Raw genomic sequence first — 54,076 nt, forward strand, 5'->3', positions numbered from 1 at the left:
AGCAAACCCCGATCGACTTGCACACCGATCCCATTGACATCAAAGAGACCTCATCCTGGTTTAGGATGGAGAGGCGACACGGTTGGGGAGGGAGTTGAGCAGCATCCAGCTAAAATCCCTGGGCTGATTTTGGCAAGTGCCAGCCTCTCGGGTATCCAGAGAGGCCTGCAGCTTTTCTATCCCCCCCCAAAAAAACACCGTTCAACATTTATTCGACGTTTTCTAGTGCTGGGTGTATCAAAACCATCCCTTTAGGATTTACTGAACAATCTTTCCTCTTGCCTCTCCTCTCCTTTTCCTCGCAAAACCAACATATGCCTGAGTAAGTAGTAAGGTTACGTTTTTCTACCAAAGCAGGGTTAGGCTCAGCAAATGCAGGGAACCTCTCTCTTTGCTCTCCACAAAACACAGCATTTTATCCGATTGGGAGTTTCGTTTTGTTTTAAAAAAAGAAAAACAACCCCAATGAATACAGCAGAACACTGACGTTGTTTCGCTAAACAGATTCGCGCTTTCCCAAAGGAATCAGTCGACAATCACATTCCCTAAGATCGTGATGAAAAATATTTAGGAATCAGGCCTCTAACCAACCAGAAACTAGCATCAAGACAGCTACAGAGGTTCCTAAAACAGTGGCAGAAAGTCCTCAACGGTCTCTCTTTTTTTAATAGAAAAAAAATATATATATATATATATATATTTATGTTTATATTTATATATTTCAAAGTTGCTAAGGATCCAGGATCCAGATCCGCTAACTACACTTATCTTTTTTTTTTAAATGTTTGTTTTTAAATATTAAAATGCCCCTAGCTTCCCCAACATTTTTCCTCTTTTTAATTTTATTTTAAAAGCTGCACATTCCCTATAAATAACAGTAGTTTGGCACTTCAAAAATGGGGGGGGGAGTGCGTCTTTTTAAACAGGATTGTGTCAGTAATAACTCTGAAGGGTATTTTTTCTTCGGAGAAGACCAAAATTGTCTTTCAGCGATCCCAAACTTTTGATCGCTTTAAAAAAAAAAAAAAAGGTCTCGTTTAGCAACCGTCCGGAGTTTCAATGGCACTGAAAAAGAGAAACGCGGCTCAGTCCTCACACTGACGGCCGCGGCAATGTGGTCACGGGGTCAAAATTCAGGTGCTTGGCAAACCGGCGTGGATTTACGAGAGTTGGGTGGATCGTGTGATCAATGCACGTCATCTTCCTGACTGACTTCTGACAAGTCAAGTCGAGGGGAGGGGGAAGCCGGATCCGCTTAGCAACCGACATCGTGTTCGTAAATCAAGGACTACCTGTAATTGTGTGGGTTTGAAGGAGGAAAGCGAAAAAGAAGGAGAGGCAAGGAAATAGACCCGCAGGTTTCTCCAGCCAAAATAGTTTTGTGCAATATGTATATATATTTTAAAATCCAGTTAAACCAGACATGATCATTTTAAAGCCTTGGCCACTGGCCTCTCTCTGTCCTGCCTGCGTGAGTTGCTTTTATTTGGAAGGAAATGTCAGCTTACATTTGTGCGTGGGTGCGTGCCTAAACACCTCCACGACCCTCTTCATTCGGCCCTCCACAATGGTCTCAGTTTCTCGTGGTGGTGGTGGTGGTGGGGGCTTGGATATTAATTGCCCATCCTTGAATTAAATGGACACGTGGACTCTCTCCCCAGCCTGGTACGGCAGCAAGTTTTGGGCACTGAAGAACGAATGAAACTATGGCTCTGCCAAGCTTGGCCACTTCAAGGCTTATGGCCTTCAACTCCCAGAATTCTAGTTTTGTTTCTAGACGCGATGTCTTTTCTCCTCGGAGACCTTCTCCTAAAAGGCTGGGGAAGCAGCAGGAATTTGGCTAAAGAACTGGGGTTTTCTGCCTCCCAAACTGCAAGAAATGGTAATTTCTTTCTTTCTTTTTCTTTCTTTCTTTCTTTCTTTTTTTGCAATTTGCAGGATTTGCAAATATGCAGGATTTGCAAAGTGCAAAAGCCGGCGTCCTTAATTAAAACCCGAAATCCGCTTTTGGGGGGGGAGGGGGACCAGAACTAGGGAAGCTGGATTCTGCACTTTCAGATGGATCTCTGCGACCGAGGAAAGACAGAGAAAGGGGTCTTTGCCGCCATCCTTGGTTCTCCTCCTCTTGACAATCGTCAGCTTGGCAGGAATATGCAAAAGGAGAGAGATGGGCCCAATTCGAGGCAGAATGCCCTTCTCCTTATTTCTTGCCAAATCTTTGTTTCCTTGGCACGCAATTGTGATACTGAAAGGTGCCCAGCCCGGCACACAACCTCCGGAGGTAGAAAAGAAAGTGGGATGAAATAAAAAGCAGAGGCCAGATAGAGGCAGTCCTCAATTTACGACCATTCCGTTGAGCGAATGCCGGAAACTACAATGGCACTGGGGGGAAAAAAGGACTGACAGCCCAGTCCTCGCACTTGTGACCACTGCAGAACTCCCCAAGTCACGTGATCAAAATTCGGGCGCTTGTCAACTGGCGTGTATTTTCGACAGTTGCAACGTCTCAGGGGGTCAAGTGATTGCCAGCTGAAACTTTCCCAGCTGACCTCCGGACAAGCCAAGTCAATGAGGGGGAGGGGGAGATGGATTCGCTTAGCATCCATCCGATTCGCTTTAACGACTGCGATAATCAGCTTCGTCAAAAAAGTTCATAAAATTGGGCCTCACTGGCTTAATGACCCCCCCCCATGGTCCGAATGGGAGTCATAAGTCAAGGACTATCTGTACTGTCGAAAGATACACAGGATTTGGTGGGGGAGGGGTGGCCAAAATTGGCCAGAGGCTCCTTCTCCGTTCAATACTGACCATATTTAAAAAGACGCAGAGAGTTTGGCACAAAAATCTGTTCCGTATCGTTCTTCTCCCCTCGTCCCCCCTACCCCCCCCAGCCCCCCCCCCACCCCAAGCCCACCCCAAGGAAAGCATGATATGCAATGCACCTGCAAAACTGCAACAGTATTTTTTGTTCATTGTAAAAATAAGGAGAATAAGAATAAGGAGAATCTCAGCCAGTGGAAAGGTGGGGGTTCCTCCCCCCCCCTCCGCCTGCAAAAAAACATCCCTAACTGCGAACCTCGGTTGATAAAATTGCTGATTGCAGTCATTCTTACTCCATAAAATCAGTGCAAGATGCTCAATAGATATTGCTTCCTTAAAAAAAAAACCAAAAACACATGAATAGTATATAAGTTTCACATTTTTGTTTTGTTTGTTCTCTAGTGGTTTTTAGGGTCTCAAGACCCTCCCTTCGGCCTAAGAAGGAAAACAGACACATGCTACTACCTAAGAGATTAAACCCACCCGTGGCCCACCCACCCATTATATGTCCCAACCTCTACTGCCCCGAAACTGGAGCGTTGGCCTAAGTGAGCCGGTCAGCTGCTCAAGCTCTTCGTCTGAAGAGCATGAAGGAAAGATGGGCGGCTGTGTGCTAAGTTCTTTCCTTGCAGATCTCAATCTCCACCCGATGGTTTGGAGACCGTCTGAAAGGAACGGTTTCCCCCACCCACCCCCCCACTTTGAGAGTCACTGAAATATTGCAGAAATCCATAACTCAGTGCTGAAGAGTTGAGGGAGGGGGAGGAGTTTTAATGCAGCATAGGAAAATCTGTGCCAGAGGGACAGACAAGGACCTGGCCAAGCCCTCAAGAGAAGAAACTTGGCTGGAGACCTTTCTCTTTTAGTTGCTTTTTCCAGCTTCTTCGGGTCTCGAGTCTTGAGAAGGACACTAAATGCACCGGCCAGCAACTTCTATCCCAGAGAACGTTGGGGCTCTCGTATGTGGGATTTCTCCCCCCCACCCCCCAAATTCAAGAAACATTAGGCTGCCAACTCCATTTCATTTCCAACAAGCCTAGCTCAACCAACACAATGCCTGGGTAGGCGTCCACTGGCAACATCCTCCTATCTTCTACACCAGGTTGGATCCCCTCTGTGAAGAGGTAGACTTTTGACTTCACAACTCAGGCCTTTTATGCTGAATGACGGAACCAGGAACTGTCACAAGCTATCAGACAAGCCAACAATGTGAGGTCCTCATTCAAGCTAGCTTTTTCAGCGCCTTTTGGGTAAACATCCTTGGAAGAAACACGCAAGCTACCACAAGCACTGCAATGACACGTGGTTGATTTGTTCAGCCTGGCTGGCCGACTCTGGACTCTGATCGTCCTTGGGGGGGAACCCAGCACGACCCAGAAACTCTTGGTTAAAATGCTGGCAATCTTCAAACACCGACAAGCTGGCGAGCTCTCTACAGACAGAGAGAGAACATAGCGAGCCCAATATGTAAACATCGCAGGGAGATACCCTGTTTTTTCCCCCTCAATTTATTTATTTATTCATTCATTCATTCATCCACCCATTGCACCCTTTTGAGGGTGACAGAAGGAGAGGAGGAGATAACCCAATGGTTATCCCATGGAAACTAATCAGAGAGAGAGAGAGAGAGACGCAGAGTCCTACCGAGAGGAAAGTCACCACTTGGGGGGTGGGACCTGTTCTTGATGTGGCCTTCACGGCTACTCCAAGTTTACACTAAGAATAGGAAGCCCTAACCAAACTATGATCTGAAAAAACAAAACACTACACAAAAACCAGAACACCGTCACTGGGGAGATTCATGAATGAAGGGAGCCGAGGAACGAAGGCCACCTCACCCTATTGGATTGGTAATACTGCCGGTTGATACTAAGAGCAAGTTCTCAACCTTGGCAGCTTGAAGAGATGTGGACTTCAGCTCCCAAAAGTCTGTTGGGAGATTGAAACCTCCTGAGATATAACCAAGGGTGGGATTCTACCGGTTCGGACCGGTTTAGGCGAACTAGTTGTTACACAGGTTGAATCCCACCATTGGACATAACAGTTTTGTTGACTGGGGAATTCTGGGAGTTGTTGTCCACACGTCTTCAAGCTGGCAAGGTTAAGGAACACCATAACCAGAGGGTGAATAAACAAAGAAAGTCAGAAGGAAAATGCAATTGTCTGGGCTTGAGGAGAACCTCGACAGCCCATAATACTGACAACATCCCCGTCTTCACAGTGTGCACCTGTCTGGTCCTCTAAGGCAACAGGAGCTTTCATTGCCAGGTTGTTCCTCCCAAATTTCCCACCACTTTGTTGTAGCTAAAACCTGGGGTTGGGGCCTTTCCAGGTTCAGATGGCCCCTTCTGAAACATGTATGAAGATCTTCCTGCGGCCCAAACACAACGGAAGGTGAGAGTAGACATACCTCACCTGGGAAGGAAGACACAACAAATCACAGGTGGGCCACAGGAAGGAGAAGGTTGACTCCACGAGTCTGACTTCCATCACACAAGAAGGACCTGACCATCTCCTTCCAGGTTGTATATATATATCTCAAGAGGTTCAGCCTTCTTTGCAATGGGGGGACGCTCATCCCAAACCCGAGGAAGAGTCACCCCAGCAACTCTAGGCCAGGTCCCCAGCAAGGCAAGAAGACAGAAGTTCTCTGCGTCGGTGCCCAGACCCATTTCTCTACCCCTGGCACGAGCTCCTCCTCTTTCCGTAGAACACAAAGAGACCTTCTCTGCAACACGGTCGTCTAAGGACTTTGTTTTGATCACCACGGTTGGGGAAACGGGGAAAAGGGACTCAGGTTTTCCCTATTAAAAATAAGAATTCAGGTAGTCTTCGAATTACAACCATTTGTTTGGTGACCGCTCAAAGTTACAATGGCACTGAGAAAAAACGACCTCAGTTTTCACATTTATGACCGTTGCAGCCTCCCCACAGTCCCCCCGATCTAAATCCGGGTGCTTGGCAACTGGCGTGTAGTTATGACAGTTGCAGCATCCTGGGTTCACTTTTCGCGACCTTCCGGCAAGCCAAGTCAAGGCGGGGAGCCACGATTCACCAAACAACTGGAGCGACTTGCTTAACAGCTGTGCCGAAAAGGTCGTAAAATGGGGCAAAACTCACTGAACCGCTGTCTCCCTTAGCAACGGAAATGTCGGGTTCAAGTGGCAGTTGTAAGTCAAGGACTACCTGTGACCACGGGCTTTGCATACTCTAGTTGTTTGCTTCAAAGCCAGCCGAAAAAGGTTGTCACCCCAACTTCTTCCTCCACCTCCTCTTCATTCAGGACGAACGATGCAACTCAGGAGCTGCCTCGTTTCCCTCCAAGAGAAAAGCGGAATATATCACGGCGGGAATTGTGTCGCGCTTCCGGTCGGGACCTAACTCCTTTCCCCGTTTCCTTCCCAAGACCCAACCTGACCATCTACCCTTGATCAAATCTCCAGCGGTGACGTGGAGAAGGGCGCGGGGAGAGCCCACTGAGAGGTTCCTTGGAGCTGACCTACGAGGAAAGAAAGCTAGAAAGTGGGGGGGAATCCTTGCTCCATCGGACTCATTCGGAGACTCAGAAAGAAAGAGGACTGTTTTCTTTTAAAAAAATCTTTTTTTTTTCTATTCAAATCCATCAACTGAAAAAAAAAAGAAAAGAAAAGGTCGCCATATATATATAGATAGATAGATAGATAGATCAAGAGAGAGAAATATATACACAATCAGGCCACACCGTTGGTGAAATAAATGTCCGGCAGAATATGACGGGCTGCTTCCCAATCACAGGGGGCTTTGTGTATCTGTGTGTGTGTGTGTGTGTGTGTGTGTGTGCGTGCGTGTGTATGGCAGAGAGACGGGCACTGGGCAGGGGCCGGGGTCATGGCGGTTACCATTTTTCACAATTAAAGGGCTGATTGAACCTATTCCTCCCCCCCCCCCTCCCCAAGCCTTCTCTTTGGCCTCCTCTTATCCCACTTTCTGTGGGTTGGTGGCCCGGACTCCTTGCTCGTACGTTACTCGCTGGCTGATGAGATATTGCGCGGCTTGGGTGGCAGCTGGCGTGCCCGTGATGGTGACTTTACGGTTCCTGGTACCTGGAATAAACTCCCCCTTTTTGGAAATCTGGATGCGGGCCCCTGTCAGCTCCTGGTATTCGACCAACGTCTTCCCGCCTTTGCCCAAAATGGCACCGACGAGGTTTTCCGGCACTGCGATTTCCACCATATCTTTAGCACTTTCTACTAGCTTCTCGGTGGCTAGGAAGGAGCTGGCCACCAACGGGGAGGCAGTCCCTAAGTAGCCGTTAGCCGCCCCAGTGGCTGCCGCTAAAGAGCCCAAGGTGAAGGCGCCAACTGCACCGGCTGGGGCCGTGGTACTCGTAGAAGCTTCATTGGCATACGAAGCTAAGAGGTTAGCGGCGGCGGCAGCTGCTGGGTTGGCTCCGGCGGCCACCGCGGCCAGGACTCCGGAAGCGGCAGCCGAATTGAGGCCGAGCCCCAAAGAATTGGTGTTGTATCCGTAACTCGCTAAGGTGTTGAGCGCTGTGCTGATGGCCAAGAGGTCGCTGCCGGAAAAACCCGGCAGGGCAGCCGGGAAGGCGCCAACACCAGCCAGGCTGGTGTGGCCCAACAAGCCTGAAGCGGTGGCCGCGGCGGCGGCTGCGGGTAGAACGTCTGTAGAGTTGGCGTAGGGCGATCCAGTTGGGTTAGAGTTGGCCACTGGGCCGGTGATGTTGGCGTAGCTGATGTTGAGGCAGCTGCTGCTCTGCGGATCCTCCTGGATCTTCTGGACAATGATGTCGACGGCCTTGTGGATCTGCTCGGGTTCCCCGCTGATGGTCACCACGCGTTCTTGGAGGTTGATGCCTTCGGGTTTCTGGCTCAGCTGCACCCAAGCGCCAGACTGTTCCATGATGGCTTTGACAGTGGCGCCACCTTTGCCGATAATCAGCCCGGCTGTGCTGTTTGGGACGATCACCTTGGCCTGAATTTGGGGAGGAAAAGGAGAGGAAGAGCATTGAGTTCGGATTGCAACTTCTAACCTTCTTCTACATCAGGGCGGGATGGCGCATCGTGCTAAACTAGGCTGAACTGGGCTTATATCGTTTCTTTTTTAAAAACAAATGTTATTAATTTTCTATTGATTATATATAGGGGACGCGGTGGCTCAGTGGCTAAGACGCTGAGCTTGTCAATCACAAAGGTCAGCAGTTTGGTGGTTCGAATCCCTAGCGCCACCTAACGGAGCGAGCTCCCATTCCTTGTCCCAGCTTCTGCCAACCTACCAGTTCGAAAGCATGTGAAAAATGCAAGTAGAAAAATAGGGACCCCTTTGGTGGGAAGGTTACAGCTTTCCATGTGCCTTTGGCGTTTAGTCATGCTGGCCACATGACCATGGAGACGTCTTCAGACAGCGCTGGCTCTTCAGCTTTGTAATGGAAATGAGCATCGCCCCTAGAGCCGGAAATGACTAGCACGGATGTGAAAGGAGGGGAACCTTTACCTTTATTGATTACATTTCTTAATGTTTAATAAGCATCATGTTGTCTGGGTATCTAATTTGCTTCAGCAATACAGTTTCCATTCTTACTCTCCACTCCCTTTTTTCCAACCACGGGTAAAATAAGTTCCATGTTTGCTAATATTCTGTGTTTTCTTTCTGTTTAAGTTTCAATGTATGTCTATCCTTTTCTGCACAATCTAATGTCTTCGTGATTATCACTTCATCTCGCGGTGTGTCTTCGTTTTTCCAATATTGTACGAAGATAATCCTTGCTGCTATGAGGACATGTGATATTTTTCTTATCAAATATTTTATACTTTTCTTATCAAATATTTCTGATACCATCCCTAATAAAAACAGTGGGATTATGGTGTTTCTGAGCTAATGTGTCCGTGGCAACCAGACCATCCTGTTACTCATCACTACAATTTCATGCCAGAAAAAAATAGGTTTTATTGACACAGGTTTAGGGTTTCTACAGGCAATCCTCAACTTACGACCAGAGTGGAGCCCAAAATTGATATCGCTAAGTGAGACATTTGTTAAGTGAGATTTGCCTCATTTTACAAACATGCTTGCCACCGTTGTTAAGCAAAACACTGCCATTTTTAAGTTAGTGGCATGGCTATTAAGTGAATCTGGTTTCCTCTTTGACTTGGCTTGTCAGTCGGTCGCAAAAGGGGTTCATATCACACCCTCCCAGGATGCTGCAACCGTCATAACTAGGAGTCCCTTGCCAAGAATCCAAATTTTGATCACCTGACTGCATGGATGCTTCAACGGTTGTAAGTGTGAAAAACGGTCATAAGTCCTTTTTTTCAGTGCCATTGTGATGTTGAATGGTCACTAAACCAACTGTTGTAAGCCAAGGAGAACCTGTACTGCTTTCTAAACTCCTTTGCAATTCAATTCACCCAGGTCTTTTTTTAAAATCAGATTAACAGAGTTGGAAGGGACCTTGTAGGTCATCTAGTCCCACCCCTTGCCCAAAAAGGAGACCCTACACCATATCTGACAGATGGCAGCCCAGTCTCTTCTTGAAAGCTTCCAATGATGAAGCTCCCACGACAGCTCTGAAGGCAACTTCTGTTCCATGGGTTGATTGTTCTCCCTGTCAGAAAGTTTCTCCTTATTTCCAGGTTAAATCTCTCCTTGTTCAGTTTCCATCCATTGTTCCTTGTCCGGCCTTCGGGTGCCTTGGAAAACAGCTTGACCCCCTTCCTCCTCTCTGGGGCAGCCCCTCAAATATTGAAAGATGCTCTCCTGTCTCCACTGGTCCTTCTCTTCCCTAGACTAGCCAAGCCCAGTTCCTGCAACCATTCGTCATATGTTTTATCCTCCAGTCCCCTAATCGTCCTGGTTGCTCTTCTCTGCCCTCTTTCTAGAGTCTCAACATCTTTTTTTGTAGTGTGGTGAGCAAAACTGGATGCAGTATTCCAAGTGTGGTCTTACTAAGGCTTTGACTTGTCAGGGGCTAGTTAAAAAGTCATATAAAATAAACCTCAGACAATGGAGGCCCATTAATTTTCTTCCCCACACCCCCCTTTTAAATTCTTTTAAAAAATCACCCTATATTCTTCTATATTTGCCAGGCAGCCCGATTGCAAAACTGCCTTCAGCACCACGGACAGCATCCTTCTCCTTCCATTGAAACCCTCAAGATTTAGGACAACTCCGGGTTGGGCCGCCTGGTGACCCTTTCAACAGAGGAGACAGGCGAAGTTTTGACATGTTTGGGCTCCAGGCGTTCCGTCTTAGACGTGATAGAAAGTGAAATCTCTGTCTGAGCGTACACACACACACACACACACGCCCAAATGCACACATGAGAGGAAAGCAAAACTTGTTCTACTTATAGCCGGAACCTCATGTGCCCTTTCGCAACAAGGAGGGGGAAATATGAATTATGCATGAGGACTAGAAGATTGTGTTTGCTGTTTGGTTTTGGCCCAGGATGGTGAATTTGGAAGACAAGCAGGCGTGCGGTGAATTTTGGCGGTCCCTCTGCCGAACGGCTGAATGTCCATAGCTTTAAGTCAGAAGGCACTGGATGTATATTGGGATTAAGTTAGACTCCTTAGAATTCAGTTATGATTAACTGTGTGGGGCCTTGAACGAAATTGTGTGTCTGTGTGTTTGTGGGTGCTTGTCTGTGTTTCTTTCATAATGCTGTTGGCTCTGGAGATCAGAGTGGATACAGGTAGGCCTTGATTTACAACCACAATTGAGCCCAAAATTTATGTTGCTAAGGTAGAAATTCATTAAGTGAGTTTTGTTCCATTTTATGACTTTTCTTGCCATGGTTGTTAAGTGAATCTGGCTTCCGCATCAACTTGAAAGCCAGTTGGGTGACTTTGGGTCAATCCCAACAGTTTCTCATCCCAACCCACCTCACAGGGTTGTTGGGGGAAAAATAAGAACGAAGGAGTATTAGGTATGTTTATAGCCTTAAGTTATTTCCAAAAACAACAAAGGCAGGATTAAAAAATATGTTTTAAAAAGGCATTTTCATAAGAATGTGGGGAAAAAGGTCATAATTTTAGGAGACAAGGATGCATTTAAGAAACACTTTCTGTCTTTCCACATCTATCCAGACAGGCAGATAAAGTGACTTCTGTACCACATTCCTGCCTCCTGTGTAAATGTGGCATCATCTTTGTGCCTGGCTTGTAGCCACAACCCACAACTGGCTGTCATAGCAACGGCACAATCCAGGGACAATGCAGACCTGTGATCCTCTTCTGTGCACATGAAGCTTGAATGGCAAGAGAGAGAAAGAGGGAGAGGGACAGAGAGAGAGAGAAAGTGAGAAAATGAGAAAAAGAGAAAAAGAAAGAGGGAGAGAGAGAGAGAGAGAGAAAGGAAGAGGCAGAAGGAGAAAAGGAGAGACAGAAAGAGAGAAAGAAAATGAAAGAGAGAGAGAGAGAGAGAGAGAGAGAGAGAAAGGAAAAAAAGAGAGAGACCAATTCATAGTTTTTCAAGGCATTTTCTTCTCCTAATAGGAAAAATACCAATTTTTCTCTGTGCAGCTGCCTTTTCAATAAAAGCATGAATTGGTTTGGGGTTGTTTAGTTGTTTAAACAGAAGGTAGATTGTGGTTTTACATTTTTGTTGATTTATTTTATTTTTATTTATCAAATTTATTTGCCGCCTATATGGTGGTTCAGGCAACTTTTTGATTTGGAGGGCGGAGATCATCAGCCCCTAATATTCTGACGGGTTTTTATTCTTTTTCTCTCTTGAATTCCCCTAATTTTAAATATTTGTACACTGATGTGTTTTTCTATTCTTATTTTATTGCACTACAAGTTGGCCAGAATCACTCCCGAGATAGCGAGATGGGCGGCCTATAAATTTAATCAATCAATCAAAATATGAGTTGCTGAAATGTATCAGGCTCAGGTTTTTAATGCAGGAGAAATGGAGAACTATTTTAAATATCTCTAATCTGTTGGGATTTATATTTGAAAATGCCTGAATGTCAGTCCATGTGCGGGAACTGAATTTAGATCCCTTTTCAAATGCAGCAAATAATAGAAAGAAAAGTCTAGTTTGACAGCCCTCTGCAATGTTTAATCATCAATTAAAGACCAAAATAAGTACTACGTCTCCAGGTAACTCTTGGCTGTACCAGTAAAAAATAGCACACGGTTTGAAGGTTAGGTGCTTGGGAAAAGCTGAATGAAAATGAGAGGTAATGAAACGCCTCCATAACATTTGGGGTGGATATTTTCAGAAGCATCTGTTTAACCTTTAGACTTCCAATGTTTTGCAACCCGTGAATTGGTAAGGTAACAGGAGCCAAAAAAGAAAAAATCTTTCTCAAATAATAACGCTGGGGCAGAATTTGATAGCATCTAAATGGGTTGGATTACATCACTCCTCAAATTTCACTAGGCTGGGAACGATGGGAATTGTGGGCTCATCCAGTGTTTTTTAAACCTGGATGAGCTCACAGTGGACTTCAACTCCCAGAATTCCCCAGCCAGTATGTTAATGAACTTGAAGATGGGTGGACTTCAACTCCCAGAATTCCCTGGCTATCATACTAATGAATGTTAAGATGGGTGAACTTCAACTCCCAGAATTCCCCAGCCAGTATGTTAATGAATTTGAAGATGGGTGGACTTCAACTCCCATAATTCCCTGGCTATCATACTAATGAATGTTAAGATGGGTGAACTTCAACTCCCAGAATTCCCAACCAGTATGTTAATGAATTTGAAGATGGGTGGACTTCAACTCCCATAATTCCCTGGCTATCATACTAATGAATGTTAAGATGGGTGAACTTCAACTCCCAGAATTCCCAGCCAGTATGTTAATGAACTTGAAGATGGGTGGACTTCAACTCCCAGAATTCCTGGCTATCATACTAATGAATGTTAAGGTGGGTGAACTTCAACTCCCAGAATTCCCCAGCCAGGTCTAATCCATTTGAAGAGCCTCAGATTTGGGGCAAATTAAGCCAAATGCCTTTTCGCTCTAATCTCGCAGAGGCCTCCTGTTCCCCCCCCCCCAAAAAAAACTATACAACTGAAAACCCCACCCGTTCGAAATACCCCCCTGTTCTTCACCTGCTTGGCTCGATCGGGGTTCATGGTGGTCTGTGGCTGTAGGATATTGACGGATTCGGGTTTCACAACCGACTGGGGGATTTCTCGAACCTTCTCAGCAATGAAGTTGTGGACGGCGTTAAGGGCTTCGGCGGTGCCTTGCACCAGGCATACCCGCTCCGTCGTCCCTGCGTGGAGGGGGAAAAAAATAAATCACATTTTAAAACGGGACTCTGGGAGAGGTTGAGGTCAGCTGGGTCCCTTTTCCTGGGCCTCGTTTTGGAGGGACAAGCGACCACAAACCGCTTTGGATAGTGAGAGGGCAGCATATAAATTGAATGCAGGCGGTCCTGGACTTACAACCGTTCACTGAGTGACTGTTGGAAGGAACAGCGGCACTGGAAAAGTGATTTGTGGCCGTTTCTCACACTTATGACCATTGCAGCATCCCCCTGGCCACCTGGTCAGAATTCGGACGCTTGGCAACTGACTCATGTTTATGACGGGGTCATGTGATTTTCCCCCTTTTGCGTACTTCTGATGAGCAAAAAGCAGATTTGAACCTGATGACTAACTTTACAAGTAGGCGGGGCAGAGATTCGCTTAACAACCATGACAAGAAAGGTCGTAAAGTGGGGCAAAGCTCACGAGAGCTGTCTCGCTTAGCAAGAGAAATTGGGGGAAGGGGTTTCAACTGCGGTCGTAAGTTGAGGACCAGCTGTCTATAAAACTCAGAGCAAAGACAGGAAAAAAGGCATTGGGGAGGAGGATCTGCTCGCTCGATCCATCCCCCCAGGATTCTGGATTCAAGGATCTTGCAACAAGAAAGATTCTTCTTCTCTCAGCTGCTCCCTGACCCCACTTCTTGCAAATAAGGAGCCCAAGGTTTCTGGACCCCAATCCTGTTTTTTAGGGACCCCCCCCCCCAAATGGACAGTCCAGCTTGCCTGCCTTCTGTTTCGTGTAGGAAAGACGGAGCAGCCTAACGTTTCTTTTATTGGGATTCCTTTTTCTTTGGGTGGGTTGACACCCAAGTTCAAAGCCCAAAGCAAAACAATCCCAGGGTCCTTCCATCCCAGAATCCTTGCCCTTGGGATGACAGGACCCCGCCCACTTGCCCCCTGGCCCCGCCCACTGCAGCTCTGGTTCTCCCCATGTGGCCAGGTTGTTATTTAGAGGCGATGATGATGATGATGAGGAGGAGGAGGAGGAGGAGGAGGATGCCAACGTTCCCAGGACTTTGAGCAGGCAGAGCAGGCACCTCGACACGCAACTTCAGGGAAAGGAAGAAGGAAAGGCGCAGAGCGAGGGGAAGGATGCCTCTGAAATGGAAAGGCAGGAGGGAAGGAGAGAAGAAAGGAAGGAGAAGGAGGGAAGGAGAGAAGAAAGGAAGGAAGGAGAGGGGGGAAGGAAGGAAGGAAAGAAGAGAAGAAGAAGGAGAAAATATTAATGGGTAGAAGATATATATAAATAAACTGCTAATTGGCCTATTGGGGAGAAGGAGGAAAAATAGGAGAGAGAGAAGGAAGGAAGAAGAGGAAGAAAAAAAGAGAAAGAAAGGGAGGAAAAAGGAAAGGAGGAGGAGGAGGTAAGGATCTCTAGTCGACTGAACCCTCCAGCAAATTGCTTGCCCCCACTCAACTCCCCCCCCCATCCCCAAAATGGGTCCCCGCATCCCCAGCTTCTCTTCCCCTTGCGATTGTCATGGCAACCCACGGCTGCTCTTCCCGCCCCCTGCCACCTCCCAATCGGCTGGCCTCCAGGGCCCATTGCCACGGCAACCGGCACCCCCTCAAAAAGGAGGCAGCTTGGTGGGGGAGGGGAAGGAGGCTATCGCCAAGGCAACCAGAGGATGATGAAAAGAGGGGACCACTTTGTCCACGTGGCCTTGGCAGGGGCGGGGGGGAGGAAGGGGGAGCAGCCCTCTCATCTTTTGCCAGGGTGTCTCATCCAAAGCCAGCTGGGCTGTGTGTGAAAAACAGGCATTGGGGAGGAGACAAAGCCCCCCCCCCAACAATATTGGAACCCCCAGCATCTTATATTGGGAGTGGGGGGAGGCATTCCTGGTTGATGGGAAGCTGCCACGGTGGATGTGTTCCTGAGCATGTGCAGCATGTGCTTCTCTGCACCTCTGGAATTAAGGAAGAGATACCTTCCCCCCTCGAGATGGGGCTCCCCCTGGTTAATTGTTCTCACTATCAGGATGTCTCTCCTTCATTCCAGGTTGCTTCTCTGAATAGAATAGGATAGAATAGAATAAATAGAATAGAATAGAATAGAATAGAATAGAATAGAATAGAATAGAATAGAATAGAATAGAATAGAATATGGAAAAGGAATAGAATAGAATAGAATATGGAAAAGGAATAGAATAAAATAGAATAGAATAGAATGCAGAAAATGAACAGAATAGAATAGAATAGAATATGGAAAAGGAATAGAATAGAATAGAATATGGAAAAGGAATAGAATAGAATAGAATAGAATAGAATAGAATAGAATAGAATAGAATAGAATAGAACAGAATAGAATATAGAATGGAATCGAATGGGATAGGATAGGATAGGATAGGATAGGATAGGATATAGGATATCGAATATAGGATATAGGATATAGGATAGAATAAAGCTGGAAGGGACCTTGGAGGTCTTCTAGTCCAGCCCTCTGCCCAAGTAGGAGAACGTAAACCACCTCAGATAAGTGATTGTCTAGTAGTCTCTTCTTAAAAACCTCCAGTGATGGAGCACCCATGATCTCTAGTGGCAGGCTGTTCCCCTGGTTAATTGTCCTCCCTGTTTGGAAGTTTCTCCTTCATTCCAGGTTGCTTCTCTCCTGGGTGAGTTTCCCTCCACTGTTTCTTGTCCTGCCCTCCGGTGCTTTGGAGAACAAGTGGACCCCCTCTTCTTTGGGGCGGCCCCTCCAATACAAGAATACTGCTACCCTGACCCCCCCACCCCCCACCCCCCCCAGCCCTTCTTTTCTCTAGATCGGCCACGCTCAATTCCTGCAACTGTCCTTCATCGGTTTCACATCTTCCCCATCGGCTCCAGGCCTCCCCATCCCTGGAGGGCTGCCTCCCAGCCTCATGTCCTGCCTCATGTCACCTTATCACCAGGCGCATTTCCTGCCATTCAATCCGTTTCCCTCCCCCCCCTCACTTGCCGGCCGGTCCAGCCCTGCCCAACCAGCCCTTCCTGTTTCCTTTCCGTTCACCCAAAAAACGCCGTTGCTTCAAAACATCCCACGCAAAACTTCTGCAGAAGGTCCCAAGCAAGCGGTACTTTCCAAGGATGCAAATTGGGGGCGCAGGATGATTGTAGCACCCCTGGTTGGGATCCAGAGGAGACCCCCTTTTTTTCTTGCAGGCTGCCACTCCCTACCCCCCTTCCAAATGAGGGGGCCCAGATTTTAAAAACCCAGAGGCCGTTCTCTGTCCTCAGCAACAGAAACTGGAAATCTGGGCTGAGTTTTTCACCTCTGCGTTTCCGATGCCAGCATTTCTGTCCAGGGAGTCCTCGGGTTACGACCACAATGGAGCCCAAAAGTTGGGTTGCTAAGGGAAACGTTTGCTAAGCGAGTTTGGCCCCCTTGAACAAACATGTTCTTGCCACCGTTGTTAAGCAAATCGTTGCATTTGTTAATGGCCATTAAGTGAATCTGTCTTTCCCATTGACTCTGCTGGTCAGAAGGTCATAAAAGGATCATGGGACACAGTGACTGTCATAAATACGAGCCGGTTGCCCAGCACTGAATTTTGATCACGTGACCCTGGGGAATGCCGCAGCGGTCGTAAGTATGAAAAAAGGCTCCTAAGTCTTTTTTTTTTTTTCACGCCATTGTAACAGAACGGTCACGAAACAAACGGTTGAGGCCTCTCTGAATTTCTGCTTGAGCTCTGCTGAGGCGGTGAAGCCTCGTCTTGCAGGGGCATGATGGGAATTGTAGTCCCAAAGCCCCCAGAAGGTTCTGAGGAGGGGGAAAAAAAAACCCAGTCCAGCTCTCGCCTTCCACCTTCCTCCTGACTTTGGACCTCTTCCTTCGCCTCGAGCTTTGTGCCATTTCCCTGCCCAGGCCGGCCACCCTTGCCAACCCTCCGGCTGGCACCAAAGGCTGCCCTTCCATATTCGGAGAAGGGCCAGCCCGGCAGCGGGAGCTGCAACCGCTGGATTTGTCAGCCGGATTGCCCAGGGGGTAGGAAGACAGCAGCCCTCCCTGGGATTAATCTCTCCCTCTCTCTCTCACACACACACACACACACAACGCCGGGTGGAGATTTTTGCAAAGGCAGGGAGCTTTTTTTTTTGCAAATGCACCGTCAAGGACACCCAGCTCTGCCTCTTCTTCGCGCTACGTTTCTACAGCTGCCAAAATCCTGTCAAATAGAGAGGGGTTCCCTTCCCCTTAGGAGGAAGAAGGGAGGGGAGGGAAGGGAAAGGCAAGGGGGGCTCCCTCCCGGAAGCTGCTGGCAAATAGGGCACCTGCTCCCCATCGCCATGGCAACACCATCCAGGCCGATTTCTCTTCCCCCCCTCTCTCTCTCATCCGCCCAAGCATCCTTTATTTATTTATTTATTTTATTTATTTATCTGTTTATTTATTTATTTATTATTTTTGCGTCAGGGAGGATTTCCCGGCCGCTCTAAACCAGCGGTCGAGGGTTGAAAAGGCAAAGCGGCTTAGCAGAGCTGCCCCACCCGAAGACTGTGTGTCCTTCAATCCCAGCTGGCATTAAAGAGACCCAAAAAAGCGGGCAGGAGAAAGGAGACGTGGGCTCATCGAGGTCCTCACTGGCAGCCTGGCCTTGCGTGCTCTTCCATGCCCCCCACCCAGTCGGTTCTCCCAGGCCCCCAAACACCAAACCCTTAGTTACGGTGATTTTCTTAGAATGGCCCCCAAATCAACGCCATAACAACCGCCTCTGTATTTGAGCTGCTGATCTTTCTCCCGCTTGATCCCCAGAATTAGGGCTTCAGCAGTGGCTTCGCCCGGAACCCCCTCCTAAGGCTGCTCTCCTAGTGTTTCTAACTTGAACACCGGACTTCAACCCAACCAGCCGCGACAAGCGTTGGAACCCAGCCTAAATCACCAGCATGCTGGCTGGGGAATTCTGGGAGTTGAAGTCCCCACTTTTTAAAGTTTGCTAGCCTGCTGGCTGGGGAATTTGCTCAATTAAAGAAATAAATATTAAATAATTGAATTAAATTAAAGAACTAAAGAGCTTACAGTTGGCTTCAGGAGGAAGAGAGGTGTACATTTACCATTGTACATAAATGGCAAGGAGGTGGAGAGGGGTGGTAGTTTTAAATTCCTGGGCACTTCTATCTCGGAGGATCTCTCGTGGACTATGAATGCTAACATGCTTGTAAAGAAGGCACAGAAGAAGAGGCTGTACTTCTTGAGAATGCCCAGGAAGATAAACCTATCTCAGTCTCTACTTCTGTCCCACTACCACAGCACCATTGAGAGTGTCCTGACATAGGGCATTCTTGCATGGGATGGAAGCAGCTCTGGAGCAGACAAAAAAGCTCTACAGAGAATCATTAAAACTGCCCAGAATATCATCGGGCTCCAGCTACCAGCCCTGGACGACATCTTCGCATCTCGCTGTTTGAGGAAGTCGCACAACATTCTCAGAGACTCTTCCCATCCTGCTCACAATCTTTGTGAAGTTGTTGCCTTCTGGCAGAAGATACAGAACAATTAAAACTCGGACCACACGTTTTCTGAACAGTTTTTACCCCAGAGCTATCATTGCACTTAACAATGAACTTAAGGACCACCATCAGTGAGCTGTTGGAAGGTATTTCTTGGTCTGTTGTGTGGAGGCTTGTGTGTGTATTTTAGGGGCGGGGAGTTTTCATGGGTGCAGGTGTGTTTGTGGATTGTCATGTGTGCATGCATATTGGGTCTGGTCTCTGTGTGTTATGTGAATTTCGTTGTATGCATACTGTATATATATATATATATATATATATATATATATATATATATATATATGTATGTATGTATGTATGTATGTATGTATATGTATATGTATATGTATATGTATATATATATGTATATGTATATGTATATGTATATGTATATATATACATACAATGACAATAAAGAATTAAATTCAGTTGTGGTCATAAGCCAAGGACTAACTTGCATTCCATTTTGGAGTCAATATTCAACCCAGAAACGTACCAAGCGCCCCAGAATATTTAGGGGGAAAAAATAAAATCGTATCCCGGGAGCAAAATAACACCTGCAATTTTAACGCATCTCCGCTGTGCTGGGCTAGAGAAAGGCGGATTGGTCCACTCACCTGGATAGAAATCCTTGGATTTGGAGAGCTTAATGGTGGCTCCCGTTTCCTTCTGCAACTGGACGATGGTTTGGCCCCCTTTGCCGATGATGGATCCGGCGGCATAGCTGGGAATCAGGACCTTAAGGAAGTACTCGCCATCTTCTGCAGGAAAGGAAACAAGAGACAAAATCTTGTGAGGCATCGCAAAAGAAGTCTCAATCAAGCGAAAACCTTCTCCGACTGTGAAACGACAGCTAGTCCTCGACTTACGATAGTTCCTTTAGCGACCAAAGTTACAACGGCACTGAAAAAAGTGACTTATGACCCGTTTCCAAGCCTTGCAGGATTCCCATGATCCCCAAACTTGGATGCTTGGCAATTGGTTCATACAGGTAATCCTTGACGTATGACCACGATCGAGCCCCAAATGTCTGACGTTAAGGGAGACATTTGTTACGTGAGTCTTGCCCCCATTTTACGGCACCGTCATAAGTGTGAGTCAGTTGCCAAGTGTCTGAATTTGGATCACGTGACAGTAGGTCATAACTGTGACAAATAGTCATGTCCCTTTTCTCAGAGCCATTGTAACTCTGAACGGTCACTAAATGAACTGTTGTAAGTCGAGGACTGCCTATATTTATGACGGGTGCCGTGTCCTGGGTTCACACGATCCCCTTTGGCCACTTTCTGACAAGCCAAGTCGATGGAGAAGCCGGATTCGTTTAACGGCGATATTACTAACTTAGTGATTCATTTAAGAGCTGTGGCCAGCGAGGTCGTATAATGGAGCAAAACTCACCTAACGACTGTCTTGGATAGCAAGGGATATTTCGAATTCAGTGGTGGTCCTAAGTCAAACACTATCCGATTGTGCCCATCAAGGAATTGTGTCTCTTTGTGTAAAGGGTGATAACAGAGCAGGAAGCTGCAGGTAGCATCCAGTCTTTTAATTTCTTTTTATGTGTTTATTAGACTAGAGGTAATACTCTGAGAAGCTTGCAAACTTTAAAAGCCAGTAAGCATGAAAATAATAAATAGCAACAAGAAGAGGCGAGGTCTTGTCTTAACCCAATCCAGAGGTGGCCTTCAGCCGGTTCTGACCAGTTCTGGAGAACCAGTAGAGGAAATTTTGAGTAGTTCGGAGAACCGGCAAATCCCACCTCTGACTGGAGATTTTACAGTATCCTTCCTCTGCCACGTCCACCAAGCCACGCCCACAGAACCGGTAGTAAAAATAAGTTGAATCCCACCAATCCCCTTTCTCCCCGTAGCTGCAGCCCCAGCATCGAACTAAAGACCCCTACAAATAAATTAATCTGCAAAAAGCTAAGTCACATTCTCCAGGGAACAGCCCATTCCACAGTCAGCTTAATTCTCCAACTCAGCACTGAATCTGGAACAACAATTAACAACTTAATAGCCATCAACACCCTAATTAACAACTAAAAGCTGCACACAACCAGGCATCATATAAATACAACGGGTAGAACAGTCAGAATAACAGAATAACAGAGTTGGAAGGGACCTTGGAGGTCTTCTAGTCCAACTCCTGCTCAAGCAGAGGACCCGTACAATTCCAGACAAATGGTTGTCTAATAATCTCTTCTTAAAGATCTCGAGTGTTGGAGCAGCCACAACTTCTGGTGGCAAGCAGTTCCACTGGTTAATTGTTATCACTGTTGGAAAATTTCTCCTTAGTTCTAAGTTGCTCCTCTCCTTCATTAGTTTCCATCCTTTGCTTCTCGTCCTGCTTTCAGGGGCTTTGGAGAATAAGTGGACCCCCTTCCTCTTCTTTGGGGCAGCCCCTCAAATATTGGAACGCTGCTATCATGTCCCCCCTTAATCCTTCTTTTCATTGAACTAGACAGACCCAGTTCCTGTAACTGTTCTTTATGTGTTTTAGCCTCCTAATCCTCTTTATTGCTCTTCTCTGCACCCTTTCCGGAGTCTCAGCATCCTTTTTTATAATACAATGATCCAGTGCACACATTCTGGAGAAAGAGAAGTTCCCAGAGTCCAGTATGAGCCTAAAACCTCCGGGTTGGTCCCCAGGACCGACTCAGATTGGATCCAGGGATTTACCTTCGTTCACAGTATTTCTTTTTTCTTTTTTAATTTACATCCTGTTATTTCTAGCACTTGTGAATATTATGGGGTGACCCAGGTATCCTTAAGGGCCAGAAAGCAGGAAGAAATATTTCTCCATATTTTGAGAAGGTCAGCTTCTGGCTAGGAGATTTCCCAGCTTTTAAAGCTGCAGTAGAAACAGAGCACCAAAAACCACCAGTGACATTTTTTTTAGGACTGGTGGGGCCATAGCTGGAGAAACTTCAGCAGCCTGGAGGGGGGCCTGAGGAAGAAAATTATGACTCTATTGAGGCCCGCAGGAACAAAATTGAATTTTCTGCCTGGGTTTTAAGACACAACATGCTTCATAAATGCCTTTTCAGCCTCATTCCTGTCACCTGTTCCCATCAATCCCACTCAGCTTCTCCCAAAACCCACCGGTTTTGCAAAGCCGAAGCAATAAAACACCCAGCTTGCTCTGCAACCAAGCAAATGTCACTGATTTATTTGAAAGAAGGGACATCGTAAGCCTGGTATCCAAGTTCCTTACTTAAAAGATGCCATGTCTCTCCTTTGATATGATATGATCAGTTCGGTTTAGTTCTATTCCTATTCCTGTTCCTATTCCATTCCAATCCATTCCATTCTATTCTACTCTATTCTATTCTTATTTTATTCCTATCCTATCCTTATTTTATTCTCCCTATAGTTTACAGACTGGAATATTCTATAAACCCTATTCTATATTTTATTCTACTCTATAAACCCTATAAATGGCATAGGGTTTCCTGCTGGAGCAAGGGTTGGACTAGAAGACCTCCAAAGCCCCTTCCAATTCGGTTGTTATTCAGTATTCCATTCCGTTCCACAACCCTGAGGACTAGAAGCTTGGGCTCTGGTTCTAAAAGTTGAATGAACCTCCTTCCATTCCTCACACCCTTTGCCCCCACACCCTCACTTTCAAACTCCTCCCTGGGACAGTCCTCTAGAAAGTCAGTGGCGACGGTGGTTTTCTTACACGTGTGTGAATGGGGCCGTTTCATTCATCCTTGCATTGCAATCCAAAGCTCTGCAGCTATTTCCAGTGCCGGGGGAAAAAAACCAACCAATCCTGAAATGGCAGGTTTGAAGCAAAGTGGCCTTTCCGTAATTTAATAATCAGTAGCCTAATCGAGTTTGCTCTGTCTGCTCAAAATGAGAGTTTCTTTAAGGGAGGAGGAGGAGGAGGAGGAGGAGGAGGAGGAGGAGGAGGAAGAATGCCCTTACGATTTCATACAAGAGACTCAAGCCAGCTGAGTTGGGATGAGCATGCTAAGCCACCAGCCTCCAGGGCTGTGCTTAAAATATTAATTTTACACTGAGGTTTGCCCTGACTCCTTAGCTCAAGCCTTTCCAGATATTTGGATAAAGTTGGTGGAGAAAATTGATGGGGTTGGATCCGGCCTGGGGGGCCGTCCTGGACTACCCAATGTGAAGAGGAAACATGCCAACAATTTGGGGAGTAGTGTCAAACTAGCCATGCCCACCCAGTTGGTCGCACCCCCCATAGCCTTGACGGGGACCTCAATGAAATTGAGTTTGACACCCCTGGCCTAAATGGACGCAACTCGGTTTAGAGAGGGAAGAACTCAGCTCTTGGGAGCCAGAAACTGTTGAGTTGCAGGCTAGTCCTTGATTTACGGTCAAGGAATACAGGCTAGTCCTTGACTTACGGCCATTTGACGAGTAACCGTTCGATGTTACAACGGCATTGAAAAAAGTGACTTATAATCGTAGTTTTTTTTCACACTTAAGACTGTGGCAGCATCCCCGTGGTATTTCTTCTTTTTTTTTTAAGTTTAGATTTTTATTTTTAAATATACATCAATATCAATACATGAACAGTGTGGCCTCTGGGTATAATTCATTTTGATACAAGTAGCAATAATAATATTAATAATATTTGTTGCATTAATCAAACTTAGGTAATCTTAGTATTAATATACAAGTTTGTTTTGAAGTAGTTATACAATATTTCAATGTGCCATTTTAATGCCAATGAAATTATTTCAGCGTACATAGTAATTCCATCTTTCAACCTCTAATCTTTCCATCTAGTTATGGCTTATATGCTATTATATAAAAATTATATATGCTCATATTTGTTCTATATTTCCCTGTATTTCTGATGGTCATCCAATGCCTTGGCACCCATCTCACGGTTCAAGGCACCTATGGAGTCTATAAGCAAATTTGACTTCTCTCCATCCGTCCTGCTTACAATCCCCTCTCAACACACACACACACAATTGCAATGACAACAAAAAAATTAAATCCGTTTTGGCGTTTGTCCGGGGAAGCATATGGCGAGCGGTGCAGAAAGTCTGCTCTTATCCGGCACTCCAAATCCATCCCTTCACTTTCGCTCAGGAGTATCTATTTTTACCTGACCCGAATGGAGGGGTTGCTCTTGCACAGAGCTTACTCCAGGAGGAGGCTGACCTACTTCTCCTGCCTGTCTCACCTGTGCTCGGGGGAAGGAGAGGCGATGGCTAAGCCGGGGAGAAGGAGAACATGTGATCTGCTCCCCCCCCCCCTTGCAAAACTCTGGTGCTAAATGAAAGCCTCCCATTGAGAGTGGGATTCAAACATTTTAGCAACGGGTTCTCTGCCTGGTTGCTGGGTGGGCGTGGCCTAGTCGGCCTCCTGCACCACGGCGGGGTGGGGGTGGGGTGCCCTCCCTGGGCTCCAGAGGCTTTCCTCGGACCTCCGGGAGGGTGAAAATGGCCTCCCCGGCTCCGGAGGCTCTCGGAAAGCCGGAAACAGGCCCATTTCTGGCCTTCCCAAACTTCCGGAAGGCCCGTTTTTCACCCTCCCTGAGTCTCTGTGCACGCCCTGCAGTGACCTGCATCCAAAATGGGCCATGTGGGGACTCCTGGGGAGGGGAGGGGAGGGGGAAGGGTGGGAGGAGCCAGCCAGGAGGGGGATTTGGAGGTTCTCTGAACTGCACAGAATAGCTAGGGGCTCTCCAGAACCCCTGCGAATCCCTAGCAGCCCAAACCCCCTGCCTTCCATTGAGATCGCAGCAGATCCCTCGTTTGCACATGCACACCAACACACCTTCTTCTCTTCCCCAGCTTTCTTTCTTTCTTTCTTTCTTTCTTTCTTTCTTTCTTTCTTTCTTTCTTTCTTTCTTTCTTTCTTTCTTTCTTTCTTTCTTTCTTTCTTTCTTTCTTTCTTTCTTTCTTTCTTTCTTTCTTTCTTTCTTTCTTTCTTTCTTTCTTTCTTCCTTCCTTCCTTCCTTCCTTCCTTCCTTCCTTTCTTTTCTTTCTTTCTTTCTTTCTTTCTTTTTTAAATCAGAAATCCCCCAGCACAACCGAGCACCTCGCTAGGTTTTCCTGGGTGACCTACAGAAGGCAAGGCGAGGTTCCCCACTGAGATCTTCGGGGCTGTTCAGGATAGAAGAAAAACAACGATGGGGAGGGTTCGATGGAGAAGCCTCTAAACCAGGAGTGTCAACCTCCATTTCATGGAGGGCCACATCCGAGTTGGGTTTGACCTCGGGGGCGGGGTGTGTGCGTGTGACGTGGCCAGCTTGACGTCACTCGTGTCGGTGGCCCGAGGGCTTTGCCAGCGAAAGCGGGCTCCCGAACTCCGTTTCCGGCTGCGACAGCCTCCTTGCAACCCTTTGCCAGCGAAAACGGAGCTCGGGAGGGCCGAGCTCTGTTTTTGCTGGGAGAGACACAGTGGGCTGGTCCTTTGCTGTTTCCAGGGCATCCCCCCCTCCCTGTGGCCCAGATCTAAGCACCCCATGGGTTGGATCCAGCCCGCGGGCCTTGAGTTTGACACCCCTGCTCTAACCCATCCCAAGAAAGTGGGGGTTTTTAAACACTTTTTCAGGACAAAACTAAATTTCAAATTCAGAATAGAGCTGGAAGGAACCTCGGAGGTCTTCTAGTCCAACCCCCTGTTCAAGCAGGAGATCTTATACCAACGATGGCTAACCTTTTCCACATTGCATGCCAAAAGTGCGTGTGCATGCGCACGCTTACATGCCTGCACCCAAGATGCAATGCGCGCGCGACTGCCCCCACCCCCCTGCGCAGGCGCGCGTGACCCCCCACACCATACATGCAACCCCCCTGCATGCCGCATGCCTCTGTGCATGCGCACATGTCTCCCACGTGTGCGTCTCCCGCCTTGCATGCGTGGCAGATACCCGACAATCAGCTGGATGGTGGGGGGCTCACGCATGCGCAGTGGAGCGCTTCCGGACGACCTGTCACGTGTCGGCAGAAGTGGCTCTGCGTGCCACTTCTGGCACGCGTGCAATAGGTTCGCCATCACGGCCTTAGACCACTTCAGACAGGTGGCTATCTAGTCTTTTCTTTAAAAAACACCTCCAGTGATGAAGCACCCACAACTTCTGGAGACAACCTGGTCCCCTGGTTTATTGTTCTCACTGTTAGGAAGGTTCTCCAGGTTGCTTCTCTCCTTTGACTAGTTTCCATCAGTTGCTTCTTGTCTTGGCTTCTTGTGCTCTGGAGAATAATTTGACCTCCTCTTCTTTGGGGCAGCCCCTCAAATACTGGAATGCTGCCTTCATGTCCCCCTTAGTCAGGGGTGGGATTCAAATTTTTAAACAACCTGTTCTGTGGGCATGGCTTAGTTGGTGGGCGTGGCTTGGTGGTCATGTGACTGGGTGGGCGTGGCTTGGTGGTCATCTTATTGGCTGGGTGTGGCCAACTCAATATCACTCACATCGAGGCACGCCTCTCCTCGCCTGGCCTTTCATGACTGTGGGGATGCTGCAACAGTCGTAAGTGTGAAAAATAGTCATAAGTCACTTTTTTCAGTGCCATTGTAACTTTGAATGGTCACTCCACACAAGCAAAGGACCAGCAAAGGAGGGGAAAAAAACTCCAGAGAAGTCCCTGAGACAGGAAGTCCAGTCCTGCCAAGAATGTAATAAGGGTTAATGGAGAGGCAGTTTCTATAAGCAACACCAGAATGTTTCCTTCCTGCCTTCCTTACAGGATTAGACCAGTAATTTCTCCCAACTGCTTAGAAGGTTAACACCCGGTTCTAGTGAATAGGTGCGAACTGGTAGAATCCCACCCCTGGTCTTAGTCCTTCTTTTCTCTAGACTGGCCAAACTCAATTCCTATAACCGTTCTTCATATGTTTTTGTCTCCAGGCCTTTAATTGTCTTAGTTGCTTTTCTCTGCACTTTTTCCAAAGTCTCATCATCTTTTTTGTAATGGGGTGACCAAAACTGGATGCAGAATTCCAGGCGTGGCCTTACTAAGGCTTTATCAAGGGGTACTAATTCTTCGTAAAAATAAACTTAGCCTAATCCAAGTCTTTGCAGTTTTGCGAATCAGACCGGATCGTAAACTGGATCCCAGGAATACAGTAAAACACATTTACAAACCCAGCTACACAGAGACACACCCAAGATTAAAATTACCCAGACTTTCAAACCGTACAAGTGTACGGCTGGGAGGCCTTTAACCGATAGAGTTAAGCGATTTGCACAAACAAAGATTAGAAATTGGGCGCACCCTAGAGAGAACCAGCTGACAAGAGATGGATTGCAGACAAGGCAAAGCACATTTTTTGCCTTTGCAGCCCTCCAGAATTTATTGAAATGCTTGCAGCTCAGGGCTCCTGCATTAAATAATTTGCAGAAAGTAAATGCACTCGCCCACAAAAGAAACGGATCCATCAGATCCACTGCTTGCAGTGTGTCAGCCAGCCTGAAATTCTTGCTACACTCCAAAACTTCAGGGCAGAGAAAATTCTCTCAAAATCCGGAGTGCAAGGCGAGTATCTTGAGCAGGGGGTCTCCAACCTTGGCCCCTTTAAGACTTGCGGACTTCAATTCCCAGGATTCCCCAGCCTGCTCTACATACTCTCTTTTCACTCCGGATTTTGAGAATTTTGGCCGACCTTCTTCCCACAATCTTATGAAAATACCTTGTAATTTTTTTCCCCCCAAAAAATCTACCTTTATTGTTTTTGGAAATAACTCAAGGTGACAAACAGACCCAATACTCCTTTGTTCTCATGTTTTGCACACAACAACAACCCTGTGAGGTGGGTTGGGCTGAGAGGGTGCGATTGGCCCAAAGTCACCCAGGTGGCTTTCATGCCTGAGATGGGACTAGAACTCCCAGCCTCCTAGTGATTGGCCCAAAGTCACTCAACCAGCTCTCATGGGACTAGAATTCCCCATCTCCTGGTGATTGACCCAGAGTTACCCAGCTGGTTTTAATGCTTAAGGCAGCATGGCTGGCTGGGGAATTCTGGGAGTTGAAGTCCACAAAACTCCTCGATCTAGGCATAACTCACTAATACAGAAAAGTCATCACAGTGTCTAAACCAGCCTTTTTTGTTTGTCTTGGGGCCTGGGAGCTGAGAATAACAGATGTTCTGTTTACTTCCTGGGAAATAACTTGGTTTCTTTAAAAGATGCTTTCTGTTGCCCTTGGTTACCTTAAGAAGCTGGTCTTTTTCTCCTTCAGATGTTTGCTTTTGAAGCTGGGCCCAGGAATTGTGGCCACACACATGGGTCTTCCTACAAAAGGACAAGGGTGGTGGGGTTCCCCCCCCCCTCGATACTTGCAAAGCAGGAGCCATCGAAAAGGGATAATCCTGACTGCTAAAAGTAAATATTAGATTTCAGATGATGACACTTCTAGAGACAGACTAAAGGCAATGGGTCCCTATCAGTATATATTAAAAGGGTGTCAGTTAACCAGGTTTAGTGTATGTAAGTCTAGTGTTTAGTCCAGTGTTTCACAACCTTAGCAACGTTAAGATGCTTGGACTTAAAATCCCAGAATTCCCCAGCCAGCATGGTCGGATGTCAATCCTAGCATTCCTTAGTAAGCATGCACAGACGTTAACTCCCAGAATTCTCCAGCTAGCCTGCATTGACTGCAAGTCCCAGAATTCCTCAACCAGCATGTACAATTTCAATTCCCATAATTGCTCAGGAAGCATGCACACATTTCAAGTCCCAGAATTCTCCAGCCAGCACGCATGGATTTCCAATCCCAGAATTCCCCAGCCAAACAGAGCAAAACTCAGTTGACAAATTTCTCAGTTAGCAAACATAATTTTTTTATTCTTATTATTCTTATTTTGTTAGTGGGCCACTTGGAAATAAAAGTGGCTTCTTGTGATGAAGACTCGAGAAACTTAACCACGTCCATTCTTGGATATTTTTGCCTCCCTCCGGTCTTGACACCCCCATGAGATTCCCATGAGGGTTTCCCTAAGTAGAGGGATCTGCAGTCCAAATCCACTTAAAAGAATTCCCTCTCAGGTGGATTAAAGCAGCTAAGTCATTAGAACTGTCTCAGAGCCCAAGCTGATCAGCCAAGAGAAAGCGGCTTGTCCTCTTTTCCCCACATCTGACTCCTTCGTGACTTTTCAGGCCTCCTTCTCTGAAAACTTCCAAAAAGTTTGGTCTAGTGGTCAAGACACCAGGCTAGAAAGCAAGAGACCATGAGTTCAAATCCATGAAAACCAATGGAGTGATTGTGGGCCAATCGCCAGGAGACAGGGAGTTCTAGTTCCACCTCAGCCACAAAAGCCAGCTGGATGACTTTGGCCAATCACCAGGAGACAGGGAGTTCTCGTCCTGCATTAGGCATGAAAACCAACTGAGTAACTTTGGGCCAATCACTAGGAGACAGTGAGTTATAGTTCCACCCCAACAATGAAAGACAGCTAGGCCAATCACCGGGAGACAGAGAGTTCTAGTTCCACCTCAGCCACAAAAGCCAGCTGGATGACTTTGGCCAATCACCGGGAGACAGTGAGTTCTAGTCCTGCCTTAGACATGAAAACCAACTGAGTGACTTTGAGCCAATCACTAGGAGACAGGGAGTTCTAGTTCCACCAGTCCCTCCCTCTCAGCCCAACCTACCTCACAAGGGTTGCTGTTGTGGGGGAAATAGGAAGAAGTGGTATCTGTGACATTCGCTGCCTTGAGTTATTTGCAAAAATAATAAAGATGGGATATAAATAAATAATAAAAATAAAATAAAGCCCTCCTCCACCCTTTGCACCCTGCCAGGTTTCTCCCTGGCTTGTAAACACTGGGTAAATCAGAAAACTGTCCTCTTGAAATGGAAGTAATTCCATTTCAAGGTTTCTCCTTAATATAAGGAGTATCTGGCATCCTTGTGTCTGCCAAAAGACACTCTCCATTTTGAGCTCTAAAAATAATCCCTCTTTCTTCATCATCCAGCTTTTAGTTCTGCCTTCTGGGTTTCAGTCGCTTTCTCTTTTAGTTTTCAGTTTCTTTTTAGTTAGTTCTGTTGATCACCCAGCTTTTAATGTCTGGCTTTCCCACCTTGGCAACGTTAAGACTCATGGACTTCAATTCCCAGAATTCCCCAGCCAGGATGACTGGGAATTGAAGTCCATCCATCTTAACAAATTTGGGGATTGAAGTCTATCCATCTTAACGTTGCCAGGGTCGGACACTTCTGAGTTGGAGTCAGAATGGAAGCTTTCAAGAAGAGACTGGACTGCCACCTGTAGTGTAGGGTCTCCTGCTTGGGCAGGGGGTTGGACTAGATGACCTACAAGGTCCCTTCCAAGTTCTGTTAATCTGAATCTAAGATGAAACTAAAACCTGGGTGATTTAGTTTTGTCTAAATCGGGGGCGTCCAATCTTGGCAACTTTAAGATTAGTGGACTTCAACTCCCAGAATTCCCCAGCTAGCCATAGCCGGCTAGGGAGCTCTGGGAATTGAAGTCCATCCACTTTTAATTTTGAAAAACGCTGCTTTAGGAGATGAGCAAGCTGAATTGCAGCTTCAGGCAATCCTGTGTTCAGTTTCCAATATCCCCGACAAATCGGCTTAAGGGGTCTTATTAAACCCACGGCCACCATCGCCGTTCTGATACTGCCACGCATCTCTAGCTTGCCATGATCAACATCCTCCACAGGCATCCAGCAAACCCGCGGCTAAGTCCCCCTCCCGACCATCAACGACGGAGCGAACGATAGAGGAGAGACTAAAGAGACTAAAGATAGAAGAGAGACTAAAGGCCTACTCTGCGAAAGCCAATAAACCGGGGCAAGACGAGATCAATCGACGGCGTTTAATTTGCACAAATGAAATGGCCTGTAATAACAACCTCCGACCGCTCGGAAGGCGGCAGGACCAACAGCCTCCCCCGGTTGGCCAACTGCTCCTGCGGACCCTTCCATCTGCCAGGCCCAAGGAGATTCTTCCACCCTTTTGATTCTGACGGCAGCCGGAGGAAAACCGCCGGGCGGAAGGCAAAGAGCCCAAATTCTCCTGGAGAAGCCTGCTCCGAATTGGCTGGAGAGATCAAGCAGCAGAGATCAACCCCGTAGTTAAGGTCTATGGAGATTCTCAGTCATTCAGGTCCTGGTTGTCCCAAGGGTGCTTTTTTCAAGAGGCAATTGGACTTTCTGGTGTTTTTTTTTGAAGAGGTTTCACTTCTTATCTGAGAAGTTTCTTCAGTTCTGAGTTGATCTGAACTGAATGCAAGAACCAAAGAAGCTTCTGGGATGAGAAGCAAAACATCTTCAAAGAAAAACCAAGAAAGTCCAGCCACTTTTTGGAAAGACATCCAAGGAGGTTCTCAGTCATTCAGGTCAGGGTTGTCCCAAAGGTGCTTTTTTCAAGAGGCAACTGGACTTTCTTTGTTTTTCCTTTTCAAGACGTTTCGCTTCTCATCCGAGAAGCTTCTTCAGCTCTGACGGAAACCACACTTCAAACCCAAGAATACGCTAAGGCGGAAGGTGGTCCACCCCAAGGATAAAACACCCAGGCACAAACTGAGCCACGTAGTATATGCGGTACAATGCAGGGGGCCGTGTGCAGATCTGTGCATTGGGGAAACAAAACAGCCACTTCGTAAACACATGGCACAACACAGGAGAACAACCCCATCAGGACTAGATTCTGCAGTCCATCGGCATTTGGAAGACAAGGGCCACTCTTTGGAAGACAGCAAAGTCCACATTTTGGACAGAGAAGGACAGCTGGTTTGAAAGAGGCCATCTATGTCAAAATTGAACAGCCCTCCCTCAACAGAGGATCCGACATCATCTATCTTCAGTCTACAACACAGTCCTTTCAGCTGTTCCAAAAAGACTGCACTCCCATTTGCACCACTCAGGTGACCCCGAGGACACAGGTAAACCTCCAAGTGCTTCAACGACCCTCTAAAAGGATGCAAATGACCAGCTATCTGCAAGGAATATCAATCCTTCCATTCCCCACCATCCTGTCAGAGCTGAAGAAGCTTCTTGGATGAGAAGCGAAACATTTTCAAAGAAAAAAAACCCAGAAAGTCCAGTTGCCTCTTGCAAAAGCACTTTTGGGCCAATAGTTAAGGGACCTAGTCTAAGATAAAGCCATTTCCTTGCTATCTTCAAGGTGGTGATGAGGTGAGGAGATGGTGTGTCCATTGCAGATTGCATAATCTGTGTCGTTTGTGCAATATTGTTGGGTGTTCACAGGGAATAGTCCAATAGTCCATCTTGACTGGTTTGAGACGCCCTACAGAGACACTGCTGGGTGTTGTGATGGGCACCTGTCCATCATGTCTTGGGCAATGCTAGCGATGAAGAACCTCAGCTTCTCTCTGTCTTTGCCCCCGAGATCTGAAGTGGTCCTCGACTTACAAACACAACTGAGTCCAACATTTAGATTGCTACGTGCAAAGTTGGATAAGGGAGTTTTGTCCCCATTTTACGACTTTTCTTGCCACAGCTGTTAAGTGAATCACTGCAGTGCTTAAATTAATCACACGGTTGTTCAGTGAATCGGGCTTCCCCGTTGACTTTGGCTTGTCAGAAAGTTGCAAAGGGGGATCACGTGACCCTTCTCCCCCAGGGATGCTGCGACCGTCATAAAGTTGAACCAGAATGCCAAGCATCCGAATTTTGATCACGTGACCAAGGGGAATGCTGCAGCAGTCGTAAGTGTGAAAAACAGTCTGTCAGCGTTCCAGCAAACCTCCATTCCCATCAGTAACTCCGAGACAAGCATACTCTCAAAAGTACCTTTATTGGAATAGCACCTGGCACATCTGTGGAATCCCGAAACTAGAAGTTTCCCGGACTTCCCACAATGTCCCAAACTACAATCCATCCCCTTTTCCCCCATCATCACATCACATGGACCAATCACGATCCGTCCCAGTGTAAGATCCTTTTTCCATCCTGCGCCACACTTAATAACCTTGAACGACTAAAAGAATTTTATTTGGTCTACTTAGAACTACTCCATTGAAATCACCCCCTTCCCACTTTCTCAGGCTATGTGGCAGCGTGGAATATGGCTTCCAAAGCTGACACAGTCGCAAGTCCCTTTTTTCCAGCGTTGTTGTAATTTCGGTCACTAAATGAATAGGCGTTAAGTCGAGGACTGCCTGTAGGGGGAAAGCAGCAGGCAAACCCACCACTGGGAAGTCAAAATTCTTTCCAAATTACAGCCAGGAAAACCACAAAGTTGTGTCCCTGAAATTCACTGATCCCAACAAACTATTGTTAGAAACCCTGCTGACACCAACCTCAGAATGGACCTGCCCAGCGAGTGCCAAATATTTTTGTGAGTTCAAGGCGCTGTGTAAAATCTATATTTGAGATCGATAGGCTGGTTAGCCGTTATTTTCCCCTTCGGCTCCTTCTTGGAGGGTTGTGGCCAAAGCAAATTGGTAGCAATCACAAATCGGAGAGCTTGAGATTTCGGGAAACGGCCTCTTTGTTGGTATTTGATCTATTCCCAAACCCTCTAAGCCAGTGATTCTTTAAACTTGGTCACTTTTAAGACGTGTGGACTTCAACTCCCAGAATTGCCCAGCCAGCACAGAATTTATTTTATTTATTTATTTGATTTGATTTGTCAATCGCTGCTTACAAGATAATAGAATGAACATGAGTAAGAATACAGGAAATAGGTGCGATTCAATGGGGACAATAGGACAGGGACAGGAGGCACGGTGACGCACTTATGCACTCCCCTTGCAGACCTCTTTGGAATGGGGTGAGGTCAATAGTGGATAGTTTGAGGTTAAAGGAGTGGGGGGGGGTAGAGAAGGTAACAACAGAGTTACATTGTAGCAGATAATTTTGTGTACTACGTTTAAGTCCAACCGTAGGCGGCATAGTTCAAGGTTGTCCAAGCCCAAAATTTCAAGCCTGGTGATGTAGGGTATTCTGTTGCGAGTAGAGGAGTGGAGGACTCTTCCCGCGAAATACTTCTGGACTCTATGCCCTAGTTAGCAATTCAATATTACTGGAGGAGAAGCTTTGTAAGATTAGATTTACAACTCTTAATTCTTAATACTGGGAGTTGAAGTCCACATGTCTTAAAGTGCCCGAGTTTGTGTACACTATAAGACCCTGATAATATTTCAACTTGATTTAAATGTCCCGTTTCATTAAAAAAACACATTTTTTAGCCCATTTTGGATAATTTACTCAGGTTTGGTAAGCCCTGATCTGTAGACGTCAATTCCCAGAAGTCTTCAACCAGCAAGGCCGCTGCTAAGAATTCTGGGATTTAAAGTGGCGTTGTCCTGTCCCCTTTGGGTTTTTTGAGCATTATAATTCTTCTATTAATCCATCATGTTTACAGGTTGGGTGGGCCTTGGGCATCACCAAGTCCAATTAGGTCCACCACCAAGTCCAACCATCTTCAACATCAACATCCGCCATCACCAACATCAAGTCAACTTCCTCTCCAGTAAAATTCATCATGACAGCATCGCTATAAAGGAGAATATATGTAGCTCGGGTTGAGATGAAGGGTCCTTAGTGCTCCCTGACCTTGCTGGTTTTCTTGCACATGTTTCATGACCAAACTAGGTAACATCATCAGTATCCCTGCCAGTTGGCCATCCAACCGCTTAAACACTTCAGGGCCAACTTTTTTCTGACTTGCAATCAACATCTACTCTATTCTGCTCTGCCTGTGGGCGATAGCTTGTTAATTCTGGTGGCCTCCTTCTACCCAATATCTTCCCTTAAGCTTTCAAGAAGAGATTGGACTGGCATTTGTCAGAAATGGTGTAGTCGGGTCTCCTGCTTGGGCGAGGGGTTGGACTAGATGACCTACAAGGTCCCTTCCAACTCTGTTAATCTGTTAAAAGGGATTTTGGGGGGGGGGGTTCCTGGAGACTGTGCCCACTGCCAGCATTACCCTCACCTTCCTGTAGGTCGGGCAAAGAAGAGAAATGTCCCCATCTACAGGTAGTCCTTTACTTATGACAATTGAGTCCAAAGTTTCTGTGGCTAAACGAGACACCTGTTCAGTGAGTTTTTGTTCCTGAGGGTAGAACAAGAAGCAACACATGGAATATAATAAAGGAGAGAAGCAACTTAGAAGTAAGGAGGAATTTCCTGACAGTGAGGACAATTAACCAGTGGAACTGCTCGCCACCAGAAGTGGTGGATGCTCCATCACTGGAGGCCTTTAAGAAGAGATTGGAGCCACTTGTCTGAAATGGTGTAGGGTTTCCTGCCTAGGCAGGGGGTTGGACTAGAAGACCTCCGAAGTCCCTTCCAACTCTGTCATTCTATTCTAGTGTTCCGTTTTACGACCTTTCTTGCCACAGCTGTTAAGTGAATTGCTGCAGTTGTTAAGTTAGCCATTCAGTTGTTCAGTGAATCTGGCTTCCCCATTGACTTTGCTTGTCAGACAGTGGCCAAAAGGGCTCACGTGACCCCCAGGGACACGGTGACTGTCATAAAGATGAGCCAGTTGACCGGCATCCAAATTTGGATCATGGGACCACAGGGCTGCTGCAAAAGTCATAAGCATGAAAAATGGTTCTAAGTCAGGGTTTTTCCCCCCGGTGCTGTTATAGCTTTGAACCGTTACTAAATGGATGGTTGCAAACCCAGGACTACCTGTATACAACGCAGAGGTCTGGAAATCAGGTAGCAGGCCATGCCTGTATCCTTCAAGATCAAGAAAGTGAGCCCACACGCAAGCATTCGTCCCCATCATCGGCGTGTCTCTAAAGGTCACTTGGTCATTTAGGCCTTTAGAGCAGGGCTCTTCAAACTTGACAGCTTGAAGGCGTGTGGACTTCAACTCCCAGAATTCCTCCTCCAGTCATGTTAGTTCAGGAATTCTGGGAGTTGGAAGCCCACCAGCCTTCAACTGTAGAGCTTTAGAGCGAGGGTCTCCAGCCTTGGCCCCTTTAAGATTCATGGACTTCCGAGTCCGAGTATTATAGGATTTGGGGGAAATGGTATGACTGGATTGAGCTAAGATAGATGGAGGATGAAAAATTAATGATAAGCAATATATAGGTTAAATGCTTACATTCACATAAATTGTATATATTTGTAAATCATGCACAAAATAAGAGTATAAGATGAATGCCACACACTGTTCATGTTGAGATATTTACATTTTTTGTTTGTTTTTAAAGTCATAAAAGATTGATAAAGTTTATTAAAAAAAAAAAATGTGGACTTCAACTCCTAGAATTCCCCAGCCAGCTGGGGAATTCTGGGAGTTGAAGTCCACAAAAGGTTGGATACCTTTGCTCTAAAATCCTAAAGGACCAACTGTTCCTCTCTTGGGGCCCTGATCCAGCCCTAAAGGAAACCCTCATCACCCCAGAATCCAAGATCCCCTCAAAAGAGAATCCCCTTTTTCCCCCTACTTGCAGTACCTCTCTGCTTCTTTTGGCTTTTCCTAGTCAACCATCTTGATGTCCCCCAAAACCCATCATTCCTCAGGGACCCCCCGAGTGTACACATGCTCCACCTTCCCATCCATCCAGGAGGCAGGCAGGCAGGCAGCTCTTCAAACTTGGCCTCTTTAAGATTTGCGGACTTCAACAAACCTGGTTATTTTTAACCAACATTGGTGGTGGTGGGGTTTTGTGCGCATGCGCACGTGAGCAGCCTGGCATCCGATGCAGATCCAGTCCGTTTGATTCTTTGATGGTGCAGAAGACCCAGAAAAGAAGCAATCCAGGTTAATTTTGTTGCATGCAGGATTGATGTTTCTTTGTGCAAACCACCAATGGCTGGTTTTACTGAGGGTTTTTTTTGGGGGGGGGGTGTTGAAGGCATCTCATCTCAAAAGCAACAACAACCACAGCGACAACAAGACCGTGCCGTGGTGGGAGGAGTTGTTTACTCTCCCAAAACTTGGAAAGATGGTTGATTCACCCGTTCCTTGCTCTCTGCTCCCACGGCTTTGTGAAAAGGGCTCTCTCTTGTGTGGGCAGGACCTGTCGTTTCCGTATTAATTCAGTCCCCCCCACCTCTAAAACAGGGGTGGGAAATGTTGCCCCTTTTATGACTTGTGGACTTCAAATCCCAGAACTCCTGAGTTTAAAGTCCCCAAGCTATAAAAGGGCCAAGGTTCCCGGCCCCCCCACTGTAAAACACGATGGACCCGCTGGTTTAGATGTTAGATGTGGAGACTCTACAAAGAGTGCAGAGAAGAGCAACAAAGGTGATTAGGGGCCTGGAGGCTAAAACGTATGAAGAACGGTTGCTGGAATTGGGTCTCTGTAGTTTAATAAAAAAGGAGGACTAGGGGAGACAGGATAGCAGCATTCCAGTATTTGAGGGGGGGGGGCAAAGAAGAGGGAGTCAAGCTATTCTCCAAAGCACCAAAGAAGGCAGGACGAGAAGCAACGTGGAACTAAGGAGGAATTTCCTGATAGTTCAAACAAGTAATCAGTGGGACGACCTGCCACCAGAAGTTGTGGGTGCCCCATCACTGGAGGCTTTTAAGAAGAGAGTGGACGACCATTTGTCTGAAATGGTATTGCGGTTCCCTGTTTGAGCAGGGGGTTGGACTAGAAGACCTCCAAGGTCCCTTCCTACTCTGTTATTCTGTTTTGGATGATGGTGGTGGGTAAGGGAACATCTCCCCTGTGGGTCTCCTCGCACGTAAGCTTTGGCCTGGGAGATGTCGCCTCTGCAGCCATTTTGAGAGAAGCAGCAGCCACGTCCCCTCGCCCCAGCCAGTCGGCTTCCTTGAGGAGCACCGAAGAGCTGAGCACTCCCTCAGCACGAAGGAGAAACCCCGAGGCCAGGGCAGGCTGGGACGCCAGGAAGCCTCTCCGAACTCCGCCATCCCACCTCGTCTCGGAAGGCTGATGAGGACCTTCCTAGCTAAAAATACCCACCCAAATCCACCTTCCAGGGCCCCTCAACCGAATCATCTGCCTGGCCCTAAACGCCGGCCTCCCTTCCCTACCCCCACGGCCTCTGCAAACACAAACCCCTAGACCCAGAGATCGGGTCCACCATGCTCCTTGGGCAACGGCTAACACTCTCCCTCGGGCCGCCCAGCTGGCAATGATGCCACGCTTGTCTCTGCCCTCCTCCGGCAAGGCCCAGTTGTCCATTGTAGTAAGGAGCTGCCTGGTCTTGATGATGCTTTCCCACATATTCCACACACCGGCGGCACTGGGATTACCAAGCCAAGCCACAATTAATCCGATCATTTGCATCCCTTCCTATTTCGCCCTTCTGGCATGCTCCAGCAACCTTCCCTTTTTTTAAATTAAAGCAAAAACAAAAACGAAACCCCTAACCGGACGCTGAGTTTAAAAAAAATATATATCATAATAATCCCACCCTGTTTTGACCTTCACTCCCTCTGGGTTCAGGGCGGCACACATGCACAGAAGCTCTTTGGAGACCCCAGGCTCACTGACCTCCTAGCTGGGCCGTGAGGCCTGCCTGGCCTTCCGCCTTGCGCATTTCCACCGCCATCCGTTGTCCGTTGCAACACACACACACACACACACAAACACACTCACTCACACACCCCGTTAGGTACTACGAAGACACATCTCGGTGGTGCGTTTCCTCCCTCCCGCCTTCCTGTTGTGCCATCCAATTCACTCCCTTCTTCCTCCCTAAAATCCATATTGGAATGAGCCCAACGCCACCCAGACTGGCCCTCAATCATAAAAGCCAAAACCGAGGCAGGGCCAGCCGGGCACATCACCACCACAGTTTGAGGAAGATCCTCGGTCATTCAGGTCATGGTTGTATCAAAAGCGGTTTTTAATTTTGAAAGGAAACTCGACTCCTTTTAATTTTAATTTTATTTTTTTTGGGTGGAAGAAGAAAATGTTTCGGCTTCCTATCCCGGAAGCTGACGAAGCTACAATGGGGGAGGCTTCTGGGATAGGGACCGAAACGTTTTCTTCTTCCACAAAATAATAATAATAATCAGTCCAGGTGCCCTTTTAAAATAAATACCGCTTTTGATAAGCACGGTCTGCTGAATTAAGCTTCATCGCGTTCTTTATCCCCTCTGATGCAGCCTGCTTGGGACGGCCACCCAACCGGGGAATTCCTCCATTTCTGGCCTGTTTTTTTTCTCCTCCCCTTTCCTTCCTCAAGTCGATCAATCAGTGAATGAATCAACCGGAATAGAGCTGGAAGGGACCTTGGAGGTCCTCTAGTCCAACCCCCTGCTGAAGCAGGAGAGCCTATCCCAGTTCAGACAAACGGCTGTCCAGTCTCTTCTTAAAACCCTCCAGTGACGGAGACCCTACAACTTCTGGTGGCCAGCTGTTCCACTGGTTAACTGTCCTCCCTGTCAGGAAGTTCCTCCTTAATGCCAGGTTGCTTCTCTCCTGGAATAGTTTCCCTCCGTTGTTTCTTGTCCTGCCTTCTGGGGCTGTGGAGGACAGGTTGACCCCTTCCTCTTCTTTGGGGCAGCCCCTCCAATATGGGAACGCTGCTGTCAAGTCATCCCCTAGTCCTTCTTTTCTCTAGACCGGCCAGACCCAAATCCTGCAACCCTTCTTCTCATGTTTTAGCCTCCAGGCCTGGACAGGAAACCCCCGCTTGGCTATTCAGGCCCTTATTTATTTCCCATCTCTCTGGTCAGAGCGTAATCATCAAAGCAGGACATTTTCCTCCAGGACCCCAAAGCTGTTTCTCAGCTGTATTAATTGCTTTCGGCCTTAACGCTGCAGCTCCCAAATGTTAATTGCCTGGCGAGGGTGGTGTCAGCGTTGACTCCCTTGCCTTGCCTGGGCAGCCACGCGTTTCAGTGGGCGCCTCCACAGCCCGGATCATCATTCGAAGCAATAAAACAGACCCAGATGCAATCACGATGTAATCATCATCATCATCATGATAAGAAGGAATCTATTCTTAGCACGAGGGAAGGAACAAATGCACAAAAGCGCTCTCGAAAACCTCATGGAATTGAAGTTGCCCTTCACAGAAGGGTCAGGGAAGGAAGAAGGGAGGGAGGAAGGGAGGGTGGAAGTAGTGGTAGAGATGGAGAAGGAGGAATAATAATGAGTAGAAGATACATATAAACTGATTGCTAAGTGTCTTATTGGGGACAAGGAAGAGAGGAAAGAAGAGGGAAAGAGGGAGGAGGAAGGGAGGAAGGAAGGGAGGAAGGAAGGGAGGGAGGGAGGAAGAGGGAAAAGAGGGGAAGGAAGAATAATAATGAGTAAAAACACACATAAACTGACTGCTAATTGTCCTATTGGGGAGAAGGAGGAGGAGGGGAAGAAAAGGAAGAGGAGGAAGGAAAAAAGGAAGGGAGGAAGAGAGGGAGGGAGGGATTGCTATGTTCCAGATTCCTATTTTCTTCAGACAGCACGAGAATTAAAATCCACAGCTCAAAGCCAATCCTTTTCAAAGCGGTTCCCCCCCCCCATTCAAAACAGCAGCAAATAAAAACCAGCACATCCCCCAAAGATCCTTAGCTGGCACAGTCCCTCCTTCCTTGCCCAGAAATCCCTGGGTCACCAGGTCCCTTTCGCATCCTTGTTTTTGTTCACATTTCCACATCCTTCCCCTCTCCATTTCCTCTGCTGCTGCTGCTGCTGCTGCAGAGGGGAGGAGGGCGAGAGGAAGAAGGGACTACTGACAGGTTTTCCACAGTCCCTCTGGGTGCAAAAAAAATAATTAATTATTTTTTTCCCCTCTCTCCTTTCCCTTCCTAAGTAGACAAGCCGACTCCATTTTGACATAGCCAGCTGTGAAGGGCTGAGGTGGACCCAGGGCTGGGAAAACGAAGGGGAAAAAGAGAGGGGTGTGTGTGTGTGGGGGGGTCCTCTTTTGTGTGCATCCACACATCCACACCCCTTTCGAGTCAGGAAAGGCGGAAGGTGGAGGCCCAGATGCTGTCCCCGGAGACAGGCTGGGGAAGGAAGGGAAGGGCCCAATTCACCCAGAGCCTCCCAGGGCCCAAGACAAGGGGAAAAAAATCCCCTTTTGATCCAAGCCAGATTCAGCCTCTGGCTCTGGAGGGGGCAAATTGTGGGTGGGGGTTGGGTCATGAAGGAGGGGGGGGAAAGGCCACACACTGGAAGCTGGGAGAAGAAATCCCCCTCCCAAAAGGTGGGGGGAGAGAAGAGGAAGGACATGAAGGGGTGGGGGAAGAGGAAAGGAGAAAAAATTGGGGTGGGGGAAGGAAAAATAGATCTCTTTGATGCCCGGATAGAGAAAGAGAGCCGGGTCTGCTAGCCCGTTTTTCCCTTTTAAGAGGGTTTTTTTTGGGAGGGGGGGCTTTTTGCAGGAAAGAGTTGGGATGTCAGGGACTCTATTTAGGGAGGTGGCCTCCCCAAGGATGGGGCAGGGTCTTTTCAGGAGCCAGGGGTCCCTATCGGAATTCCCACAGACCCCCCCCCCCCAAAAAACACACACACACACACACACCCATCTCAGCCCAGGCGTTCATCCCGCAGGTTGGGAAGCCGGCTTGGAACGGGAAGGGTCTTTCTTCTCCGTTGATTGCCTCAATCATTAGATGAAGCCCCCCGCCCCCCCCCCACCCCTCCGCCGCCGCCGCCGCCGCCGCAGGACCAGACCTCGTCCGAGCCCACCCACCCATCCGCCCCACCTGCTCGGCGCTCCCCCCCCCGGACTCACCTCCCGTGTTGCTCCGCTTGGTGCTGATGGCTTCGGTGGGGGTCTCCAAGGGCCTTTTCCTGGAGTCGGGGGGATCCGAATCCATGGGGGGTTGCGGGGCGGCTTGGGGGGGCTGCTGAGGCTGGGGCCCCCCTGGCGGCTGCGACGACGACGACGACGGCGGCGGCGGCTGGGACAGCGAGGGCGGCGGCGGCGGCGGCTGCGGCGGCTGCTGGGGGGCCGAAGGAAAGAGCCCGTTCTGATGGACCGATCCACCTGCCAGCATTTTCAAGCCGAAGGCGCGGAGGACTCCCCGCCGTACCCGGGAGACTCCAGCAGGGGAGGGGGTGTTTGGGGGGCGGCGAAGAAGATGCTCAGCTTTTAGGGAGGGGTGGGAGAAGGAGGAGGGAGGTGTGTCCAGCGGAGGAAGAGCGGAGGCATCCAGGTGCAACGGAGGCAGGGGAACGGACCGGCCGGGACGGGAATTGGGTGGGTGGGCTCCCCAGTCCTCCTTTGCTCAGTTCCTCTGTCTCTCTTTCTTTAGCCAGCCTCTCTTCCTCCTCCTCCTGCTTCCCCCAGGAAAAGCGGGGTCTGGGGGCGGTGGAGATGGAGATGGACCCCCCCCACACACACCCGCAAAGGAAGGGAGGCGCAGCGAAGGAGGAGAAAAAAAGCCTAGCCCCCCCACCCACCCCCACCCTCCCAGCCGCCCCGGGGGTCCCTCCCCGTCTCTTTCGGTGCTTAGCGAAGGGAAACGGGGGTGAGGAGGCGATGGAGGGGGCGACGGGGGAGCCCCAGAGGTGGGAGGAAGCGGGAGGGCTGTGCGGGGCCGAGGGGAGCGAAACCCACCGAAGCGCGTTGGGGAAGAGCGAGCGGGCGCGAGAGGAGGGCGGCAGCGGCTCCGCTTTCCCCGCATATCGCTCTTGCAAGCCGGCAAGGGAGGGTGCGGGGAAGAGAGGACCGGGGGCGGGGGGAGCGTCGGAGGGAGCTGCCCAGCCCCTGACGTGGAAGCAGAGACCCACCCACCCCCTCCGTTTCCCCCCACCCACCCACCCACCCCCAAGCAGATTGGTTGCCAGGAGCTGACAAGTGAAAGGGGAGGGAGGGGGCGGTGGAGTGGCACGGAACGAGAAAGAGAGGCGCTATTCTTCCCGGGAGGGGGACGCAGCTGGGCGGGAGGGGAGGGGGAAGGAAGGGGAGGACAGAAGAGGCAGCTGCCGGGGGTGGGGTGGGGCGGAGGGCAGAGCCGACGGGGAAAGGGAAAAGGCGGTGGGTGTGGGGGTTGGGGGGGAAGGTGGCTCGCCTGCCCTCTAGGGTACCGTTCATCATCCATCCTTTTCTTCTTCTTCTTCTTCCTCCTTTCCTCTTGCGCTGTGCCCCCCTCCCCCCCCCTGCATCCTCCCGGCCTACCTCTCAGGGGTGTTAGGAGGCTGAAGGGGCTGGGAGCTGGGATATGCTCCCAGCATCAATGGGAAAAAGTGTTGCAGAGCCTGACAAGACCACCCAAGGTTGGGGGGTGTCACGTTTAGGGGGCCGTCCCTCGCCCTGTTTCCGGGGGAGGGACACCCCTAATTTTGCCTCCCGGAGGCTCCGCGTGAGAGGCACAGATAGTTCCCAGGAACAATGTCCTTTAAAACAGGGTCTCAACCTTGGCCGCTTTAAGCCTGGAGGGCTTCAACTCCCAGAATTCCCAGCCAGGGAAGCTGGCTGGGAGTTGAAGTCCTCCAGGCTTAAAGCGCAAGGTTGGAGACCCTGCTTTAAAATACACCGCAGGGGAAACTGAGGAAGTCTGCCTTTGTCCAAGGGACACAACATTAATTTTGTCCTTCCTGGGTTATTATATTCCTTGCACGCGGTGCCGCACCTGGACTCACAAAAGAGACACAAACCTCACAAAAGACTTTAAGATACACTCTAATTGTGGTTTCAGCCCATCCGGTTTCCTCTAAGACAAATATAGGTGGTTCTCAACTTACAACCGTCCGTTTAGAGACCGATCAAAGATACAACAGCATGGGGGGGAAAAAAATGTGACTTGGCACCCATTTTTCACACTTACGACAGACCGTTGCGGCATCCCCGTGGTCACAGGGTCAAAATTCAGATGCCTGGCAACTGGCTCATATTTATGACCGTTGCAGTGTCCCGGGGGTCACAACGTGATCCCCTTTTGCGACCTTCCGAGAAGCCAAGTCAACGGGGAAGCCAGATTCGCTGAACGACCGTGTTAGTAACTGAACAACTGCAGGGATTCACGACACAACCGTGGCAAGAAAGGCCCTAAAATGGGACAAAACTCACTTAACAACTGTTTCTCTCTTAGCAACGGAAATGTTGGGCTCGATTTTGGTTGTAAGTTGAGGACTATCTGTATATTCTCTCTCTTATCAGCAGTGAAAAGCAGAGATTTGTAATGTTGGACATTTATAGCCCGGGCTGCCCACCCATTTCTCTCTCTCTCTCTCTCTTCCTCCCCCTCTCTCTCCTTTTTCTTGCTCCACAGATCCAACCTCACACATAAGCACAAAAATAAATGAACTGCTTTTTTTTAAGGAGCTCAGCAACTTGTCTAGCAGAGCTTGAAATGAGGATGCTGAAGTACTTAGTAAATCCTGGCTGGTGATCCATTTGGCCCCAATCCTGCTCTCCAGCTATAATATAATAATATCTCCAGGTTTGATCAGAGATGAGATGGATGCTGAACCTAGCTGTGGTTTCTGCATTCATCTCTAATCAAACCTGGGGATGATGATATTATTATTATTATTATTATTATTATTATTATTATTATTATTATTATTATTATTATTATTATATCTTTAGTGAGATTCACAGCCTTTGGGGCTGGTTGGTAGCTCAACAGCTCGAGTCCTAACCAAGGACCCAGGAACTGTTCTGGTAGCGTTGGTGGATATAAGATGTTCCAAGTAGGGTGGGTTTTTTTAGAATCAGGGTATTCAAGTCTGAGAAATTCAGGATTTCCAAATAGCGAGGCAGCCCTTTAGGTTTTGCTCCAATTACAATTGGGATAACACCCGATTTATTTTTCCAAAGTTGCTCAACTTAAATTTGTAAGTCCCAATACTTTGTGATTTTTTTCTTGCTGCGCATCTTCAATTCGTGCATCACCAAGCATTGCAATGTCAATGAACCAAACCTCCTCCTCCTCCTCCTCCTCCTCCTCCTCCTCCTCGTCCATTATTATTATTATTTAAAATCATTTTCATATTTGTGCATGGTCCTTCTGCACACAGTCTTTAGGGGTGTGCTTTCGTAAGCCATTCTTTGCTGACCTAGCGGTTATCGCCAATCGGTGTAATAAGTTGGGTTTGTGTGAAGGGAGGCAGCACCCTAAGTTTCAATTCAGACACTCTGGATTCTAGGGAGGCCTTTGGCCAGGGCACTGCAAGACGCTTTGGAGTGATGCCCCTTCCTTGACAGGGGCTGGAATACACAGACATCTAGGTAGGTAGGCAATAGCTTATTCTGTTCCCCCAGGTAGGATAGAAAGGAAGAGGGGATGAGAGAGAAAAAAGAGGCAGAGAGGGAGGGCAGGAAGAAAGGAAGGAAAAAAGAGAGAAGGGAGAGGGAGAGAGGGAAGGAAGGAAGGAAAGTGGAAATAGAAAAGGAAGGAAAAATAAAAAGAGAAAGAAAGAAAGAAAGAAAGAAAGAAAGAAAGAAAGAAAGAAAGAAAGAAAGAAAGAAAGAAAGAAAGAAAGATCCACATGCCAAGAACTGCGTTGAAAACCCCCCATCCCCCCCCCCCACGGACACCATTTGCAGCCCCCAGCACAGAGAAGCCGGGCAGCCTCTCTTTCAGGCCCTCTTTGCGTCTCAAGTGAATGGGGCCTGGGGTGGGGGGGGGAGAGCCTTGAGCAGATGGGCTTTTCATCCTGGCAGCCTTTGGCCGGCTCAATAGCGAAGGGGGGGGGCAGCAAGTCAGCGGAGAACAGCTCCTGAATGTTAAGCGGCCGGCCATTGTCTCGGCCAGCCCATCTGTCTGTCCTTTCCTGCTTGCCTATTGTCCGCGGCTGACACATCTGGACTCTGGGCAGCCTGGACGCGCCCCCCCACCCCGCTCCACAAACTCCCCAGAGACCCCCACCCCTGGTCCTGCTGTCTGATCCCAGGCAAAGGAAGCTGAGCCCCCCCAAGGAACCCCCTCCCATCTTCTACCCTCCAAGGGGGCTGCCACCACGTCCTTCCTCCACCCACCCACCCCCATTCCCTGATGGGGGCTGAGGGATCCACCCTTCCTTTCCGTCCACCTGGCCCCCTCCTAGACTTGCTGGAGAATTCGTCTTTTGCTCAAAGGGAAAAGAAGAGGCAATGCACACTCGCGCACCACGTTGGTTGTGCAATTTCAAAAAGCCTGCGCCCTCCACGGAGCAGAGGTGGGAGGAAAGCACAGCCAGGGTGGAGGGGAACTTCACATCAATCTTTTTGAATTTTAAATATTTGTATGCAAACCTGGGCCTGAAATGTGATCTGTCTCCGCACAACTCCTAAAACCTGATAAAGAGACTCCAATCCAACACAATTATACATCTATTTGTTGAGCAAAACCATCCAGGTTGTTCCTAACAGCTTACAACGCCTCTTCGAGTGACCATTGGCAGTTACGACGGCACTGAGAAAAGTGACCGGTGGGCATTTTTCACACTTATGACCATTGCACCCTCCTCATGGCCACGTGATTTCTATTCAGATGCTTGGCAACTGGTTCGTAGTTATGACGCTTGCAGTGTCCTGGGGTCACGTGATCCCTTTTGGTGATCTTCTGATGAGCAAAGTCAATGGGACAGGCAGATTCGCTTAACGACGGTGTGACCATCTTTGCAATGGCAGCGTTACATTTAACAACAGCGGCAAGGAAGGTCGTAAAATAGGGCACAATTCTGTCTGACTTAGCAAGGGAGATTTTGGGGTCAATTGTTGTCGAGAATTACCTTTGTGCATCTATCTGTCTCTCTATCCTTCCTTCCATCCACCCATCTTTAATAAATAATAAGCAAAATAAAGTTTAACACAAAGTTAAAATGCATTTATTAAAAAGATTAACGTCTATGAGTGAGGCGGACCATGTTAAACGCAGACACCATGGCAAAGTTTCTCCACCTTAGCAACTTGAACTCCCAGAATTCCCCAGCCAGAATCTCTGGGAGTTGAAGTCCATGCAGTGTCCAGTTGCCACGGTTGAGAAAAAGGGCAATTACAGTAAGTTTTAATAACATCTAAAATGACAGAAAACAGGGATCACCGCCTAGATTTGAGTTGGTTTGCATGCTAGTCTGCTCCGGCACTGCCACCTGCTGGCCGTTTGCCCAACAACAGGCCAACGAATTTTTATTTTATTTGATTATTTATCGTAGCATCTTGGCAGGATCCCCGAAGATGGGGAAATGGGGACCAAAGAAGACCTTGGTCCCTGCTGAAGATCAGCCAGAGGAGATTAAAGGGAACCTGGAGACCCGTCCTGCAAAAGCAAAAGACAAAATCCTCCCCCCCCCACAACCCTCAAAGGGTTAACCCCCTAGAACTGGGGGGTGCCAAGCTCTGCTTTTCATGCCTTTTTTTTACCCCATGGGGGGGAAGAGATGTGGCCAAGAGCCACCACCCCCCCCGCTGGGGCTTGTGACCCAGAGAGTTGCTGGTGCTCCAAATTGGCAGTAGCAGCAGCAGCAGCAGCAGCTTTGGGGCTGGCCAGAGGAGGCAAAGGGAGGGTGGGGGTGGAGGCAGCAGGCCACAGTTGCTATGGAAACCGCCCGGCTGCCCCCATGGCCTGCTGGGAGTGCGGCTAAGCAGTGAGCATGCCCGAGAGAGGAGGAGGAGGAGGAGGAGGAGAAGGGAGGGAAGTGAGAGAGGAGCTGGCATCAGATGGAGCCAGGCAGCCTTGCATGGACACTCATGGAGAGCTGGGAGGCCTGAAGGCGAGAGTGGCCCTAGAGGGCATCCTGTGAAGCACAGGGGGGCCCAGCAGCCAGGCTGGCCCCCCTCCCATTGCTTTCTTCTTGGGAGGGGGGTCCCCTGTGCCAGCATACAGGCTGCCAGGCTCCTGCCCCCAGCGATGCCTGAAGGAGCTTTCCACTCGCTCCCTGGAGCGGCAGGACCAGTCTCAGCTGCCAGCCCCCCACAGCCCCCAGCTGAGACCCCCTGGCAGTGCCCAACATCTTCACCCGACTGCCAGGAGCCGGGCAGGAAGGTCCCCGCTTAAAAAGGGATCCGGTGGCTGGAGATGTCTGGGGACAGTGAGGAGATCACCCGTCTTCGCAAGCCTCGTTTCTCGTACGAGGAGAACCAGATCCTGATCCAGGAAGTGAGAGCCAACTATGGCAAGCTCTACGGTACCCAGAGCCGACGGGTGACGGTGGCCGAACGCCGGCGGGTCTGGGAGGGCATTGCCGGCAAGATCAACAGCATCACCAGCTGGAAGCGCACCGGCCAGGAGGTGCAGAAACGCTGGAATGACTTCAAGAGGCGCACCAAGGAGAAGCTGGCACGGGTGCCCCACTCCACCCAGGGGGCGGGCAACGCTGGCGACGAGGTCTTCTCGGCCGAAGAGGAGACGCTCTTCGCCATCCTGGGGCCTGGGGTGATGCCAGGTCCAGGAGGGGCAGAATCGGGGCTCTTGCGGGGCACGTCAGGCTTTGGGGGGCCCAGTCACCCACTGGCAGCTGAGCATGGCATGGGTGAGTAGCCACGGTCCTGGGGCCAAAGGGTCAGTTGGGCATCAGGGAGCAGGAACACTCTGGACCAACTTGCCCAGAGGGGGGTTGGCAATCAGACCAGATTGGGTCCTGGAGGGGGTGGGAGGAGACAGTTGCCAGCAGCTGGAGCTGGTTTCTTATAAATGCAAGAAGGGCCCAAACTTAAACCCGAGGGAAGGTGGCAGGATTGCCAGGGCGCCTCTGAACATGAGCCAAGGGCTTCCCTTCCATCGACAAGCCAATAGAATAGTTGTATCTAGGATTATACAGCAGTTAATCATATGCATAAGATTCATTATCAATATGTAATTAAGACTGTAGAGATTGCACCCAGACGGTATACTGTTATTGTGAATAACGAAATCCTATACATATCCAAGAAAATTGTACAATAACAAGTATTAATATGTGATGTATAACAAAGGAAAAGCACAATATTTGGGGTGGGTGGGGAAAAATAGTTTTATCTAAGAGAATTCCAGAAGTTGGAAGGGACTTTGGAGGTCTTCTAGTCCACCCCCCTGCTCAAGCAGGAGACTATTCTTTCAGGCAAATGGTTGTCCAATCTCTTCTTGAAAACCTCCACTGATGGAGCCCCCACAACTTCTGGAGGGAAGCTTTTTCACAGATGAATTGTTCTAACTATAAGGAAGTTTCTCCTTAATTCCAGGTTGCTTCTCTCCTTGGTTAGTTTTCATCCATTGTTTCCTGTCCTGCCTTTGGAGAAAAGGTTCACACACGCCCCTCTTCTTTGTGGCAGCCCCTCAAATATTCGAACACTGTTTAATTAATCTAATTCAATTATTCACTCCTACTAAGGTTTCACAGCGCTGGATCCTCCTGCTTATTTTTATTATTGGTGGTTTGGGAACGGCCGATTTGAATTTTGCATTTGTTTTGAGCTGGTTTGTGACCATTATAAACCGCTTTTTAACTTTCTCTCCAAATAAAAGGAAGCCCTTTTTTCATATATGGCTGTGGGGCAAGACCAGACTTCCAGTTGTAGGGGCTTCAGGCAAAGTTTGACACTCCCCTCACCCCCAATTTTGAAAAGAGGCAACAGATGGGTCCATCTCTCTGCTGTGGCTAGTCCCATGGAAATGAAATATTCACTTCTGGTAAAGGAAATTTACTGCAGCGAAAGAGACCAAAAAAAATCCTGTGTGGCCCAAAGCCCTCAATGTAGTTCAATCAATGTAGATTTTACAAACTCTGCCACAATCTTTTTAAACTCTTTTTTTAAAAAAGTGCTGGATTAATAAACCCCAGCGTTTTTTTTAATTCAGACAACCAAACCATTATAGATAATGCTCGACTTACAACGGTTCATTTAGTGTCCCTTCGAAATTACAACAGCACTGGAAAAAGTGGCTTAAGACCGTTTTCACACTTACGACCCCATGAGGTTTCTCTGCCACCTTCCCTGTATACCAGCAATATCCATCTAGGCTAGAGAAACTCAGCCGTCACGTGTGCTATTTCTCGGCAGGCGTGTTGGCACGGGAGGTCAGGGATGGCGCCCCCTTTGTATTGGGGGTGGTGTCAAGAGGAGCAGCTTGGTTGGAGATGCCAGCAGCCTGGTAACTGTCAGGCCCCAAGAACAACACGTGGAGTTACTTCTGAGCAATTTTTGTTATTGTTCCCCATCTACAGACAGAATCTTGCCAGACTGAAGTAACTGGCCAAGAGGCTGATGATTTAACCTAGTTGGGTCATGAGACATCGGCAAGAAAGCCACCAATTTCAGAGAGTACCAAGGACCACACAGTTGTCCTCCTCCTCCTCCTCTTCACAAACCCATTCCCTTCTAGCACTGTAAGTGTTACTTAGCTGGGTAATAAAATGTCCGCAAGAAAACCACCAAGCTCAGGGAGCATCAAGGACCCAAGTCCTCCTCCTCCTCCTCCTCCTCCTCCTCCTCCTCTCCAGAAATCCCTTTGCCTTCTATGATATTACCTAGTTGGGCAATGAAACGTCTGCAAGAAAACCACCAAACTCAGAGAGCACCAAGGAGCCTAAACTAACCATTTGCATAACTCTAGATATATTCTGGAGAGCCATTAGGGAGGAGCCGTCTCCAACCTCTTTCTAGCACACAAGCTATCTAAACTTCACTGCCTCTTCCCCTCTGAAATGCAGCCCCTCCCTCCTGGGAATCCAGACCATATTCCACCACAGTAACTCTCTTTTCTTAGCCCCTACAGATCTACCCGCCAGGGCCAACGTCTCTGCCAGCCCAGAGACCTCTGTCCAGCCTTCGTGCCTGCTGAAACCCAAGGAACGTGACTCGCCAGCACCCCCTCCAGGCCAACCCTCGTCATTGCAGATTGTCCAGCTGGCTCCGTCTCCGTCCTGCCTAGGCTGCCAGCCACATCCCGAACGCTCCCCAGGAGAGTTATTGGGCACCACTCCCTGCCCTTCAATTTCGCCCCCTCTGCGGCACCGACGTGCCCACCTGGACCTGCCTGTCGAGCCCTCTCTGGACATCCTTCAGGCTCAGAGGGAGACGGCCACAGCCATCCGGGAACTGACCTACACCCTGCGGCAAGGCCTGGAACGGCTCACGGACGTGGTGGCGGCACTGCTGCCCCTCCTGCCGGCTTTGCCAAACGGTCTGCTGCCCCCACATGGGGAATACGGTCTTCCCACGGCAGCCCCGGGCACAGAGACCGCCCCTCCTCGGGAGGACGTGCCTGCCAAGTCGGAGCTCTCTCCAGGACAGGAAGAGCCCGGGGCTGAAAGGGGGCCATCTCCAAACCGGACCCCTCCGGCACAGAAGCGGAGCAAGGGCGCCCCAACTCGGAAACGGAGAGGACGCTGGAAGAATTTGTGAGCATCCGGACAGATGTGCTACCCCACCCCCCGTCTGAAAAGGAAAGGTGGGGGGGCTGCTCCCCTGGGGTGGCTGTTTCAGTCTTGCCCTCCCACAGACAAGCTGGACCCACCTGCACTACCCCCACTTCCGACGCCAGGGGCCATGGTGGCCGTTCCAGTGGCCCCACTCCATGCTGATTCGTGTGACCCAACCATAACTGAAAAATTTTATTCCACGCCCAGTGGGCTGCCACGCACCTCTGCCCACTTGCCCACTGGTGGAATGTGGGTCTTCAATTCCAAAGGGAAAAATTCACAAAAAAAAAATAGGTAGGGCCACGTAGGGCAGGCAGTCCTCGACTTACGACCATAACTGAGCCCAAACTTTCTGTTGCCAAGTGAGAACATTTCTTTGGTGCGCTTCGCCCCACTGTACGGACCTCGCTTGCCACAGCTGTGAAGGGAGCCGCTGCAAGTGGTAGTAAGTTAGTAAGGCGGTCGTAAAAGCGAACCTGGCCTCCCCGCGTCGATTTTGCTTGTCGGGAGGTCGCAAAAGGGGATCACGTGACCCAGAAGGGCCCCTGCAACCGTCATAAATACGAGCCGGTTGCCAAGCGTTCAAATTTTGATCACGTGACCAGGGGAAATACTGCAATGGTCGTTGGGGGAAAATGGGCCATCGGTCACTTTTTTCCATGCCTTTGTCACTTCGGTCACTAAACAAATGGTTGTAAGTCGAGAATTCCCTGCAAATTGGCCGGGTGGCTTAGTGCAGGGGTCTGCAACCTGCGGCTCTGGAGCCACATGTGGCTCTTTTGGCTCTCTGCTGCGGCTACCCTGTTGGCTGATCCCACCACCAGCTGGCCCGGGCCCTCCCCTCCTTGTCACTCCTCTCCTGGCCTGAGAAGGTAAGGGCAAGGGATGGAGACTCACACCATATTCCAGAGCATGTGGTGACAAGGTGGGAGTGAGTGACGTTGAGTTGGCCACACCAACCCAGGTTTTGTGGCTCCCGGTGTTTTCTTTTCTGTGGGAAATGGGTCCAAATGGCTCTTTATGAGTATTTAAGGTGGCAGACTCCTGGCTTAGGGCAATCCAGGGCTCCTGCAGTTCTGTTCCCACAATGCAACTATCTTATTTGCTCCATCCTACCCTTTGGGGAGCTGGGCCAAGCCCCCTTTAGTCTGTCCCACTGCCAGAAAAGAAACTTTACTTTTGGTGAAGTTTCAGGCCAGGCCGGAAGCTCAGCGTAGCATCTTGGAGAGGAAAGCCCGTGGCACTGGATTCCCCTCTGGTAGAGAGGCTCAATAAACTATTTTCCTACGATCATCAGAACTCTCTGGGGGATTTGTTAAGGTCTCACTTGAACACCTGCGACCCACGAGCGGCGAGCAAGGGTAGGGCTGCAAGCAGGAAAGGTGGAGTTCTGCTTTTTGGTGCACTCCTTCTTATCATGCAAAAGGGATAAAACTGGTCGTTTTAAGAAATATTCTCTCTCTCTCTCTCTCTCTCTCTCACACACACACACACACACCCAAAAAGGGGGAGAAATGTTTCATACTATTGGTTTTGCTCATATAGGTAGTCCTCGACTTACGACTGCGACAGAGAGAAATTTCCACTGCTCAGTGAGACATTTCATAACCCAACCAGTAACACCATTGGTGCTCAGTATCAGCATCAGTAGCAGTGATGGTGTTACCTAGTTTGGTGATGAAATGTCTGGAAGAAAACAACCAAGTTCAAGGAGCAACAAGGACTCCACAGTTGCTGTCCTCCTCCTACCCCTCTCCCCCTCCATTTCTGCTCTCCACAAATCCCTTCTAGCACTGATGATGTTACCTAGTTGGGTCATGAAACATCTCCAAGAAAATCCCCAAGCTCAGGGAGCCCCAAGGACCCCCCTTTTCCACCCCAAGCTCCCGATATTCTCTTCTACTGCAGTCCCTCATTTGCAATGGGGATGCAGTCAGGTTCTGGCCATCTGTTGGGCTGGCTGAGGCTTCTGGAGAAATGTCATCTTCTCCCCTCCAGCCATCGGGCACTGCCACGTGACCATTTGGGCTCAGATGGCAGGACAAAGGGGAGCCTCAAATCTATGAAAGGCTCTTTGCAAAGCCCATCCAGGTGTTGCGTAGGCTCCATCCATCCCAGTCTCCTGGAAAACCACTAGCTTTGTGATTAAACTATTTGAGTGCTCTTTCCAGAGACCCACAAGGTTGGGTGTAAAAAAAAAAACTGGGAAAGAGAAAAATTGGTGGTTGATCACAAATAAAAGGCCACAAGGGATTTTTGCATGGCTGCCTTGATGTCTGGAAGGGAAGGAATGCCTGCTCAAATAACACCTGCCCTCTTTGCATCCCCCATGGGGGTTTCTGGGTCCTGCCAACTGCCACCACTCATGCCAATCTTGCAGGGCGTAGGGATTTCAGATATTGGGGAGTCTAGGGGAATTCTGGGAGTTGAAGTCCCCAGATCTTCAAACACTGGGTTAAAATGGGATTTATTCTCTATACGCTAACCACATTCTCTTCATTAATCGTTGCAACTCCCTGGCTGAAAGTTAACCCTGGAACTCGCTCTGGCTGGGCAAAAAGGAATGAGGCCCTTTGCCTCTTCCTTGTGGATTTTATGGTGGGTTTTCCCCCCCTCCCTGCCTGTCAAGAACCCCCTTAGGAGCACCCCCTAAAGTTGAACTTTGAACTGCAGGGGAAGGGGAGGGTGATTTGCAAAAGAAAAAAAAAACAAAGAGGAAGTCGAACAGCCGGAAATACACCACAGCCCAACATCCGGGCTTTCAAGCCGCTTTGCCAAGTGGGTAATGTATTTTCCTTTTCCTTGACACTGAAAAGCCCAGTTAACTCTTTCTTGGATCTTGGATATGCTAGGTAGGAAAGGCAGGAACAGCTTTTGGAGGGGCAGCAGAGACATCCTGGGCCTCGGAACCTCCACCTGCACCCCAAAAAGCAGTGGAGGCAGGACCACCCATGATAAAAGTTGAAAATTAAATGTCTGATTTACAGGGAAAGTGGTTATCTGAATCAGTCCTCCTGCTATGGTTGAGGAACAATATTTGGGCATCTGGAACATCTGGAATGTGAGGGCAAAGGCAGGAAAGGGAGAAAGTGGGAGATTCTCAGTTCCTGGGGAAAATAAATTGTTTTAATATTGACACCCCCAATTCATTTATTCCTTTGTTATTTATTAAATTAGTTTGCTGCCCATCTCACCATGAGACTTACCTGCTTTAATCAATATAGCTTTGGGACCAAAAGAACACATCTGCGGAAGATGGACAGGGGTGCAATGATATTATGGGATGCTGCTGGTTGTCCACTCGATCCTCCCTGTGGAATGGCGGCTGCTTCCATCATCCCTGGCTAATGCAGCTATTGTACTAAACCCCAATGCAACACTCAGGCAGCATTAGAGTTGGGCAACCCACTCCTACTACCCTCTTAAGGGGTCCCTACAC

General features: G+C 48.6%; 2 protein-coding genes across 3 annotated transcripts; one reads left to right on the forward strand and one right to left on the reverse strand.

Moving 5' to 3' along the window:
- Positions 1-4,324: 4,324 nt before the first annotated feature.
- Positions 4,325-41,597, reverse strand: NOVA2 (NOVA alternative splicing regulator 2). 2 transcript variants are annotated; one of them, XM_087971251.1, is made up of 4 exons: positions 41,102-41,597; positions 19,177-19,320; positions 12,888-13,054; positions 4,325-7,791 (listed from the first exon to the last, which is right to left on the reverse strand). In XM_087971251.1, exons 1-4 carry the CDS (start codon positions 41,364-41,366, stop codon positions 6,775-6,777), a joined length of 1,593 nt encoding a protein of 530 aa, XP_087827377.1. In that variant the 5' UTR covers positions 41,367-41,597; the 3' UTR covers positions 4,325-6,774. The 2 variants fall into 2 exon arrangements, with proteins under 2 accessions (XP_087827377.1, XP_087827376.1); XM_087971250.1 differs by lacking the exon at positions 41,102-41,597 and adding an exon at positions 37,906-38,005.
- A 5,331-nt stretch (positions 41,598-46,928) lies between these two features.
- On the forward strand, positions 46,929-50,758 carry MYPOP (Myb related transcription factor, partner of profilin). Its single transcript, XM_087970375.1, has 2 exons — positions 46,929-47,769; positions 49,983-50,758. The coding sequence occupies exons 1-2, from the start codon at positions 47,316-47,318 to the stop codon at positions 50,618-50,620; spliced, it is 1,092 nt and encodes a 363-aa protein (XP_087826501.1). The 5' UTR covers positions 46,929-47,315; the 3' UTR covers positions 50,621-50,758.
- The last annotated feature ends 3,318 nt before the right edge of the window (positions 50,759-54,076 follow it).

Source organism: Notechis scutatus, chromosome 8 (assembly GCF_049901735.1).
Source record: "Notechis scutatus isolate UNSWTSFEM ecotype Mainland chromosome 8, rNotScu1.2, whole genome shotgun sequence".
Classification (NCBI taxonomy): domain Eukaryota; kingdom Metazoa; phylum Chordata; class Lepidosauria; order Squamata; family Elapidae; genus Notechis; species Notechis scutatus.

What these genes read in the sequence shown, in the direction of transcription:
- NOVA2 (XM_087971251.1), bottom strand. Translation starts at nt 41,366, where the DNA reads ATGCTGGCAGGTGGATCGGTCCATCAGAACGGGCTCTTTCCTTCGGCC. An exon ending in ATCCAAGGATTTCTATCCAG is followed by an intron (nt 13,055 to 19,176) that starts GTGAGTGGACCA and finishes CCCTCCACGCAG; the next exon opens with GGACGACGGAGCGGGTATGC. An exon ending in ACCCCGATCGAGCCAAGCAG is followed by an intron (nt 7,792 to 12,887) that starts GTGAAGAACAGG and finishes CCCCAAATTCAG; the next exon opens with GCCAAGGTGATCGTCCCAAA.
- MYPOP (XM_087970375.1), top strand. Translation starts at nt 47,316, where the DNA reads ATGTCTGGGGACAGTGAGGAGATCACCCGTCTTCGCAAGCCTCGTTTC. An exon ending in GGCAGCTGAGCATGGCATGG is followed by an intron (nt 47,770 to 49,982) that starts GTGAGTAGCCAC and finishes CTCTTTTCTTAG; the next exon opens with CCCCTACAGATCTACCCGCC.